The sequence below is a fragment of the Poromitra crassiceps genome (genome assembly GCF_964638095.1).
Source record: "Poromitra crassiceps genome assembly, chromosome: 23".
NCBI lineage: Eukaryota > Metazoa > Chordata > Actinopteri > Beryciformes > Melamphaidae > Poromitra > Poromitra crassiceps.
In genome coordinates, this window is record NC_139639.1 from 21,255,408 (window position 1) to 21,326,087 (window position 70,680).

General features: G+C 44.8%; 5 protein-coding genes across 7 annotated transcripts in view; 3 read left to right on the forward strand and 2 right to left on the reverse strand.

Annotated features, from left to right (window-relative positions):
* Positions 1 to 12,996, forward strand: part of acsl3b (acyl-CoA synthetase long chain family member 3b) — a 23,133-nt gene extending 10,137 nt beyond the window's left edge. The window contains exons 2-15 of the mRNA XM_083658893.1: positions 1,564 to 2,082; positions 2,704 to 2,881; positions 3,084 to 3,193; positions 3,458 to 3,596; positions 5,261 to 5,411; positions 5,686 to 5,809; positions 5,933 to 6,004; positions 6,442 to 6,581; positions 7,060 to 7,232; positions 7,534 to 7,608; positions 7,722 to 7,913; positions 8,005 to 8,119; positions 8,675 to 8,832; positions 9,943 to 12,996. Coding sequence (XP_083515019.1) covers positions 1,732 to 2,082; positions 2,704 to 2,881; positions 3,084 to 3,193; positions 3,458 to 3,596; positions 5,261 to 5,411; positions 5,686 to 5,809; positions 5,933 to 6,004; positions 6,442 to 6,581; positions 7,060 to 7,232; positions 7,534 to 7,608; positions 7,722 to 7,913; positions 8,005 to 8,119; positions 8,675 to 8,832; positions 9,943 to 10,100 — 2,136 coding nt within the window. The 5' untranslated portion in view covers positions 1,564 to 1,731 and the 3' untranslated portion in view covers positions 10,101 to 12,996. The remainder of the gene's footprint in view (positions 1 to 1,563; positions 2,083 to 2,703; positions 2,882 to 3,083; positions 3,194 to 3,457; positions 3,597 to 5,260; positions 5,412 to 5,685; positions 5,810 to 5,932; positions 6,005 to 6,441; positions 6,582 to 7,059; positions 7,233 to 7,533; positions 7,609 to 7,721; positions 7,914 to 8,004; positions 8,120 to 8,674; positions 8,833 to 9,942) is intronic.
* Positions 12,997 to 24,857: 11,861 nt separating this feature from the next.
* Positions 24,858 to 26,783, forward strand: scg2b (secretogranin II b; the record flags this gene model as incomplete). The annotated part of the gene is made up of 1 exon (XM_083658894.1): positions 24,858 to 26,783. One exon carries the CDS (start codon positions 24,858 to 24,860, stop codon positions 26,781 to 26,783), a length of 1,926 nt encoding a protein of 641 aa, XP_083515020.1.
* Positions 26,784 to 27,580: 797 nt separating this feature from the next.
* On the reverse strand, positions 27,581 to 32,246 carry ap1s3b (adaptor related protein complex 1 subunit sigma 3b). 2 transcript variants are annotated; one of them, XM_083658912.1, is made up of 6 exons: positions 32,107 to 32,246; positions 30,474 to 30,652; positions 29,692 to 29,800; positions 29,380 to 29,517; positions 28,528 to 28,588; positions 27,581 to 28,374 (listed from the first exon to the last, which is right to left on the reverse strand). In XM_083658912.1, the coding sequence occupies exons 1-5, from the start codon at positions 32,107 to 32,109 to the stop codon at positions 28,547 to 28,549; spliced, it is 471 nt and encodes a 156-aa protein (XP_083515038.1). In that variant the 5' UTR covers positions 32,110 to 32,246; the 3' UTR covers positions 27,581 to 28,374; positions 28,528 to 28,546. The 2 variants fall into 2 exon arrangements, with proteins under 2 accessions (XP_083515038.1, XP_083515039.1); XM_083658913.1 differs by lacking the exon at positions 28,528 to 28,588.
* A 379-nt stretch (positions 32,247 to 32,625) lies between these two features.
* On the forward strand, positions 32,626 to 36,670 carry dhrs12lb (dehydrogenase/reductase (SDR family) member 12-like b; the record flags this gene model as incomplete). The annotated part of the gene is made up of 10 exons (XM_083659062.1): positions 32,626 to 32,681; positions 33,517 to 33,650; positions 33,767 to 33,849; positions 34,388 to 34,483; positions 34,621 to 34,702; positions 35,084 to 35,145; positions 35,323 to 35,427; positions 35,652 to 35,742; positions 36,196 to 36,333; positions 36,504 to 36,670. 10 exons carry the CDS (start codon positions 32,626 to 32,628, stop codon positions 36,668 to 36,670), a joined length of 1,014 nt encoding a protein of 337 aa, XP_083515188.1.
* Positions 36,671 to 39,437: 2,767 nt separating this feature from the next.
* On the reverse strand, positions 39,438 to 60,279 carry LOC310796659 (cullin-3-like). 2 transcript variants are annotated; one of them, XM_083658892.1, is made up of 16 exons: positions 60,069 to 60,279; positions 56,822 to 57,019; positions 55,006 to 55,119; positions 49,937 to 50,097; positions 48,427 to 48,541; positions 48,092 to 48,320; positions 47,594 to 47,739; positions 47,257 to 47,433; positions 46,654 to 46,824; positions 46,409 to 46,516; positions 45,733 to 45,857; positions 45,294 to 45,390; positions 44,616 to 44,750; positions 43,673 to 43,859; positions 41,749 to 41,894; positions 39,438 to 40,069 (listed from the first exon to the last, which is right to left on the reverse strand). In XM_083658892.1, the coding sequence occupies exons 1-16, from the start codon at positions 60,126 to 60,128 to the stop codon at positions 40,010 to 40,012; spliced, it is 2,229 nt and encodes a 742-aa protein (XP_083515018.1). In that variant the 5' UTR covers positions 60,129 to 60,279; the 3' UTR covers positions 39,438 to 40,009. The 2 variants fall into 2 exon arrangements, with proteins under 2 accessions (XP_083515018.1, XP_083515017.1); XM_083658891.1 differs by having other exon boundaries at positions 44,616 to 44,753.
* Positions 60,280 to 70,680: the final 10,401 nt, after the last annotated feature.

Sequence of the window (70,680 nt, forward strand, 5' to 3'; positions counted from 1 at the left end):
CATGATGCTTCATCTGTCAGGTAGCTACAGTGTTACAGCACGATGCTTCATCTGTCAGGTAGCTACAGTGTTACAGCATGATGCTTCCTCTGTCAGGTAGCTACAGTGTTACAGCAGGATGCTTCCTCTGTCAGGTAGCTACAGTGTTACAGCATGATGCTTCCTCTGTCAGGTAGCTACAGTGTTACACCATGATGCTTCCTCTGTCAGGTAGCTACAGTGTTACACCATGATGCTTCCTCTGTCAGGTAGCTACAGTGTTACAGCACGATGCTTCATCTGTCAGGTAGCTACAGTGTTACAGCATGATGCTTCCTCTGTCAGGTAGCTACAGTGTTACAGCATGATGCTTCATCTGTCAGGTAGCTACAGTGTTACAGCATGATGCTTCCTCTGTCAGGTAGCTACAGTGTTACAGCATGATGCTTCATCTGTCAGGTAGCTACAGTGTTACAGCATGATGCTTCCTCTGTCAGGTAGCTACAGTGTTACAGCATGATGCTTCATCTGTCAGGTAGCTACAGTGTTACAGCATGATGCTTCATCTGTCAGGTAGCTACAGTGTTACACCATGATGCTTCATCTGTCAGGTAGCTACAGTGTTACACCATGATGCTTCCTCTGTCAGGTAGCTACAGTGTTACACCATGATGCTTCCTCTGTCAGGTAGCTACAGTGTTACAGCATGATGCTTCATCTGTCAGGTAGCTACAGTGTTACAGCATGATGCTTCCTCTGTCAGGTAGCTACAGTGTTACAGCATGATGCTTCATCTGTCAGGTAGCTACAGTGTTACAGCATGATGCTTCCTCTGTCAGGTAGCTACAGTGTTACAGCATGATGCTTCATCTGTCAGGTAGCTACAGTGTTACAGCATGATGCTTCCTCTGTCAGGTAGCTACAGTGTTACAGGATGATGCTTCGTCTGTCAGGTAGCTACAGTGTTACAGGATGATGCTTCCTCTGTCAGGTAGCTACAGTGTTACACCATGATGCTTCCTCTGTCAGGTAGCTACAGTGTTACAGCAGGATGCTTCCTCTGTCAGGTAGCTACAGTGTTACAGCATGATGCTTCCTCTGTCAGGTAGCTACAGTGTTACAGCATGATGCTTCCTCTGTCAGGTAGCTACAGTGTTACAGCAGGATGCTTCCTCTGTCAGGTAGCTACAGTGTTACAGCATGATGCTTCCTCTGTCAGGTAGCTACAGTGTTACACCATGATGCTTCCTCTGTCAGGTAGCTACAGTGTTACAGCATGATGCTTCCTCTGTCAGGTAGCTACAGTGTTACAGCATGATGCTTCCTCTGTCAGGTAGCTACATTGTTGCTCGACACATCGTCCCCCGAGGCTGCTGTCTGTGCTCTTGAGCCAGGGGCAAAATAGTGCTGACTGAGGAACAGGCTAAGAATAGGCTGTAACCGTCTCCAAGCACGCATTGATTTATCAGAGGGCAGTTATGTGTGCGCGTGCTCACATTTTCTGTCACTCTATATTTCAGCATAATATGCTGGTGCACTGTGCAGACCACCATTTCTAACAAACGCCATGCTTCTGTCTTGCAGGTCTGGCTGAACCGCTCGGCACGAGACCGGACGCTCCACAACCCCTCTCTCAAGATCCTGTGCCTGCAGTCGTCTCACTGAAAGAGCACAGAGCAGTGAGGTGTGCTGTTGCGCCCCTGGTCCCCCTTCCCCTCTGGCCCTCCCAGCTCCACACCCCCGAGCTTAAAGATGAAGTTGAAAGAGGACATGAACCCCCTGCTGCTGCAGGTCTTCCGCTCTGTAGTCTGGGTCTACTCCGTCATCACCTTCCTGCCCTGGTACTTCTTCTCCGGGGCTGGCACCAACCTGGAGCGGGCGCGCCGGGTCAAGGCGCGCTCAATAAGCGGGCACCCAGCGGGGCCTTACCGGGCCGTCAACAGCCAGCAGAAGCTAGTGGCGTGGCTGCACCCCGGGGTGGACTCCCTGGACAAGGTGTTTGAATACGCAGCCAGGAGGTTCCCAGAGAGAGACTGTCTGGGCACCAGGCAGGTGCTCAGCGAGGAGGATGAGCTCCAGCCTAACGGCAAGGTCTTCAAGAAGGTGAGGGACATTGTAGGATTGCTGCCGTGTATATAATGTGTATTGCTGTTCCTGGTACGCTTGCCCATTTGGCACACGCACACCAGATCATACCTTGTTTCACGAGTCTTTTAGAAATTCTATTCTCAGAAACGGGCGTTCAACCTCAATCTGTTTTAAGCCACAAGGTTGTAACCCGCATCTCATCTTCTCATCCAGGCGTGTAAATGTGACGTGACTCTGTGAAGTTGCCGGGCGTTTGGTTATGTCTGAGAGGGGCGCGGTGCGGTGCAGTCTGCCAGCGTGGTTAGTGTGAGGAATGTGGGTGGAGGAGCACCGATACTCTGCACCGTCAGAGTGCCGTTTCACTGGCCCTTTGTCTGTCTCACAGCTGAACACTCAGCTGCATAGCTGCAAAAGCTCCATAGAGGGCGCTGACTGACCGTGTATGAATGATGTTATTGTATGAATGGTAATAACATCAGACCTCTTTCGGATTCAAAGATTTCAGTATTGCAGCCGTGATTAATGCCTCTAGTCTCTGTAGCACCCAAGACTAGAGCTCAGCCTGTACAGTAGAGCTTAGTATGTACTGTAGAAATAAGCCCAAATTGATGATCAGCCTATGTATGCTGTGTGTAGGTCATTTTGGGGGACTATAACTGGCTGTCATACGAGGAGGCCTACCAGACATCAAAGTCTTTTGGCAGTGGTCTGGCAGCTCTCGGACAGAGGCCTCACTGTAACATCGCCATCTTCTGTGAGACCAGAGCAGAGTGGCTCATAGCAGCGCTGGCCTGCTTCATGTACAACTTCCCCCGTGAGTGACAGACAAGCATGGTCATACAGACATACTCATACATATATAATAATAATTATTATATATTATTATATTTATATTATAAACTTAGTCATGCCACAGGATCCAGACACAAAAATAGCAAATGTACAAAAACATACAGACATGATGTTCCCTCCTGCTTTATGTGATTGACCAACTCCACTGGTTTTGATTGTGACAGTGGTGACCCTGTACGCCACTCTTGGACCCACCGCCATCTCCCACGGCCTGAACGAGACAGAGGTCACCCACATCATCACAAGCAAAGACCTCCTGCAGGGCCGTCTCAAGGTAGCTGCCATGCTAATGCTATGCTACAATCTAGATTCTACAGTATTTCTGTCATCTGTCACCTGTGTCGCACAAGGCCCTGCATTTCCTCTCTTTAAAGCTAGATTCAATTAAATTCACTGACATGTCACTGATTCACTGTTTGCGTTTTGCATGCGAGATTAGGGCTTGATGAAGAGCTCAACTCTTATTTGCATTTAGTAATGACTCATCTCTCCCCTCCCCTCCCTCCCTCCCTCCCTCCCACCCAACTCCATCTCCCAGGCAATACTGTGTGATGTGCCGAGGCTGCAGCATATCATTGTCGTCGACAAGAAGCCCACCAGCTGGCCAGACCTCCCCAGAGGCATCATGGTCTACAACATGGAGACTGTGCAGGAGATGGGCTCCAGGCCTGAAAATAGTACGTTTTGCTGCAGTGTGATTTAGGACCCAGGTCCTGCAAAGAATCCGCACACTGCTCGACATTTTGATCATTTTCACCGAGGTGTTAGCGAGGGGAAAAAAAAATGTTTTCTGATGACGATCCACGATTCTCTTCAGAATATAAAGTGCAAAGTACTCAAGTGACAAGTGCTGTACAAATCAACATCTTCTCCAGTGACACCAAATGTGATTAAAAGAGGATTTCTATTTTAGTCATGGAGCTGGAACTTGAAGTACGCTGATGGGGGCTTATACAAAGCCAGCAGCCTGATGAGTAATGTGTGTGATGTGCTGTGCTATGAGTCAGCAAGAGGTGAACTCGCCCCAAAAATAAAATCCTCTCATTGCTTTGGCCTTTCAGGAAAACAAGAGGGAGATAGAGCAAGATCTTTAGGAGAATACATAGGAATACCCCTCATGATGAACTTCATGTTTGGGCTGAGACAGATGTAAACAAACATGTCGTCCATGTGTAGAAAGACTTGAGTTATGCTTATACTTCTCCACTTTGGTAAAGAAATGAAACATCTGAAATTCATCGACAACCACAATACATGTTTCCTCAAGTATATACAGTACATAGTATCTAAGTGTGTAGCCATATTACATCTACAATGGACTTCACATGGATACCAAAAAATGCATATGCATTAAGATTGGTAGAAGTGGATAAGGCTAAAAAATCATCAAAATCTTCGATTTCTTTTGATGAAGGTGCAGTACCCTTCCTCTTCCTCTTGAAGACGACACTAAATCCCCTTCAAGCCCTTCGTGGCAAACGAGTGTTTGAGGAGCTCTCACTTGGATTTATTATGCTTTGTATTGGACGACTACAGTCTTAATGGAAGAGATGTTATGGCTATCTTCTGTATCTTAGTGAAAAGACATCGCTTCCTCTCTTAATATATTGTTATTGCTAATACAGTAATGCGTAGGGGTGTCACAATATATCGTCCCACGAAATTTCGCGATAGTAAAACGTCACGATATGTATCGTTGAGATGAAATCTCATATCGTGAAATTTTTTTTTTTTTTTTTTCCAAAAATAGACAAAGAAACGTCTTTGTTTGTTGAAGTTCAATGTGTGGAAAGTAGTTCAGTTGAACAAGTCTCTGAAGAGACACATGAGAAGTTATACAGGAGAGAAACCATTCAATTGAGTTTCTGGCAAAACTGTTTACTTGACAGGAAAAATTGAAGATGCATAAAAAATAGACTAAGAAAAGTCTTGTTGTTTGAGTTTGAAGAAAAACTGAAGATGCATAATGAGAATTTATACTGCTGAGAAACCTTTTAGTTCAAAGTAAATCTAAGTGACGGTGTAACTCATTCTATTTCAAGATAAGCCTTATCTCCAATCTCATGTTTTTTCTAGTTGTTATTGTAATAACAATTTCCCACAACAGCATGTTTTGTATTTGTGCATTTCAAATAAAATACTACTTTTCCAGTCATATATTGTCATTATTCAAGTTTAAAAAAATATTGTTAAAATCGTATCGTATCGTATCGTTATCGTGAACCCAGTATCGTGATACGTATCGTATCGTGAACTGAGTGTATCGTGACACCCCTATTTAATGCGTAATGAATTCGTATCCCTCTCTAACCAGCCTCCGCCCGCTCTTCTTCCTCCACAGTGGCAGAGGATCGCAGCCAGCCGGGCCCGTCCGACATGGCCGTCATCATGTACACCAGCGGGTCCACAGGCGTCCCTAAGGGCGTCATGATCTCCCACAGCAACATCATCGCCGCCATCACGGGCATGGCCGAGCGGATCCCCAACCTCGAGTATGCCCGCGTCACATTCACCGTTCTCTCCGGATCACATGATCTCTCTCACTTCCTCTCCTCCACTTCTCAGCTATACTTTCTTTTCCCGTCGTCTGCTTCATGCTCCTTTGTGTGCCGCTTCCTCTCTTGAACTGAACAAAAAAACAAACATATATTCTACCATGTCTATAACCTCTGCAGGTTTTTTGTGTCCTCTACTACCCCCCAAGATTGTACTTTCTTTGTTGTCTGTATAGTGGAAATTAACCCAAGATCGTTTCTGTGCTTGCAGCGAAACAGACACCTACATTGGCTACCTGCCCTTGGCCCATGTTCTAGAGCTGAGTGCTGAACTGGTGTGCATCTCTCACGGCTGTCGCATCGGCTACTCGTCCCCACAGACGCTAGCCGACCAGGTCAGTGTTGTCTCTCCTGGATGCGTTAGAGTCATAGGTCATATATTATTGAGACGTACAGCGTCACCGCTGCTGTTAAGCGATGCTGCCAACACCGTGGCTTGTCTCGTTTCATTTGTCCAGTCGACCAAGATAAAGAAGGGCAGTAAAGGAGACACCAGCGTGCTGAGACCTACCCTCATGGCTGCTGTGCCGGTAAGTCTCTTACCACCACATAAACGGCACAAATGCCAGATAAGATAAGATGCTGCCAAGTCTGTTCTGGAAGAAGCTCTGATGGTATTTGCTGTTAACGTTCCAGTCCTTCATGGAGCTGAGAGGACACAGAAACACATTAACACGTAGTTGTAGCGAATGTTTGTACACAATCGCCATTTCACATAATGATATTTCTTGTGAAGAATGAACTTAATGTATTATAGCCAGCAGACGAGCAGAGCAATATGGCCATCCTGATCTTTAACAGTCATCCAATTAACATTATACATATTAAAAACTGACCAAAGTCCTTCAAATCCAGTCAAGACATTGCAGCCTGGAGAGAGTCTGGCATTTTGCAATTGCAAGAGTTATATGCTTTCTTTTCTCTTTTTTCTTTTCTTCTCCCCCGTCTCTCTGCCTGGCCTGTGTAGGAGATCATGGACCGCATCTATAAGAATGTGATGACCAAAGTGGAGGAGATGAGCCACTTTCAGAAGACGCTCTTTGTGCTGGCCTACAACTACAAGATGGAGCAGATCTCCAAAGGCTACAACACGCCTCTCTGCGACAGGTAACACACACACCACAGTATACATGGGCTGGATCTAGAGCGAGGCTCCTTCAATTGACTACCTTCACTCACTTTAAGTCGATACATTAGCGAACATTAACCATTAACCTACAGTACATGGCTAACCTTAACCCAGGCATAATTCTTAACCTAACCCTGTTAAACACTCACACACTGGAAGTGAAGCCATTCAACAGAGAAGGATTCTCTAGCACACACGAAACATTGCATAGTATTGATTTAATAATGCCTTTGGAGTGTCCAATAATCAATATCTTGATTCCATGTAGATTCATCACTAACTTTGGAAAGTTTTGAATGACTTGCTGTATTTTCGTCTGCTATGTGAGAGTGTAGCCAGTAGCCACTCTGATTCCCTCCTCCTCCTCTCTGCATCTCTGTGCTGTATGTGTTAAGTTAAGTTAAGTTAAGTTAAGTTAAGTTAAGTTAAGTCTTATTCCTCTGCCTCCCCCCTCAGCATCGTGTTCAAACGGGTGCGCACGCTGTTGGGAGGGAGCACGCGGGTGCTGCTGTCAGGCGGAGCTCCGCTGTCGGCTGCCACCCAGCGCTTCATGAACATCTGTCTGTGCTGCCCTGTGGGCCAAGGCTACGGCCTGACGGAGACCTGCGGAGCTGGCAGCATCACTGACAGTAAGTCAAATAGCTTTGGGAGGGAGGGAGACTTTCTTTCTGCCCAGAGGGAAATGAAAAGATAACCAATCAAAAAGGCAGCATATTTGATGTGCAGTTATTGCCTAGATCTACCATGGTAACACAGGTGTGTGTGTGTGTGTGTGTGTGTGTGTGTGTGTGTGTGTGTGTGTGTGTGTGTGTGTGTGTGTGTGTGTGTGTGTGTGTGTGTGTGTGTGTGTGTGTGTGTGTGTGTGTGTGTGTGTGTGTGTGTGTGTGTGTGTGCGTGTGCGTGCGTGTGCGTGTGTTTCTTTATCTTCAGATTGGGACTACAGCACAGGACGAGTGGGCGCTCCACTAGTTTGCTCAGAGATAACTCTCAAGGACTGGGAAGAGGGTGAGTGGGATGCCAACGACCAGACTGTAGAGGGAGCGAGCAAGAGAGAAAATAATGATCTTCAGTGTCTTCTTCTTTTATTATGATTATGAATAAGCTCTGTGCTCCTCCAGGTGGTTACTACAGCACAGACAAGCCCAACCCACGGGGGGAGATTGTGATGGGCGGACCCAATGTGACCATGGGCTACTACAAGAACGAAGCCAAGAACTGCAAGGACTTTTTTTTGGATGCGAACGGCCAGCGATGGTTCTGCACCGGAGACATCGGAGAGGTCCACCCTGACGGATGCCTCAAGATCATTGGTAATTAATCCATAAACATGTGTGGGTGGTGGTGGGAGGGGGGGTCGGTGAAAATGCAGATAGGATTCTAAAGTGTGTTCTCTCCCTGTAGACCGTAAGAAGGACCTGGTGAAATTGCAGGCGGGCGAGTACGTCTCTCTAGGAAAAGTGGAGGCTGTTCTGAAGAACTGCTCGCTCATAGACAACATCTGTGCCTACGCCAACAGGTAAAAGCCTACACGCGCTCTTTCTGTCTCTTTCTGCCTCTCTCGGTTTCTCTAGATCAGTGTTTCCCAACCAATGCGCCCTCTAGTGGGCCGCAAAATATTTTCAAGTTGAAGCTCGTAAAAATTTGTGGGCCACGAGTCCGTGTTTGACGAGCTCAGTTTTGAAGCTAGAGTGGAGCTTCTGCTATTATTGCCTAACAGCAACACAATAATCACAGGAAAAGTCTGTTGAATCTTGTAGCGGTGATGTGAGGTCAGTATCAGCACTCACTCCCGTTGTCGGATGCTTAACGCTCGGGTGTGCACGTGCACGCGCCACCATCGGAGAAGTCTGTCTAACCAAGCAGAGACTTTATTACAAAAACTAACGAAACAAAAAACGCTCTTCTCCAACTTCCGAGTTCAAATGGATGAATGCTCAAGTCCAAGTCGAGTCATGAGTCCTCAAAATTGGACTCGAGTACTACAACACTGGCTGATAAACAACAAGTTACACACACATACACACACACACACACAAAACTTGTGGACCATCCTGTTTCTGTTTTTCTTCAGTGACCAGTCGTACGTGATCAGCTTCGTGGTGCCCAACCACAAGCAGCTCATGGTGTTGGCGGAGCAGAGGCAGGTGAGAGGCAGCTGGGAGGAGATCTGCAACAACCCTGAGATGGAGAGAGAGGTCCTCCGCATCATTACTGAGGCTGCCATCTCAGGTAGGGAGAATAACCCTTCCATTGCTATACTTAGACCTTCTTTTCCTACGACTTGCATCTTACATCATGCTATGGTCACAGGAATATTGTAATGCCACTAAGGCCTGCACTTGCATTTTTTGCTTGAAATTATACTACCAGTCAAAAGTTTGGACACAAGCATTTTTCTTTATTTTTCACATTTTAGAATAATAGCTAAAGATGTCAAAGCTATGAAATGACACAAAAAAAGTGTGAAACAAATCAAAACTATATTACTATATTATATTTTCAATTCTTTAAAATAACCGCCCTTTGCGTTGATGGACAGGCAAAGGCTTCGGAGAGAAATTCATACAGTAGATGGGCTTCAACTTCACAGTTTATATTTGTCTAAGAAACACATGTCAAACATTTAAGCATAAGCCTTTAGATCAAAATGGCTTTAAGACAAAGAAAAACATAGTACAGTCAATCAGGTGTGTCCAAACTTGACTGGTAGTGTACGAATTGAAGCCTTGTCTACTGTTGCTGCAGTCATTGTAAGTTTGCTCTTAGATGAGAACAGCCAATAGAGAGCCAACGTGAACGTCACTTCCTGCTTAAGCACTGTACCAGAGATTTTCATCCGCCATTTATTTTCCCATAAACATTTTGTAAAATTCTTGTAAAAATAGTTTTACTTAGTCAAACCAAACGGTTCAGCTATATTTACAATCGGGAGAGACCATAGAACATTTTGCTCGGACCAAAACTTAAAAAAACACCACCGAACAAATATTTTCTTTAAATTCACAAAGTACGTTTTGGTCCAAGTGAAATGTTATGTGGTCGCTCCTGTTTCTAAATATATCTGAACCGTTGTGGTTTGACCAAGTAAAACTATTTTTATAAGCATTTTACGAAATGTCTATGGGAAAATAAATGGCGGATGAAAATCTCTGGTACAGTGCTGAAGCAGGAAGTGACGTTCACTTTGGCTGTCTATAAAGCAATATAAACCAAAGCAATGCAGGTTAGCAATTCAGCCATGGTGCGATAGTGTCTCCTGCCTTTCTAGCACGCTTGGTACTAGTTTTTATACGTGATATCTGTCCTTCCTGACTTGTGGTTTTGCTCTGCTCCGACCAGCCAAACTGGAGCGCTTTGAGATCCCCAAGAAGATCTGCCTGAGCGCCGAGGCCTGGACCCCAGAGACCGGCCTGGTCACCGACGCATTCAAACTGAAGCGCAAGGAGCTCAAATCACACTACCAGGAAGACATTGAGAGGATGTACGGTGGAAAATAACACACAAGAAGACCCACTACAGCACAAGCATATCCTTACACACATGCACAGGGAGCTCAGAAGCCACTACCAGGACTATGTGGTGAGGAATTGATCGATACAGGTAAAACACACACACACACTAATACAGATAGTCAAAGCAACCCAAGCACCACCTCCTCGGCTTCCCTGCGACCAGCTTCGATCAAAGTGGGGGGGAAACACTTGAATCCGGTTCAGAACTCTGTCAAAACCAAAAGGCAGAAGGGCCCTTACAGGTAGCCGAACCAGCCAGACGCTCCTCTCTGACGGTTTTAGCGCTTTGGGTTGCTAATTATGGCGACCCAAGGCGGCACATGAAGTTTAAACGTGGCGCCAGAATCGATGTCAGCGCGCCCCTCTCCTCTGCTAGTCTCCCTTCCTCCTTGCTCCCCTGCTCTCTGGAGCCTTCCATCAGTTCCGCACGGTCCTGGACTCTGCTTGGAGTGCAGATTGGTGGTAGGGAAAGCATGACCAAGGCCTCCTGGGCTTTAAGAGTACATTCAGGTTGGAATCGATGCAGGGATCTCTTTTTATCTTTCAATGATGTGGTGATGGGTTGTGTTTTGTTTTCATCTCTTCTCGTCTTGTTTTAATTGTATTTGTCATCTCTGAAACCCATTTCACGAGGATCATTTTTGAGTTATCAGTGTCGCAAAGCCATGAGAGATTGAACGTAAGATGTTTTTAAATGTTTTTATTACCGTTATTTTGTGGTTTGTATTACTCTGAGCGTTTTTTTGTATTTCTTTACTCTCCTGTTGTTGTTGTTTTTTTATTGACATTTTTTTTCTTCTTTTTCGACTTGAATGAGCTTTCGTTTGTTCCCTCATTTGCCTGTGTCCCAAAGTGTGTATATCTGAGTGTGTGTGTTTACTGACTCGAGTACAGTAGTTGAGTCCAGTCTGGAGTCCCCTCTGTCCCGTCAAAGGCATCCATGGGCCCCCATCTCTGACCGGCCCCTGGCTGCCTCGCAACCTCTGTCCTATCCGTTCTTTTTTTCCCCTGGATTCCTTTGGTTCTTTGTGGATTCATTGACATAGATAGCCCTACCACATATTCCTCCAGTCATGACCGATGCACCGTACGGAGGTCTCCAAGCCGGGCACTACACCTCCCCCAGAAATGTCGTAACATTAGTTAGCTGTACATTTAGGCATTCATTGGTTGCTCTCCAAACTACTTTGGCTACAACTGTACATGTTCTTCTTCTTTTTTTGCCATATAATAGGTCTAGTTACTGTTACCTGTATCTATGAATATGAAATGCAAATTGAATGTGCAATATTTATACACAAATTTTAAACTAAAGTATGTAGGAAGGAAAAACGCACAGATAGCCCCTTCCACCGTGTATGAATGTTTGGGCCTGTTACTTTCCACTTTGATGTATAAAGGAAAAGCTGTAGGAATAGAAGCATAGGAGTATACAGTACATGTAGGTAATAATGAAGTCAAGAGAATGGTAGACGGACACTGATAGGGGAGTGTAGATGTAGCCCATTTGTAAAGGTTTCAAACGTACTGTGGTAAATGACTTCATGTTCTTCAAGACTGAAAAGTGAAAATCTAATAGTTGGTATTGTACAAAATGCATGATGAAGAAAAATGTGCAACTTTACCAAAGCACTTGAGTATATGTATATACAGCCCTGGAAGAAATTAATATACCACTATTTTTTTTCTTTTTCTTAAATCATCTCCAGCTAGACGAGAGAGATCTTCTTCTTTTTCCTGACTGAATTTTGCAGTGGTCTCTTAACTTTTTCCCTGAGCTGTATATACAGTCTATATTGTATATAGAGAGAGATATTTGAATGGCACTCCAGTCAAACAATTGAATTATGAAACATACCTCCTTATGAATACACTCCTTATGTAAGTGTGAGAATCTACATTATGAGCTCATGTAGACATTCATTCAAATACTTTTCCATGCTGTATGTGTAATGTATATAAAAAAGGATCTTCAGTAGGATTTTGCCAGCTGCCATGCATTTGAACGCATGGATTACATACACCACCTTTATGTTTTGTGATGGGTGGTGATATTCTCTGAATGGCATCAATAAGAGCTGCTTCAGTCTACTGTAGCTCATCTCTAGCAGATTAAATGGTGTTCGGTCAGTCGGTGGTCCTTACGTTAGGGCAGCTCACTCCCCAGCTTCTAGCCACTGACAAAACGGTCACAACATGATATTCTCACAGCTTGGTATGCCAGTCCTGCTTTGCTTATACAAAATACCTATTGCATTATTGTTAAAGGTACAGTCGGGCGCACAAACTAACTTCTCTTATCAGATGTCTGATAGCTTCATGCAGAAGGGTTATTTTAGCATGTAGAAATGATAGCACTGTCATGATAAACTGAGAACCCATTCTTCCCTTCCTGTGTTTTTTTTTATTGTTTCTTTTTGACATTTCTCTCTCCTGTAATTTCAGTAGCAAGTCAGTCCTTTTTGCTGCTTTCCTCTGCCTGGCTAGAGGTGGCTAGTTGCCTTCTGACACCCATGTCTTCTTGGGTCATGAGAATGTGAAGTGCCCCCCCCCCCCCCGTGTTTCGCTGATGTCTTAGTAGTGACATCCATCTGAACTACTGACTTCACTATGGACAAGGCAAAGAGGGTGGATGGTGTCAAGATGAATTCTGCCACTCCTATTGTTTTTACTCGTGCTGTAAATAGGTTTGGAGTGGAGAGAACGATGATCAAAGTTCATTAAAGCTACCAGTTGTACAGGTGTAAAAACCTCTTTGGAACCTATTTAATCGTCTTTGTTATTATTGACCAGTTTTTGGGGTCTCCTCTTTGTTTTGTGTGGGTAAGTGGCCCGGCGAGGTGGGCTATTGCAAGTGTCTCCTTCCTTATTTATTTGTAATCTGGCCTTGAAAATTCTGTTATGAAAATAAAAGTTTGTGTTGTAATTGGTGCTCGTTTGGTTCCCCCTTTTTTTCGTAGGTGTGTGTGTGTGTGTGTGTGTGTGTGTGTGTGTGGGGAACACATTCTGTCAGGCACAACATGCTAATATGATCACTGACTTGATTAGAATCTTGTCCTGCAACCAGAGTTTCTATGGCAACGAAGGCCTGTGTGTGTGAGAGAGAAAGAGAATCTGGTTTGTGAAAGTGGACGTGTGGCACGTCGACGCAAACAGAACCTGCAGTTGCGGGAGTCAACCTATCAGACCTGGTAAACAAAAGGATTTGTCAGTGTTCCCACAGGACATCTACAGTATGGTATGTATGGTCTCCACCTGTGAAATAATTTCATTTATGACACAAATAAACTTGTCTCCCTGCTCCCTCGACTTCCACCTGCTAGATAAACCTGGTTCCCCAACAGCATGTTGGTACGATTATTGTGTTTCTTGGGACAAATAATGTCAATTCTTCTTGAAAACAGCCCTGATCCTATATCATTTTTAGGTCTGAACAGTGCTTTGCTCGGGTAGCACCAGTTATTGAAGACAAATTGAACAGTCCATATTATTATGTTATGTTTATCCTGCTAGATTACATTAAATTCTTAATCAGCAATTGCACTATGATTGAAACAGTGTAGGTCCACCACTGGCTTTGTTTCCATCTTGATTCATTTGAATGGAGACATGTCTTCTCTTTGAAATTGAGTTTTTCTTAACAAGAAAACACTGAAGTTAACCTAGTCTGTCATTTCAGTTCCGGTGGGTTTACGGAAGAAGCTTATTTTCCAACAAACCTATAAAACTACCATCATCAATGTACCTAAAGTTTGCATTGGCTTCAATGTTACGATGCGAAGATAATACAAATGACAATGCAATCAAAGAACCTCCCTTGGTGAAAAGGCGATCAGGAATAACATGGGTGGTGAAAAATCAGTCTGCTAGCTCTATCTGCAGAAAAGTGTGACGTGCCTCCTCTCTCCCCTCCTCTCCCTCCATCCAACCCTATGGGACCTGTGTGAGTCAGAGGCACAATGCTCCCTGCAATAGCCCACTTGATTCTGACGCACACACACACACACACACACACACACACAAAAGAGTAGTTCGACCACAAAGACAACAATGGCACCAAGCTGCACAAAACTGAAGGACATTTCCACGTTGTATGAATGTGGTTTTGTCTCTGTGTCTGTGTGTGTGTGTGTCTCTCCCTCTTCATTCCAACACTTCTTCCTCCTCTCTCTCACTCTATGACTCAGAACTCAAAGTGCTCAGAAACTTTATATGTCTGTTTGTGCTGTATGCACACGCTCCAGTGTGAGCCAATAAACCATATTGAAGTTTACCCAAGGATGAGTTGAGCTGAACTGGAGCTGCCGCACAACCCTGGAGAGGTGAGAGGTGGGTGCTGGTGGCTGATAAAATAATGACATCTGAGGCTTAACTGAGATATGAAGCAGAAGGTTTCGGTGTGCTGTTTGATGGATTCATGGATTACATGAGGCGAATGTTGGCTCCAGGTGTGAGGCTGGGTCTAAAGCGGTGCGTGGAGGTGGGCTGACACATCGAGGTGAATGGAGAGGAAAAGGTGAGGTACGCTAAGTTAAGTTAAGTTACCCTTTATTTATCCCCGTGGGGAAATTCATCCTCTGCATTTGACCCATCCTCTACTAGGAACCTTCCTAGAACTAGGAGCAGTGGGTAGCCACAGTGCAGCGCCCGGGGCCGATTCGGGGCCATTGCCTTGGTCAGGGGCACTGACAGGAGTATTAACCCTAACATACATGTCTTTGATGGTTGGAGGAGACCGGAGCACCCGGAGAAAACCCACACGAACACGGGGAGAACATGCAAACTCCACACAGAAAGGACCTGGGACGGACCGGGGTTCGAACCCGGGACCTTCTTGCTGTGAGGTAACAGCGCTAACCACTGAGCCACCGTGCCATCCTAAACTGAAGGTAGAAGCTAGACTGAAAGTCGAGCACCAAAGATCCAAAGGAGGCTCTGGTTTATTTTGCCCCTGCCCTATCTTTTATACAGACATGTGTTCCCAAAGGCCCACTTAAAATGTCATTGTTTTGTTTTGTATAAAGATATTTGACCGTCACATCATTACTAACTGGTAGGGATGGGTCGATACACTGAATACAAAAATGTGACAATACGTATCCTGTGGCAGGAAATTGAATCGGGATATTAGCTCCATTTTATTCTGCTGTAGTAATCACACAAAAAAAGATGGCTCGCCCATCGCAATTTCACAAGCTCTCCATCCAAATGATATTATTTGCACTTTGTAATGACATTTTTAAATGTGTTGACATTCTAGCAAGACATTGCTAGAAATATTTGGGTCACAGAAATAGAATGCAAAACACAATTCTGCAAAAGTTCAGTGACTTTGACGTCATTACGTGAGATAAACACCCCTGCCATCCCTAGTAACGACACTGTAGTACCTTCATTAAACAGGTGACCCTCCCCCTCTGTCCAATATGATGAAAAACAGTTTTTCCTTGCCCATTCATACTTGAGTCATCCTTCAACCTAACAACCCACAGAATATGAAAAGTGAATGCCGCTGCATTGTTGCCCTGAGAGGTTGAGCCTGCATTTGAAAAGAAAATGGCAACAGAATTCATAACCTACACTGGGAAATGTGAGCTAAAAAGAGAATCATCTTGTAATAAAAGTGCCTCGGTGTGCGGTGTCTTCTTGTCAGTCAGTCATGATTTGCGTCACGTTTTGTGTCACGAACCTGGTCACGAAAGTGACACTTGACTTTCGTGACGTCAGCCGGGCCGAAGGCCCTGGGCGACTGATACCACGTGGGCTGGGCCCAAGCTGTTACATGGTTTTAGGTCTGGCTGTTACGTGGTTTTTACCTCTGGCTCTTACGTGGTTTTAGGTCTGGCTGTTATGCCCAAAACACACACAGACCTTCCACACACACAACACAACACCGGGCCGGAGTCCCACCAAACTAGATGATCAGATAATCTAGTATTTCAAAGTGCTGTTCTTCCCTTTTAGTCGACTGTGCTGCCCATAACGTGTGCAGCCCTGCTGGTTCTGTTATTGGTGGAGCTGCACTGAGCCAAGCTGACCTTTGGCTGTGCTCGGTAACAGCGCGCGGCGCCAGGCGCCGGCTCGCAGCGAGGGCCAAAGTGGAGGTGGGCAGGGCAGCGCGCGGCATGTGTGAGGTCTGGTAACGAGCCTGAGGAGAGAGGAGACGAGCCAGGGAGAGGGTGAGGGAGAGGGTGGGGCGAGATGATGGGAGGGATGGAGAGGCAGAGCCGGGGGGGGGGGGGGGGGGGGGGCAGCGACTGATACGTCTGGCCGATGACTCACCAATGCCGGGTATTTATAGCATCAGGGAGGGGGGGAGGGGAGGGAGGCAAAAGGTGTGTGGGTGTAGGAGTGAGGGGGGCAAGCGGTTTGGGATGACAGCCAGGGCAGCAGCAGAGGAGGGACAACAGGCGAGGGGAGGAGGGGAGGAGGGGAGGAGGGCTAGATGAATTAGAAAGAACGCAATGGACAGATGAGAGGGATGAACCGTGACAGAAAGGGAGGAGAGGCAGAAATAGCACAGGGCTCGCAAGAGAATTTACACGTATTTGAGTGTAGGTTATATCTCGCCACAAAAACAACCCAGCATGCATTGGGTGTGGCACCACTGCAGTCAATGCACAGCTCAGTGACGGCTGTGTTGTTGTTGGCATAGGTGTGTGTCCACTTCAGCGAATGGCAGCAGGCCTATGACAGGTGCCACCATCCACACACACATACTGAGACATAATGAGACCTCTCCTGGGCGGTCAAGTGTCTGTGCCACCAACAGCGTCATCTGCTCTCACACACACACACACACACATGCAGAATATGCACACACACAGACACACACAAACACACTAGCCTACAGTGTCCCGCGGAGATGCTGGCTGTCCAGATGGGCGATGTGAAGGAGGACAGGTGGCTTTAATGAACACAATAATCATCGTTGTTGCCTAGACACTGAACAACCCAAGCTGGCTCAGCCAATCAGGGAGAGAACAGAGTAACTTTGAAGCTTTGCCCAGCATCATTATAATGTGTGAACGCACTCACACCTTTTTTTCTGGATGTATTTATTTTTATTATTTTTTTATTTTTTATTTTTCCCTTTATTAGATAGGACAGTAGGAAGACAGGAAAGGTGGAGGGAGACAGAGGGGAGGACATTCGACAAAGGACCAGGGGTCAGATTCAAACCCTGGACAGCCGCGTGAAAGAATAAACCGTTGTGGTACGCGCTCTACCAGGTGAACCACCGGGATGCCCCCTGAATCTATTTCTCAATGATAAGTAAGGATTTCTCAATGGTAGGAGTGGGTTCTTTGAGATATACGTGTACCATAAACCAGACACATCAATGAATGAATTTGGTGATTCATGTTAATTGGCACGTGTCCATCTTTAGGGAATTGTCTTTCCTCCAACATCGTTACCTCCCTGGTGGATCTTTGCTTCTCACTCTGCTCGGCTTGACACAGTATCTTTGGCGAGATTTCTTCATCAAAAAACACACCCTGCCTCCCTGCCTCTGGTGACGTCAGCCAGTGCGTCACACACTGCGCCCCTCGCCGTAGACACTAACGTATGCGCATGTGCGCTCCTGTGCACATGCACACATAAAAACACACACACACACACACACACACACAGAATGAACCACAGAAAATATCTTAGGGATGAGTCAGACATAACCGAGGTGAACACACACCCAGAAAAGCAGGGCGTATGGAGGGGAATAAGAACAAGCGAAAAAGATTTTGACGGATTACTGGGGAGGAGGAGTGAGCGAGAGAGGAACTGAAGTGGAGATAACTGAACATGAGCTCTACTGGGAAGATAGGACAGAGTGAAGCAACTTGCCAAAAGAAGGGGGTGATACGATGAGAGAGAGAGAGAGAGAGAGAGAGAGAGAGAGAGAGAGAGAGAGAGAGAGAGAGAGAGAGAGAGAGAAAGAGAGAGAGAGAAAGAGAGAGAGAGAGAGAGAGAGCGGGGACGAGGTTTAGGATGTCTGAGGCAAACAAAGAAATATGTGAAAGTGAAACGGTGGCAATAATGCGGCGGGAGAGAAAGAGACGTGGGTGAGAATGTAAAAGTGAACTTGGGAAGTGACAGATTGCACGCTGGCGCTTTGAAGGAGAGGTGCTGGAGGAAATGAAGAGAGGAGCGTTGATGGAGGAGGGATGGAGAGGGCTCAGCTGGCACACTCCCTCTCATTACTGCGGGCTCATTCAGCTCTCCTGCTGGATTCCTCTGGCATTATGTGGACATGTGCCCTTTTCAAAAGAGGCTAGTGTGTCTAGGCTCGCCGCCTTCTTTCCTTCCCTACTCTCCTTCAGTTCCCCCTCTCTCCTCGCCACATTGCCCAAGACAGCACCCTTCTCCTCTTCCTTATTCCTGCTCTCTCCTCCTTGCTCCTAATGGCTCAGACAAGCACAACCCGGCCCTAATGGCCCCCATCTATGTCCATGTTCCCTGTTAAAAGCCACCACCGTCCTCCTGAAGATGAGCACCAGATGAGGACCATGTTTTACCACAGTAATTGGCACAAGTGGGGGGGGGGGGGCCCATATGGGGGACAGCTGGGACAGAGAAAAGGGATCTGAGATTGTGGAGGTGAGAAGAGGGAAGGAGGAGAGGGAGGGACAGAATGTGAGGAAACAGTAGATGGATAAATCCAGAAGGAGGCAGTAATGCAACATAAAGGATGCCAACTGCCATAAAACACCGAACACACAGAAGAAGAAGACAGAGAAAAGGGGAAAGAATGGGGTGGCATGGTGGCTCAGTGGTTAGCACTGTTGTCTCACAGCAAGAAGGTTGTGGGTTCGAATCTCCACCCAGGTCCTTTCTGTGTGGGGTTTGCATCTACTCCCCGTGTTTGCGTGGGTTTCATCTGGGTGCTCCGGTTTCCTCCCACAGTCCAAAGATGTCCTGTGTTCATGTAGCATCCTAGTATATACCAGTAATCTAGTAAAATGTGTAGTATATATATGATGTATGCAACCTATGTTGTGTAAATATATGATGTAGTACTGTGATGATGAACTGAAGACTGTTCAATGGCGACACGGTTTTGCTCTCCGACTCTGAGAGCGAACCAAGCAGAATTTCGCTTGTGATACTTGTACCATGAAGTGACAATAAAGTTGATCTTATCTTATCTTATCTTATAAGCCCTCGAGAAGACACCGAGCCCGAGGGAGGAAGGAAGGAAGAGGAGGATGCCAACGGGGGGGAAGGGGGTGAAGGTGGAAACGGCCGAGAGGTTGTGAGGCGGCGTCGCCATGGAGACGTTGGTTCAAGAGAAGGTGTGCTATTCTCCAACCCCACTTCCTCCTGATGATGCTGGGGGTGAGTGGGCGGCAGATGAAAACAAACCAACAGAAGCGAGGGAAGAGCGATATCACCCCTCCCCACCCTGCTCTCACGGCATTTAGTACATTTGAATGCAACGCCAATCGAGAAGGAATCCAAATTAACCTGAAGCGCGCACACTTCTCCAGCCTTGGCTTAAGAGTCGTGCATCCTTGAGCTAACACCAATGTTATGAATGGAAGAATCCGGAACACACACAAAGGATTAAGAGGCCTTGAGATGGAGCTTTGAGAGTCTGTGTGTATTTGTGTGCGTATGCGTTGTGCGGCACACAAGCCTTTATTGAGCCAATTCCTTAGAGCTTTGGCTGACATGAAGGTAAACAGAAGCTGTGTCCCTATTGGCTGCTGTGGCTGTAGACATCTAGAAGAGGAGGAGAGGGAGAGGTACCGGCGGAGGTTATGAAATGTTCAAGGAGAAGCAATTAGAGAAAAGGATGAAGTGTGTGTGGGTGTGTGTGAGAGAGAGACAGGAAACGGAGAGAGACAGTGTGAGAGAGGCACCAAGCACATTGAATCCAATTAATCTGATTTCCATTCTCTCCTGATTCAATGCTCCAATGTGGCAACACAGTATGCAAAGCAGTGTGTATACAAGCATACACACATCTCTATCTAGTTATACATTGAGCCAACATGATACAATTTCATTCAACGTTGATTAAATGTTGACTTGAGTAAATGTGGTACTAATGAAGAGATGATGCTCCATTGCATCTGTAAAGGACACATCGTTCATTTAGCAGCTTAGCAACGGCAGCAGAACACCCACCACTGCTAAATGTGTCTAGTGTTTCGCATTTGTGAAGCAACCATGTGTACATGTGAAGGGAACATTGCACACAGACAGCACACCCTGGAGAGAAATCACACATCCAGACACTGAAACTGCTGCCACTACACAGGACCTGCTGGGAGTTGGGTTTAAAAGCCTCTGATCCATCACAGAGAAGAATCGTCGTGCCTGGGAGGGGGTGGGGGGGGGGGGGGCTGGCTTAACATAAACAAAGACAGACACATACTGTAGAAGATAGACACGCAGAAGGAAAGATAGACGACTACCACTGACACATGACATGATATGAAATGCCTTTAAAGAACAGAAATACATTTTAATCTAGTGCTCATTGAGAGCTAGAACGACCGCACCGTGGATATATGCCTCCGCCAACAAGAGAACAGTCGACATCCATGTCTGTCCAGACGTTGACGTTGACGTTTGAGCAAAATGTGAAGAGATTCCGTCAAGGCGTGACTGAGGTATGGTGTTACAGAGCTTGACAATTCATGTTCATGAGGTCACAGTGACCTTGACCTTTGACCACCAAAATGTAATCAGTTCATCCTGGAGTCCAAGTGGACGTTTGAGGCAAATTTGATGAAATTCCGACAAGGTGTTCCAGAGATATTACGTTAACGAGCATGAAATGAGCGGTCGTGAGGTCACAGTGGCCTTGAACTTTGACCACCAAAATCTAATCCGTTCATCCTTGAGTCCCAGTGGACGTTTGAGGCAAATTCGAAGAAATTCCATCAAGGCGTTCCTGAGATATCACGTTAACGAGCTTGAAAATGGCGTTCGTGAAGTCAGTGAACTTGACCTTGAACCACCAAAATCGATTCAGTTCATCCTTGAGTCCAAGTCGACGTTTGAGGAAAATTTGATGAAATTCCGTCAAGGCCTCAGATATCGCGTTAACGAACATCGGACGGACAGACGGACAAGCCGAAACCATAATGCCTCCGGCCTGGCTATCGCCAGCGGAGGCATAACTAGAAGTAGAAAATGCTAATCTAGGACTTTGCTACTTTGCAGAATCACAAGGTGGCAGACCAGACACTTTACATATCCACCTCTATGGAGACAAGAGTTACCTGTTGGTCAGCCAGTAACCAAGATGGACCCACTGTTTGGACAGTGGCCTGGGCAATCTTACAGAAATACCTGATTCCCTTTAATGCATGAGAAAATCCACTGTGGAAAAAGTTTGTACACGCATTTGTTTTGAGTTTATGATGCACAATCAATTACTCATACAGCAACCGACAAGTTATTTTTAGCCGACGTATGGCAACGGCATACGCAGCAGCGTCTGAGAGGCTCACCCTTCTGAAACACACATGCAAATATACTGTGTGTGTTTCTGTGCACTGGTGAATCTATTCTGGGCATACACAGGCTCAAAACAAAGACACCGTTCTCTTGTGCTGGACAAATGCCCTTAATCTAGACATGAAAGCTCCATAACTGCGTTCTCTTAACTCTCTTCTCCTCATAACCTTCACTTTTATGTTCACAGTATGAGAGTTCCATCAATCACTGCCCCGGGACACATAATGAGCTGAACATTTGAATTCATCTTCACGTAGCCCCTCGCGCTTTGAGTCATTGTCGGTACTCCACCCCGCGATTGATAGCAGCAAATGAGCTCATTCCGTCAAAACATTGATTTCCTAATGAGGACGCGACAGAAGAGCCTAAACTTTGATTGATACTGCAGCACATTGACTGACTTACTGATGTGGGCGGAGGCTGTGTTTTTTTTTTATGAATGGAGAGATGTGATGTCAGAGGAATGATGCCGAGGGATTATACAAGACCTAACAACGCCACTTCTCTCTCTCTCTCTCTCTCTCTGTGATTCACACTCTTGCGCACACACATACACGGCACGCCCAGATGAACAGACAGCGGTAGCCAATGTCACCAAGCAGACGGACGGATGTGTCTGTTAACATCAGGAGGCTCTGTGCTGCTCCCCCTCCCTGGAGAGCTGGCAGCTGAGCTGACAGCCAATATAAGACAAAGGCACCTCGCCCAAAATCGTGGAGGTCTCCTCTGCTTGACATACTGTCAGGCACACTGATGATGAGTGGAGTGGAGGGATGAAGTTGACACTATTCTGCTACTTTAATGGGCGTAAAGGGATGGCAATGTGGTCTAAGTAAGGGGCACGTTGTGATGGAACTGGACGTGCAGTGAAAATGAGGGCTGAATTTGAAGAGCACTTACGGATGTGGGGTGTCAAGAGGGCAGCCAGTGAAATGGCAGGAATCACTTTAAAGGGCATGTGGGAGCCTTGGGAAGTTGCTGGAGCATCAGCTGGGATGACATCATCTTAATCTTGTAGGATTGCCAACAAAGAAAAATGAATGAATGAAAAGCATGAAAAACCATCCACGAACGAGATAACCACAATTGTATTCAAATGCAAATATTGGAAGTAAATATTTTATTGATTCATTTTAAAGCAACACATTACTTGGCCCCGGTTTATTTTACGGAGGCCTATGGACATAAACTTCATCTAGAAGATCTAGGCCTACATAAAGCTCTTTTGACTGTTCCAAAGTCTAAATATGTCCCCTTAGGTGATCCCAAGGGGTGAGAACCAAGTGACATTTTGGGCAAAAATTGGTTCTATATATCAAATGAAAGCTCTTCGTGAGCTCTTTCTATCGATAAAAGGGCACTTAAACCAAAAGACCTAACAGTGAACGCACTGAACTATTTGGGGCCAAAATCGGTGTAACTGCACTTAAAAGGATAGAAACACATTTTTTTCAATGAATGTCAAATATTGTCACCCACATGTTTATGAAGTTTTCGTATTAAAGATGTAATTTAATAAACAAAGTCAGGTTATAGCTGGGTGTTTGTTGATATTTCTTTATTATTCGACACACTTTGTCCACAGAGTGCTAGACTTGCTGCATTGTTTTTATCAATCTCTGATCTCACACGTCATTGACATGATGGCCACCGGCTGGTAGATGGCGATATAGACGCATCTAAATGCTTGATAAGGCTTTGTTTGATCTCACCAGCAACTTTGTCTTCACCCAATGACCTTTTCCCGGCGGGTCTCCTGTTGTGGCACCTTAATCTTGTCGCCCCCGGAGATGCCGGAGCTTTGGCCCCCAGCCGAGAGGGCGTTTATCATCATATCTGACTGTCCGCGTCCGCAGACAGAGAGAGGGGGGAAATAGGGAGAGAGTGAGAGAGAGAGAGAGAGAGAGAGAGAGAGAGAGAGAGAGAGAGAGAGAGAGAGGGAGATAGAGGGAGAGACGGAGGGGGCTACTAAACTGCGACAGCAACTCCCTGGTGTTTTAGTCTATGAGTCATCGCTGGCGGGTTTAACTCCTCATCTGCCGCAAGTGACGACTACAACATAGTAGGCTACTGGATCAGATAAGGTGCGATCAAAATGCGCTATTGCGAATGGGTCATTTTCAACACATCCACGTCTCTAGTGCAATGTGCTATAACACTGAGTTGATATGCAACATCACATGGATTAGCCAATAACCTAGCCTATAGGCTATGTTGTGTCAATGTGTTGTTAGTTGTTACTATTTAGCTACATAGTCTACTTTCCGTTAAACATAAATCTGTAGTTCCAAATTAAACATGTGGAACTCTCATTTTTGTGCTGTGTTCGTGTTCGTGCATAGTGAATCGTTGAATTAGCCTGATGATGATTATTCACATAAAACATCGCTCACATTACTGGCAGATAAGAGCTGCATCCATGATGCCAGTGTAGCTACGGTATCCGCATCTAGACTTTAACGGATCTCTCCAGAGAACGGAACTGTGCAACAGACGGCATCGAGCTATTTATAAACACGCTGGGCTCCTCAGCATGCCATATCATAAACCTAAATCATTTATATGGATTTCTTACGACGGGCTATTGCGTGTGTCCTGCGATGACGCGGGAGTCAGGTGTTGCCTCATATAACGGGGGAGGGAGCTGTCCAAGTGCTGAAAACAGAACAGAGCAGTAGCGCTCCAGAGGAGATGCCATATACCTTCACTGCTGTTTGAGCTTCATTGCCAAAGGTAAGACACACATTCCAATAAGTATTATGTTGATTTGTAATTAAAATCAATGTCCAGATGTATCGGATTGGAAGATAATCTCTAGTGTGGCTTCTCGCAGATCTCGGGAATTTATGTTTGAACCTTATCAGTGTGGTAAACGCATTATCAACAAGAGGAGATAGTAATAAGGAATGTATTGCCGATTTAACTAATTAAAACGGTTTGGTTTTTCCAATGGACGTTTATGTTGTGATGAGGAAATCAGATGCTGAGCTGAGGTTGCCCATAACAACGGGGAGTGAGTGACTCATCCTGTGATGTAGACTGTATCACTTAAAGCACGGCATCGCAGCATTCAATTTGCCAAGCGGAAACTCTGACATCCATCCATATCCTCTTTCAAAACGGACTCACTTAGGCAATGCTTATAGTGACTTTACTTATTTGCGAAAATAATAACGTCGTCCTGGATTAGGTTAATTTTGGCTTTGCAGTGTTGAAAGCTGTCACCAACATGTCATGCTTCCTCTCTTCATCTACAGGTAATAGCCTATAATGCTGCATTTCCACCTCAAGTTGCCCACCGGGGGAGCCGTGGTGCTGCTCGCCTTCCTCCTCCATGAATGCGCCGTGCGGGTAGCGTCTCTCCCCCGCTACCACAGGCTCCGAGGCGGGGAGAGCGAGGGGCCGCCAGCTGCAGCTGCCTACCCGCCCAGCTCTGACATGATCAAAGCCCTGGAGTACATAGAAACCCTGAAGCAACAGCAGCAGCAGCAGCAGCAGCAGCAGCAGCAGCAGCAGCAGCAGCAGCAGCAGCAGCGGAACGGGGGCCGACAGCAGGAGCAGCCCGTGGATTATGACGAGGTGGACAAGTTCCGCGTGCTGCTCCAGCTCGCCTCGCTCCAGGATGAGGCAGGCACCGCCGGGGACCGCCAGCAGGCACCCCCCGCCCCCGTGCAGAGAGCGGACGTCTCCGCTGAGCAGCTGGTGAAAGCCCTGCTCAAGTCTCTGCAGGACCAGGCCGGCAGGGACGCCAGGCCCAGTCCCGCCTCGGCGCCCAGGAGCGACCGCCGTGCATACAGGCACCGCGCCAAAGACACCAGCGGCCCTGGCGGCAGCGCGCCGGCAGACTACGGCAATTTCCCCAGACCCCACAAGAAATACCCACTGATGTTCGAGGATGAGGAGAACAGAGACGCGTACAAACGGGCCACGGAGGACCTGGACGAGCAGTACACGCCCCAGAGCCTCGCCAATTTACGCTCCATCTTCGAAGAGCTCGGGAGGATGCCCACCACAATGGGCCAGAAGAGAGGAGACGTCTTCGGGGACAACGAGGATGAGGACGAAGGCGACATGGTCAGCCTGAGGAACCTGGCCTACGAAGACGTGGCTGGAGGGGAGGACTGGGTGCCCGTGGAGGAGAGGGAGGAGACCGAGGAGTTGGTGAACGGGAGCCATGAGGAGAGGGACAGGGCGCTGCAGAGTGACATGGCAGACGAGGGGGAGACCGCCGAGAGAGAGGAGATGCAACGCCGCGCCAGCCAGAACCAAGAGGAGGCCGACGATGACACCAAGCTGGTGGACTACTACCTGCTGAAGGTGCTGGAGATGAGCGACCAGACCCAGAAGAGAGACCAGAACGGAGAGCAGAGGAAGAGGCTGATCCGCCCCTCCCTCATGGACCCTCGGACCTTCAAAGATTTGCTGGAGCTCTCCATGAAGCTGCACGTGCCACCCCAGGACCTGATCGATATGGTGCTCACAGAGGAGCTCAGGAAGCTGCACCGCGGCCACCAAGCTGCCACCACACACTACAGGACTGGCCAGACCCCGCCCAAAATCAGATACTTCAGCCATAGACTGCCGGTGAAGAGCAAGCCCATGCCCGAGGACATGGACAGAGAGGACTTTTTAGACATCATCGGCGTGGAGACGATCAGTAACGAGTATCCTGTGATGCAAAGACCTGTGAAGCCCGCCTCATCGCCAGACAGAGTCACACCGGTGGCGTCCGCCCCTGCTGCAAACCCAGCCCCGGCTCCAGCCAGAGTCCCATCTCCCTCTGGGCGCAGGGAGAACTTGTTTTTATCCGAGCTCAACAAGATGCCGCTGAAACGGCAGACAGATGTCGACGACGATGATGACGACGTGGAAGATGAGGTGACGACCTACCTGGCTGCCAAAATCCTCACAGAGTACCCCAACACCATCGCCAAGCGAGACACCCAGGCACAGCTGCTGAAGCAGGGACAGTTCCCGTACGAGCTGTACGAGCAAGCCATGAAGGATTACTTGGGGCAAGTAGACACTGACAGAAGCAGCCCGGTGGCCAAGAGGGACACCGAGGTGGCCACAGAGGAGCGCGTAAAGCCCACAGAGCAGCAGGGGAGAGAGGAGACAGTGACCAAGACCTCCACAGCTCCACAGACCGCGAGTGAAGAGGAAGAGCACCGTGGGAAGCCAGTGGCTGGGATGTAGCCTGGCTGTCCCCCCTGCAAGCAAGACGCACATATAATGAATATGTTTATACTGTCTCAAAAATAACCAGTCTGGTGGACGTGATCTAGTTTACATTACCAATTTCTATTATATGAAGCCGCCGTTATCAATATCACCCTAACGAAAAAGAACTATAGCAATCCTATTATAGCCTAATACATTTTAGAATATCACACTCCCCATAGGAGTATTAGTGATACTGTAGGAAACTGAGAACAATATAATAAAGTATGATAATGTCTGTAAAATCACTTCACTGTAGGAATATAGGAATATTATGGGGTTTTTTCGTTAGGGCAGCGTGCTGGGCTAAGAACGAGTGTTGTTGTGACTCGTGATATATTCAGGGTTCGTGGATTTAGTGTTATAATTATGGAAACATTATTTACAAATCTTAAGATTAGACCGTCGCCTGCCTTCCGACCCTTTCATACTGCGAAGCTCTGTCTTGTTGGCCTACCAGTTGTTGTGCTATATTATATATGCTCATTTTTAAACCATTTTGTACATGTTCAATAATGTGTGAGTCAGAGGTAATAAAGCATCAGCGGCACTACTTTCCTTCTTGCCGAGTTGTGTTGACTTATTAAATCACACAATGCAACAAACTGACTGCCAGGGTTTCCAAGCAGAGGCAATGTTTGAAGAAAATCAATTAAATGTTTTGTCATAATGATGTGGGTTTAATACAGTCTATGAACTTGGATGGCTCAAGTCGACACAGAATGAATCATCAACAAATACACACGACAAAGAACCCGAGGAGTCAAAGCGGATAAGTTATCAAAATACATATTTTAATCAGAGGCTTCAACATCACAAATTGCACGTTGTATAAAACAGTGATATTCTTCACGCCCACACTTAGCAGCCGCTCCCTTTTAAGACTAATGGTCCCACCCATGCCAGCTGTGGAATAGGTTATCTATAGGCTACATAAACACAGTGAAGGATTTGACATGAGCAGTTTCATTCCAAAATTAATTATCCACTATTTGAGTGGAAAAACGACTCATCTTACAAAATATTTGCTGGCATGAAATTAAAGCCCATTATGGGTTAATATTGAAGTTATGAGTCAAGTTGTGTTTTTTTAAGACTGAAACATCTTGCTTTTGAAATATGAAGTTATCAGTTTCAGATAGCACTTTTCTTTCCCCGAAGTGAATATGTAGTGTTTTTGGAATGAAACCATTCACTTCCAATATATTAAATACACTATATGATTTAAATATAAAAATCACCACATTTATTAATCTAAAAAGCACTTCATGGTTATGATTGTCATGTCCCTGATCTTCAGTATCTCTAGGCCTACTTCGATGAATTTGAACAAAGGGAATAAAAAGCATATCTCTCCCTTCCTTCACTTGAACAGGGGACTATGAACTACTAGTATTTAAAGTTACTTCCAAATAGAGTTGCATTTGAAGAAGTCACAAGGCGATCATATTTCCATACTCAGAAACTTCTTTGACTCATCTACAGTACATTATTTTCCAGTCTTCCTGCCCGATGTTGCGTCCTCCTGGAGTTAGAACGCAGGTTTGCTCATATACTCTTCCATGGTCTGGAAAAAGGGCACACAGAGTGGAAATGAAACACTCCAAGAGTGTGAAGGCTGCAATGAATATTCACAGTCACACATCTACACACACCACCCCGTTAATCAAAGTGCAGAGAACACTACACACGCTTTACTGACACAAGCAGAGCCGCTAACCTTTCTGTCCACATTCAGGTCATCCAAACAGCTCCACCTCATACCAATCACTGTTGGCATCCTGAAGCGATAATGGTCAAAATGAATGGGGGGCTACACTGCACGTTACACACATCCAACTCTAGATGGCAGTGTTAGTCAGCCCTCCTCAGAAGCACAGGGGGGAGAGGGCGAAGCACGACACACCCAAGTCAGCTAGTGAACTACAGTACCACACAGAGCCGGTCACCTACAGGAGAAGCAGGAAAAGCAGCCAAGGCCTCAAACTACAACAAACAAGTTCCAGGGAAATGAATCTGTCTCTCCCTTGCAATTTAACACTGGCAGAGAGAGAGAGAGACACAGAGATAGCGAGACAGCAAGACAGAAACAAATCTAAAAGGAGCACCGGGTAATATGGGTCGTCCAAAGACGCCTATTAGCTATGAGAAAGACAGGGACACACTAGGGACTCCGCAGCACCTCTGTTAATTGGACTCGTTACCACACCGACTACCTGCCACACTTGCTGGTAAGTTCACAGTTCACACTCAACACAAATCACAAAGAATCAAGCCTCCGTGTCAGAGCTTGGTAAAGAATTCATGGCAAGTGTTAATATTTGGCACAAATCGATTTTAGGCATTTTGGACCCTTCCACAATTCACACTTCCCCACAGCCATAATTAAAAGACACAATCAATGTAATGTGTGTGTACTGATTCCAAACATGTCACCGGTCTTTAATTAATTATAAGGGTGACTCCTATACCACAGATGTTATGTACTCATTATCACAGATGGCTAGCACTGTGTGTGTGTGTGTGTGTGTGTGTGTGTGTGTGTGTGTGTGTGTGTGTGTGTGTGTCTCACCTCCTGCAACATGTCTGACGCCTCGATGGAGCGATTGACAATCTGTTTGGAGGTTTCTTGGATCTCCCCTCCCATCAGAAACTCATCCAGGATAAAATAGGCCTTCTCAAAGTTAAAGATTAAGTCCAGCTCACACACCTGATGGGCGGCACGACTGGGATTAATGCCAATTAGGTTTCAAGAGAAGATATTAAAATGCTGCAGAGTGCACTATGTAGACAGATTTGTATTTTAAATTTAAAAAAAATACAGTTCAGTATAATCTAATCTAATCTAATACATAGTAAGAGAAGGTGAAATATGATGAAATACATTGCCAAAGTATTTGTCCAGGAGCTCCACGTAGCGATGAAGGACCTCCAGGGCCAACAGCTCGTTCTCCTCGTCATCCAGGGCCAAGCAGAAATACAAGCTTGCATACCTGAGAACAAGGGGACAAACCAATGATTGATTTGGCTAAATCCCCAGAGGAGGGTCAATGATATGACAGAGCTAAGTGTCAGTGGACATACAGTAGGCCTAATGCACTGCTGCCTAAACCTGCCTCCACACATAAGTGATATTGTCTTCTCTCACTGCTATTCACCTCATGTAGAAGAGACACTCTGGCTTGAGAGACTAACAGGAAGTGTAAACACAATCGGAAGTTCTGATCGTGTTTACACTTCCTGTGACTCATAAACCTAGTCTCACTCATATGTGAGTCAAACTAGGTTTGACCAGGTGGGTCAGACTAGTTTGAGCAGGTAAAACCACCGGCGTTTTGAACAGGAAGTGGTGACGCAATGGGTCAAGTGGGCGGGGGGCTCCATAAGGTGAATAGGTAGAGCGGAGAAAGGTCAGCAGTAAGTAGGTTAAAGTTGAAACAATATGAACTTTGACCTCAGCATAAGGTGGCAAATTCGAGCGGTGCGCAACGCCAAGGGTAGCGCCCCCGCATTGTTGGGAGGCAGCGCTCTCCCCATATAAAACAGCGGGCACGATGCTGTTTTACTTCATGTGTGGGGGGCTTGGGAGCTGAGAAAGAGATACTTGTGAGATATGAGGTGAGAGTAGTACGGTGTTTAGACACGCTGGCAGGGGGCAGCACTCACCTCTTGTAAACAATCTTCAGGTCTCTCCAATGGAGGAAGTTACAGGAGCGTGGTTTCCGTGCCAACACCAGTGTGGTCATGTCCCTGATGATCTTCTTCCTGTCGCGCTCCGGTGTGGGCGTGAACCACTTCTGCAGACGCAGCCGGCCCTGCCTGCTGAACAGCAGCAGGAAGCGCATCTAACCAAGCGGACATAAGCACAGGGGAGAGATGGAGGGGGGAGTTGGGGGGGGGGGGGGGGGGTGGTTTTGACATATAGGGTATGTGACAAGGTGACCAGAGTGCAGCTGTAAGTGTGTCTATGCACAAAATACAGTGTTGCCAGATTGGGCGGTTTCCCGCCAATTGGGCTGTTTTGGGTTGCATTGTGCAGGGAAAAAATGGGCTTGGGCGGGTGGACAGTCGCTTGTTTCCATATCTGCAGTTGCTTGGGCGGTCTTTGGGCTGGAAAGCATCCGTTATATCTGGCAACACTGCTCATGAACACACACACACACACAGAATCGCAGAGCCTGATTCAGTCATTCTACACATCGCTACATTTCTACACATCTACGATTCTACGACATTATGAACTATTTCCAAAAGCACACAAACACACCAGGGGTCAAAGTTGTGGTTTGCTGCTGGCACGGTTCATTAAAATGTAACTCCACTGACCAAAAACCATCACTAAATGCTTGAGGGACACAGGCAAAAGGTCAATCAATGATTGAGGAAATGGGTGTTTGGGTTTTCCTTTCCTTTTCTCAAGAGAGCTGGACAGTGTTTAGTGTTTCCTCCAAGCTTTGTTTGGCTACATATCAAAACTGAAATTGGTGTTTACTTCCCACCCTGGCTTAAGGAGCCACACACTGCTGCACTGTTTCCTTTAGGTTTTCCTCTCATTGTTGATTTCAGAGAAGCTAGAATGATGGACAATCTGGTCAAAACTACAAAGTCAACAGTTGAGCCAAGTTTGTAAATTCATTCCTATTTTGAGGACTTGGTGATGTCTTAACAAAACGAGGGAAAGGGTCTTCAGATATGTTGGGCCTACTTCTGAACCATCTTACTTCACTGTATGTAAATTTGACATAAAATAAACAATTGATAGAATGATTAGGCTATTATTAGAACATTATGACTGGCGTATTTCTACGATTGTTTTGATGCCATTTAACTGATACGATTAGGCTATAGAAAACACTGCATTCATATAATAATGACGGAGCGAGTAATACGGGTATTTCTAGTCTAGACTCTAGATAGGCATATGGATATGAAAAGCACCAAACTGCCACTAGGGCGGGCTCCATGGAAAGTCACGAAACCTGTTTTAGTGAAGGGACCATGTCACACTCACAGGTTGAGGAAATGCACACCTGACACCTTACTTCCGAGTATCGCTTATACCCTAGAATAGATATACGCACACAGCGATGCAGGTGGAATCGGGTGGGATCAGGCGGCCTAAAAGTACAACGAGCGGGCCTTTGTTGGAAAAGTAAGTCTTGTAGTGTAGTTTAGTTTACAAAGCTGCACAACGTTATACCTGTCACCGACAACAGGTGAACAGCTTTGTCACCGTCGTCAGGGACGACTGACCTATATCCTTTTATCATGCAAAGAAACAACTAGCAATCAAACTTACCATTTTGACGCGATGCCAAGTGGTATAAACGCTCACAAAATATTTCTACAAAATCCTTCAACCCTCACAAAGGGTCAACTTGTCCGCCCGAACACATAATCGACCCCTCCGGTCCAGTGTGCAAGTTGGTAACTAACTCCTCCCCCCTTAGAAATTAGCACTGGAGCGCTGCTCGGCCGCGTCAGCACGCCCTCGCCACTGGATTGGTTATTATTTGACTTCAGACAAAAAGGTGTTTGCACGCTGACCAGCCCACCACTTCTAAAATAACTGCCTGTTACATGATGTTAATGCCTGAATTAAATTGTAGCCTGGCTTAAAGTTTGTCCTGATCGGACTGTGGCTGACTTGTCGTGTGTTATTCCCATGCGAGTCGGTAGAGAGCGCTAAGTGAATGGCACGTGAAATCAATGTGCCACAGACAGTGGTGAGTGACTGTGTCACTGACTGGGAAGCTGTGACCCATCGCGCACACTGCCAGTGCGCTGCTGTGTGCTCCACTGATGATGAGAAGCAGCAATGTCTCTGTACCGCAATATCATCTGGTTTCTGAAAGGAATCCACGAATACACAAGGTCAGAATCTTGAATCTATTATCTGAGTTTTGCTGCTTTGATGCTGCTTAGCTGTTAAGTCATTTTGGAGAGGGGCAGCTTTCAGAGATCTACTTTGTGATTTCCAGTTAAGATATAGGTAGACTATAGCCTAGTGAGTTTTTATCAGGGCTGGGAATTATTAACCACATTTACTGAAGTCTAGAGTTTACTGAAGAGAGGACTAATCACACTAAATGGCACTTGCAGGACCACACACACACACACACACACACACACACACACACACACACACACACACACACACACACACACACACACACACACACACACACTACAGTTACAATAGTGCCATTGACAGCTGAAGTGCCTAGTCATGTAGATGGCTCTCACATCATCAGCTGACTGATTTCTTATTAGAGCTAAGACCTGGAAAAAGAAAAAACAGTAGGGCTGTACTCGAACATTCTGACATCTGAATATTTGTTCAAAATGCTGACATTTTGTGTGTGTGCGTGTGTGCGTGTGCGTGTGTGTGTGTGTGTGTGTGAGAGAGAGAGTGAGTGAGTGAGGGAGGGATGGAGAGGGAGAGAGAGATTACAGTTTTCTGAAGACCTCATTATGATTTTCTTGATATGTAGCCTAGCCTTATCTTATTTCCCAGTCAACATATTGTGGCATATCCTAATTCAGATAGCCTAGAATGTTCAAATCTGAAGAAATGATATTCGGTACAGCCCTAAACATTAGTCAAACTTAATCTGGGCAACTTTGTTGATATATAATTCAAATGTGCAGGCAGAGATGGATTAGTGGGCCTGTCTTGTGTGTTTTGATGTATTGACTTTGCCTTCAGGAGTGGATATGAGGCGGCATTTAAAACCTTCGAGGCCAAGGACCTAGATGTGTCTGTGGTGGGAAGGTCCTTCATGGTCACCGGAGCCAACAGTGGCATCGGCAAAGCCACCGCCATGGCCATCGCAAAGAAAGGTACACGGCGAAGATATGAAGATGAACGCACTATATTGACACGCAAAGATCAATGTACTATTGACACTATTGACATGTGTGTAGAGTAAACACTCATGTAGCCGTTCTGTTTCCAGGTGGTACGGTGCACATGGTGTGTAGGAACAAAGAGAAGGCAGAGGAGGCCAGGGCAGACATTGTCAAGGAGTCTGGGAATACAGTGAGAGAGAGAGTGTGTGTGTGTACTGTGTGTGTGTGTGTGTGTGTGTGTGTGTGTGTGTGTGTGTGTGTGTGTGTGTGTACACATGTGTGTATACACGTGTGTGTGTGTGTGTGTGTGTGTGTGTGTGTGTGTGTGTGTGTGTGTGTGTGTACACGTGTGTACACATGTGTACACGTGTGTAGAGCAGTGGTTCTCAAAGTGTGGTGCGGGGAACCCCAGGGATCCGTGAGGGCGTTCCCAGGGGGTCCCCAGAAAAAGGGGAAATTTATTTTCACTAGAATTTCATCCAAAAATGACAGAATGTATGACTATTTTGCTCATGTGTTTCATACAGATTCTGTAATAAAACACCCAAAAGCAAAAAACCTTATCAGGTGGGGGGACCCGGGGACAAAATCTTATCAAATGGGGGTCCGTGGTATAATTTGTGTCAGTTTAGGGGTCCTTGACATGAAAAAGTTTGAGAACCACTGTTGTAGAGAGACAAAAGCCACACTTGTTGAGAGAGACCAGCTCAAATGATTACTTATTCTAGGAGGTACACATCCATATTCTGGACATGTCAGAGACACGCAAGGTGTGGGAGTTTACGGAGGCCTTCAAGAGGGAGCATTTCTCCTTGAACGTGTTGGTAGGTGTCGGGCATCTCCTTTATTCTTCACCGCACATAAGTTTAAGTTTAACAAAATACTTTCAAATGACTTTGCAAACGGATGCGTTTGTCATTGATGTTGGATGAAACTGCTTGACTTTTCAATTTTGTGGCAGATAAACAATGCAGGTTGTATGGTGAAGAAGAGAGAGGTGAATGCAGAGGGAGTGGAGAAGAACTTTGCTACCAACACTCTGGGTGAGACCTCTTCCTCCTGCTGCTCACCAAGCTCCATGTGGATTGCTGGAGTTTTTGTTTTCTTCTTCTTCTTCTTCTTCAATGATTCATCGATTTGTTGTCAACTAGTAAATTCATCAGCAACTATTTTGATAATCCATTGAGTCATTTAAGACAAGAAAAAGTCAATATTCTCTGATTCCAGCTTCCTAATGTGAATATTCTCTGGTTTCTTTACTCCTCCGAGAGTAAACTGAATATCTTTCGGTTGTAACAAGACATTTGAGGACGTCATCTTTGACATTTCATAGATCAAACAACTAATCGATTAATCGAGAAAGTAATCGTCAGATAATCAACAATGAAAAAATCCTACCCCCCCCTCCCCTTCTTCCCCCTTAGGAATGTACATCCTCACCCAGACTCTTATACCACTTATACAGAGGAGCCGGGATCCAAGGGTGGTATGTACACACACACACACACATACACACGCACACACACACACACACACACGCACGCGCACGCACACACACACACACACACGCACACACACACACACGCACACACACACACACACAGCTCATCTGGACAGCATAATGCCGCTGTTGTCCATCCACACTGCGTCTCTTTTCTCCCAGATCACAGTGTCCTCAGGAGGCATGCTGGTGCAGAAACTCTGTGTCCACAACCTCCAGTCGGAGAGGGGCTACTTTGATGCCACCATGGTCTACGCCAAGAACAAGGTATAGCAGCGCAGAATGTGGTCCAGGTTATCAGAGAGAAGCAGCAACAGGGTAAATAAATATTTAGCTCCAGGTTTGTGTTAAAATTCTGTCTCGCTTGGTTCAACATTGAGTTGGAAAAGAAGACATAAGGGTGATGCAAAATACATTTAAAGTGCTGAGAAAGACGGAGCTCAGAGCTTTCTTTTTTTAAGTTGAGGCGACAATGTGTTGTTTCCTACCAGAGACAGCAGGTGGTGCTGACGGAGCACTGGGCCAAAGCCAATCCTGTCATTCACTTCTCTGCCATGCATCCAGGCTGGGCTGATACTCCAGGTACAATATCTCTCTCTCTTTCTCTCTCTCTCTGTTACACACACACCAGAGGTAAAATAGGCATTAGTTGAATTTATAAAAAAAAATACTTCAGGATAGGAGGTTAAAATTTAGTATTTTCATAGCTAGGGTTATATTAGTCTAGGGTTATATTAATGCATTATATTTTGTTTCCATTGCTGGGGGGGGGGGGGGGTCACAAGTATGCATTATAGGAGATTTCCTCTTGGATGATTAAAGTGTGTTTTTTTAAATTGTACGTGGAGGATCCACTGATTCCATTCTTAATGCACACTCCACTTTGAGTCTGGCTCTGACTGAAGATAATTCCTGGTTATTCTTACTTAATCTGTTAGTACTGGAAGCATAGTTTGTGTGAGTTTCATTTACACATAGAAACAGTAGCTCAGTTTGACTTGGTATCATCACACTAACCTTCCTTCCCACTTCCAGCTGTTTCTACGTCGATGCCTCAGTTCCACCACATGATGGGGGAGCGGCTGCGCAGTGCAGAGCAAGGGGCCGACACTGTGGTGTGGCTGGCTCTGTCTAGGGCCGCTACCAGGATGCCCAGCGGACAGTTCTTCCAAGGTGAGCTGTATGAAATCAGACTCATATACTCAAACTACAATAACTACATATGACACTCCTATCATTTCTGTTCATGTTGGACACTTCCAACCACCTGGGATTTACCACAAAATGTGCATGGTATGCATATTGTCATCATCTTGTGTTCTGTGGACACACCTGTATTGCAGATCGGAAGGCTGTCCCAGCCCACCTGCCTCTGGCTTGGACCTACAGCTCCACTGGAGAGATTGAAAGCTTCATGGCCCAGCTGGAGAGCCTGGCCAAAGCCACCCAGGCGCAACCCCATACACAGCTGACCCCTCCCAGAGCAGTGGCAGAGGTGTATATAGCCTAAACCAGTGGTTCTCAACAGAAGACAAACAGCCAAACAAACAGAACATCAAAGAAAAACACACTTGTTGCCAGCCATCATAATATAGGCCTATCATATTAAACGTTCAGACACTTGTATAATCCCTTGTGTTGGGTTTGCACGTATTGACAGTGAATAGTAAACCCTTAGTAGACAGTAACTAACCTATACCCGTCTCTCCTCCTTCCGTTCACTAGTGATTTGTAGAGGTCATGTACTAGCTGTGTATAAAATATGTATGTAGATGTGAGCTTGAATATATAGGGGGATATGCATTGTGCCTATTGTACACTAACCCCTAGGGGGAGTCCTTATACAGTGCAAGGATGTCCTTCAGGTATAGACAAGAGAAACATGAAGAGGATGTTCTTACTGCACAACAGGGATGAAGGTGATATTTTTTATTTATTATGTAACATTTTCTTGTTTGGAAAGTAGCGCTTCCTGGACCAAAGTTGTTTGAGGTGCACTTTGGATACGGATTCGCCTATGGGCGTGCTCTGTAGGGGCATGCTCTGTACTGCCCCTGGTTGGAGCTGGATAATATTGAATCCCATAGCAGTTTCCCCCTATGGAACCAACATGGCGGCAATTTCTTGGTAAGCCTACAAAAATAGATAATCCCTGCAGTACTCTATTCAAAGACTAATAAGTAAGGGTTAATGTACGACGAGGTGTACATTATCACTTTTTAAGGGACGACGCGAGAGGCGTGAACCGTCCGAGGCGAAGCCGACCATTATACCATGGTCACTTGCCAACAAAACAATAAGACCAGTCATTTATATTTCCATGTGTAATAAATAAAGCAATCTAAATGGCTAAATGTCTGTTATTCATACTGTAAATCAGTCTTCCACGAAATAAAATAGTCCCTCCCACTATTCCACCACCCTCCGTTTTAAAGCCGACTCAAACGTTAACTTTATCACAGGAATGCGGGTTTAACGATGTTTTGCGTTCTACATTAAATGAAGACATTACCGTTTGGCAGCTGCTTTATTTTGTATGATAGATACGTATTGCCAAGTATATTAACATTTAAGAGCGATCGAGTTTCAGGAAGTAACACAGAGCAGCGGGGGCTGTATGTGGTGACATGCAGAGAGAACTCTCTGCGTTAACGTCTGCGGGTCTTATAAGACGTAAATGGCGCGAGGCAGGAGTAGAGTGAAAACTATCTGCTTTCAGTATGTTGGAGTCCAGGTATGTTTTGTACAAGGACGTCTCTCAGTGTGTTGCTGTTAACTGCCCATTGCGTTGTTTTCTTTTTGTTGATCTCGTCTTTTTCCTCTTGACTTGATTTGTGCATAGCGGGTGGACCCCTTGATTTGTATCAGTGATAAGAGGCAGCGCGCGCTCTCCCAGAGCGCCTGCTGCTGGTTGCTGCAAGTTGTAAACAGGAGGTTTGACAGTTGACAGCTGAGAGCCCGGTTTCTGTCAGCTGACCAGAACAGAGCCGGCTTCTCTCAGGAGAGGGAATCTCCGAAACCTCTCTCTCTCTCTCTCTCTCTCTCTCTCTCTCTCTCTCTCTCTCTCTCTCTCTCTCTCTCTCTCTCTCCTCTCTCTCTCTCTCTCTCTCTCTCTCTCTCTATCTCTCTCTCTCTCTCTCTCTCTCTCTCTCTCTCTCTCTCTCTCTCTCTCTCTCTCTCTCTCTCTCTCTCTCTCTCTCTCTCTCATCTCTCTCTCTCTCTCTCTCTCTCTCTCTCTCTCTCTCTCTCTCTCTGTGTCAAAGGCCGGGCTCGTGCACGAGCGAGGGAAATCTCCTCTTCTCGCCGAGAAGAGGCCTGATGACGCGAGGTTAAAAAATCTCCGAAACGAAAATCAAAATTGTAAATAAGAGTTATTTTTGATAAACTGAGCACACAGGGGTGATTTAAATACTTACTTTGACCGACTCAATTTTTTTCTCAAGTTCCAAAATTGTCATATTAACCCTTAACGGGGGTATAGAGCTCAAACTGCTCTCCTGATAACACTGATGAAACTATGGCGCATTGATATGAACGGTGAACAGACCATTTAGCTAGGTGTCCATTATCACTGTACAATATCACTTTTTAATGGACACCTTGCAGCCAATCAGAATCGAGTATTCACCCAGACCATGGTATAATAATCAGATTAATGCATGGAAAAGGCCAAAGACATCACTAGGTCATAATAAATGTGTAATTGTTATGGTTAATTCTCCCCTTTCCGGTCTGTGAAGGGTACTGTAGTAGTACCTCATGACAACATGCCTGTTTACGGTTTGCACGGACATTTTCATGAAGTCAATGACTGAATGATTAATTTGGCATGAACTGAAAACCCAATGGCAGTTATCAAGTGTGCCACTATTGGATTAAAACAAACAAACAAGGTTCTGTGTTGTCTGTTGAATGCTGGCTCACACAGGGAAAGTGTTTGTATGAAGAGAGGTGTTTGCGTGGGAGACGGTGCTGACGCAGTCTTACATCTAAGGACATGCTGCTTCTCTTGGTGCCTGCTGAAAAGAAGAGCAATTAAGTGAATGCTTTCCATGTACAGCACAGACAATCTGCTATATAGTCATTATACAGCTGTACCAAGATACCGGAGATATGCATCACATGGTAATCAGAATGGAACATAAATGCCTTTGTCAAATGTATATATAATGTGAAAATCATGCATAAAAACTTAATCAGATGTGGAAGACAATCTGTAGCTTACAGTTGTTTGATGAACTAGCATTTTTAAGATTGGTGGGAAACCACAAAATATCAATACGCAATATTTTTATTTCCGTTTTTGTAACAATCCACATTTGCTGTTTTGTTTTTAATAATTTTCTCATTTTTTTATACAGTATTGAAAACAAAAACAAAAACAAAAACAAAAAAAAATGTGGTGCATTCACATTTTTCCCAAGGGATTCTTTGCAAGTTTGATCTCTACAAGGGTAAAACAGTGAAAAGCTTGAAGCCGGATCCATCCATGTTAAAACTCACAGGGAAAAGGAAGAGTGGGCCTGATTTTAAAAAAAAAAATCTACATAATTTGCTGGATGTTTTTCTGCATTGACATTATTTTCTCCCATTTCTATGCGCTTTTATTGTTTTTTGTTATTTGATTTTGTATGGGACAATGAGTCAGGTTCCAGCGTTTATCTTTAAAGAAACTTCCAGTCCATGCGAAACGGTCCAAAGGAAAAGAAAAAAAACATCCCATTGCCCCCCCCCCACCCTCCAGTCTCTTTCTCCTCACATGATCCACAGTATTCTCTCTATGCAACATAGGTGTAGACTTTACGGTCCTCGGGCGTCCTCGCCAAGTACTCTCTTTCTATTAGTCCTTCTATACGCTTCTTGATAACCACAGGCTGGGAAGAAAACGCGACCGGAGCTGCTGAGTCACCTGAGGAAAGAAAGACACCAGATGTAAGAAAACACCTTTGACAATCAAAACCAAAAGATTCCTCTCTAAATTATTATGCTTTTTGTAGAGCAAGGAATCATGGTCACAATACTTGGAAGAAAATGGATAATTAGTAGATAAAAATGGCTCCTTATTAAAGAGTAATTAAACTAGTAAATTGCTATTCAAGTAGTAGTTTGTGAAATACATGCCGGTCATTTTCTCAGCATTTAAACACTGTGCTGTATTTATCTAACTGAATCTGGCTCAATTCGCCCTCCAGTGGTTAAAATGAACAAACACTGTTCAGCTGGAATTGCAGCCCTGAACAACGGCAATTTTCCTACAACACATCATTTAGTAAAATAATCAAATTGAATATATTTGAGACACTCATCTCCATTCCTCTTCTCACCAAGCAGCCCGAACCCCCCTCTTCTCCCTCGCTCTCCACGCCCACTTTCTTGCATTTTTCAAAATCACCCAGCAGCAGACAGAGAGAAGCTCCAGTGTTACTCTTTAACTCATTGAGTGCCAGCCACTTTTGGAAAACGGATGCTCCCAGTGCCAGAGTTTCAGAGCGTTTTCAGTGATTTCTCGAGGCCCACAGAATATTGTGTGATATTACTATGTAAACACCGAACACGCACAAAGAACGATGAGACTCTCTTCTATCATCAGCAAAAAAAAAGTTTATTGATATCATTTTCCGTTCTTTAGTTATCAGCCGGAGGAGATAGGTTGATTTCACCAAAAACAGACGTTTCCATCTAGAAGCTGAGATAATGAGCCTTTTGTGAAATGAAGCATTTCAAGCAAATCACTGACTCTGAAGCTAATATTTGAAACATCTGAACAGTAATTTCCTTCAATAAAACAGCACCCCCACCCCCCTCAACTCCAAACTCCTCCTCCGTGGGAGTGTCTCTGGTGGCTCTGCTCGCTCTGCTGCGTGTGTCAGGCGAGTCTCTGCTGCCTGCTATGGCAGGCTCTGCTGCCTGCGGATCCACGTTCGGATGGCGGCCGCTCGTCGGGGGAGTCTGGATCGGGCTCGCTGAGTTCGTCTGCGTTTCTGGGGTTTCGGTTGTGAGCTGGGATGAAGCTGCCTCCGATTCTAGGCTTTCTGCTGCGCGTTTCAAAGTGTGCTGCACCCAGTCTATTTTCGGAGCGCTCCGCCTTGTGCGCCGGCTCCCAGCGCGACACCGAAAAGCCAAACCATTCTCATGAGAATGGTTTGGGTTTGGTTTTCTTTTCTGGCGGCTATTCGTGTGGAGAAACTATCGCAGCAGAGACAGAGGGGGGCTCAGTTGTGGGAGCGGATTGGCTGCTGTTCGCAGCTAACGTTAGCTCCAGCCAGAGCAATCTGTGCCGCTCTGGCTCATGCATCGGTTTCTCTTTCATCACGGCTTTTTCTGCTGTTTTTCCTCAACTTTCTCTAATCTGGAGAGCACTGTCGCCACCTAATGGGTCCGTAAAATAGGTTATACACCTTCAATAGCTCCAATATTTTTACAGGAGATGCATGAGGCTTTGATCCACGTCCCACCGTCAAAAAACGCATTTGCCGTCTTTAGACGTCATTGGCACTCTACGTTACCATTTGATTTGACGTCGATCGACGTCATTGGCACTCAATGAGTTAAGGACAAACAGCCACAGTACGTGTGTGAGCGCCGTACCTCTGCCACCAGGATATTGTGCTGCATCTTCTTCCTGGACTTCATGATTCGGACGATGGCTGCCTCGATCTCGTGCTTCCTGTCATCGTCCACCTTCTGCCGTGTCTCTTTCCTTTCCGGGTCTGACTCCCCCTGTTTAGCAGCAACTGGAAACAAGACATGGACACAGGGTGAGGCTCCATTCAACGCAGTGACTGAAGGAGATGGGACAGACTGACATTTCAAGGCACAGTTTTCTATCAATAGTGACTGCAGGGATTAAAGAGAAAAATCTGACTGATTTCTTTTTCAGGCCAAGTCATATTCCCCATCTACAATTTCATGATTCAAGATTATTTTAAAAGCCATAGTAAGTCAACATGTTACAAACAAGTTACAGAGGAGGCCCTCACATTAGGGCATGTCTATCTTTTCTATTCTGCCTTTTCAGTGGCTGCTTTTTTTTCCACCGTGCGGTCGCTTGCCATAGGTTTTCATGTAAAAACGGTGGGAAAAGGCTGCTTCAATACACTGTGGGCCTATATTATCGCCTCAGATTGTTTTTGCTATTACTGTGTTAAGGCGCCTTCACATGAAAGGGGTCTGCACTTTTCTCACCGCGAGGTAGAGCGATCTAGTGAGCGGAGTGCAAATCCGCAGTTCAAGAGGCGAGCAGCGGCAGCGCAGGCATACGTCTTCTGATTGGTTGCGCTCGTGAAAGGTCAGTTAGGTAGGTCAGTGTTGAGATATTTTGAACTTTGAGCGCAGAGCAAAGTGGCAAAATCGAGCTGTGCGCGTTGCCAAGGGGAGCGCTGCTGCCTAGTTGAGAAGCGCCACTCTCCCCCATAAGAAAACAGTGGGCGCAGAGCTTTCTTACCGCGGATCATGTGTAGGCGCCTTTATATTGTCAAGAATGGAAGTATGATTTTCTCTGTATGTTTAAACGTAATTCTTTGATATACTTATTATAGTGCAAAGAAAAAGAGGCAGTAGTGAAGCCATGGGTGGTGCAGTGTCCGGCATGGATTTGGGGTTTGGTTGGTGTGTGGCTGCTCTTTGCTGTCTCTCTGACCCCGACTCCCTCAATCCCTTGTTGCTATGATACGGACATCAACTTTAAAAAGGTGATCGTACAAAATATCATCCATAATTTATTATAGATTACACAATGGCCTGGCTGATGACTTCGCATGACGGTGCATGTTTTCAGTTACAGGACTGATGGCTGTCTAGACTTCTTAAATGATTATATTCAGTTTAACTCAAAAGATATACAGTATATAATGGGCTGCACCACCGCAAATTATTTAGCTAAAGCTAATATTTAGTTACAATTAATCAAACGATAGCTACATATTCCTTCACTTTCCTTGCCCTGCTAAGTTAAGTAACATTAGAAATAGTTACACTAGGCTACAGTAATTTCACTTACAACGATGGCTCATGTGAAAATTACAATGTTTCCATCTGAACATGTTGCTTTATTACTCACATCGGGCTGAAAATAAGATGTGTCCAGATTATTCTTTGACAGTGTCACAAAACAACTTGTCAGCTCCACGGCTCAAATTGAACTGTCTGTGTACCCATTTGATTGGGTGTTTGCTTAACATGGCCCAGTTTCCCGGTGGGTGGAGTCTTGCATTTTTAAACAATGATTGGCCCGAAGGTCCAAACACTGCCCAGCCGGCAAGCTATGGTGTGAAAACAAAATGAACCAGTTGTTTAAATGCTCTTAATTTTTCAGAACTGGAATCCACGTTCCTTCATCAAATTCCCTCTGCGATTATTTGTTCCTCTGTGAAAAAATTACAGTTCATCCCTGAAAGCAGGTCTGTGTGTGTGTGTGTGTGTGTGTGTGTGACCCACGCCCTCAGATTGACAGGAAATCAGTCATACAGTAGCAGCAGAGAACTTGAATCCCTATGAGTATTTGACCACACACCTGTCTGTATTTTGACTCTGTGCAGTTTGGAAGTAAACTGATCGTTGACTGTAAACACGTGTCCGTTCTCAATCTCCTTGGATTTGGGCTCCTTGGTGAGAACTCTCTGTGTGGGCTTCCCACAGGCCAGCGACTGCAGCGCCCGCACCAGCTCCCGTTCTGGGATGTCTGTCTCCTGCTGGATCTCCTATATACACAAGAGAATAGGACATCATCAAGTTCATATTCAAGTGGTTTCCACACTTCAATGGAGTCACACACAAAAACAAACCTAAGTGCAAGAGGAATTATTCACCACGCCCACTTTCTCTCTCTTCCGCGTTACACGTACTTGTATTTGTTCATCCGGTTCAGCGCTAGTTGGTGGCCAATTTCAAAACAAAACGTCACTATAATAATGAATGAAGTTTGGCAACATTCAGAATTAAGCTACCCTGCAGCCAACTTCAGTTACATGTTCATAGCGTTACTGCTGCGAGGAGCCGATGGCTGTACCCGGTGGGCATTTAACGTGAGTTGCAAAAGCACGTCGACAGTGTTTTCTCACTGCCAGTAGCCTACAGTAGGGTTTGACAGATAGCTAGTCCGACCGGTGTCAGCACAGCCAGCGCTCCCAGTCCTCGTGACGCTGCTCGTTAAATATTTCCAAATAGGCGTTATTCTGATAAACTGGTCACATATATGTTACGTTCTCACACGAAAAATATTAAAACAGTTTGTTTGTTTTTGCTTGAAAACAGCTTTTTGGCAAGTCTAAAAATGACTACGGTAGGCGTAATCTACTTCCGTGTCTAAAACCGGAAAGACGATTACAAAATGACGTCATGCAGAAGGGTCCTTGTATGGGCAAAGAATAAGGTGAATAAAAGCCGTAGACAAAACAATTCAGTGGGAGAATGGGATTAAGGAAGCCAGATGACAAGGTGCTTAGTGGTGTCCCTACCTCAAAAGTGGACTTTTCTCTGTTGTTGAAGAGCATGAGGATGGTCATCTGGAAGGTGGAGACCTGCAGTATGTGCTTACGAGTGTTCGAGCCCGTCACCTGGGCTCCTCCTACACCCGCTTCCGAACCATCCTCCTGCAGATAGTGTCAAAAGGAAGAGAAAGTAAAGTACAGACTAAAACCATGAATTGTCATTCTGCACTGCAAAAACAAGCTACGGTATTCCTCTATCCCAGTCTAAATAAGAAGTAGAGTTACAATGATCAGTCGATCGACAGATAATTAATGGCTAACTATTTTTTTTATAATCCGTTAGACTAATGTTAAGGGGGGGAAATACTAAAATTCGTTCCTCTTAAATGTGAATATTTTCTGGTTTCTTTAGTTTTCTATGACAGTAAACTGATTATCTTTGGGTTGTGGACTGTTGGTCAGGACAAAAGAAGACATTTGAGGATGTCATCTTGGGTTTTGGGGAGAAAGTGATCAATGTTTTTCTCCACTTTGTGACATTTTATAGATCAAACTACTAATCGATTGATAGTCGAGAAAATAATCAACAGATTAATCGAGAATGAAAATAATCGTTAGTTGCAGCCCTAATAATAAGATCATATGCCTCAGTTCTGGTCTAGAATAAATAAAAAACAGCGAGTGGTATAATGGCATTGCTTCTACCTTTTTAACAGCTCCATAGAAGGTTGCGTTGAGGTCTGCTGAGCCCATGTGGTGTTGGAGTGTGAGCTGTCTTCCACTGTGTTTGGCCAGGTAAAACCTGTCAAAAGAAGTAGCCATGAGCAAATTCCTTAGCAACCGCACAAGCAACTGCCTTGAGTCTACACACGACACGTGCAGTAAAACCAGAGACCTTTAATATAGAGACACCCCAACTTCCAGTCATCTCCTGTATCTGTGTCATGGAGGTTTCGCCACTGCCACGCCCCCTTAGGAGACTGGTCAGCCAATGAAGTTTTATACCATTGACAGACAGCCAATCACAAGCAGAGAACAACGCCCATTTAGGAGACCGGAAGAGTTTCATTTCTTACAATTGGCGGAGCCTGGAGTGGGGTGTCTCTAATATTAGACGTCTCTGGTAAAACCGTTCACCTCCTACCTTCTGAAGACCTCAAAGGCATGCCTGGGAGAGGGTGGGATGGTGCATTTGGGTGTGGCCGACTGTGTAGGCCAGTAGCCCGTCGTGAGGACTCTTACTGTGAGGTCGACACCACCTAGAGACGCCTGAGAAAGATGGACACAGTGTGGCACATGCAGGTCTTTAAGAATGAGCCTCAAAACACACCGTGAGAAATTCACTACACAACCTGACCAGTAGTTACACCTCCACCCCAACATGATCCGCACAGAAGTGGTCTAGGTTTCTTTTTGTGACATCCAGTTGGACAGCTTGTGCTAAAAGTTAATTTATCGGGCGAGTTCCTTGTTCTACATTTTCTTAGAACTTAAAAGTTTTCAAGAAAAGTGATTTTGTAAAAAATAAAAAATAAAAATAAGTCAGTGTGTACAATTTATTGAGCTTGAATATGTTTTCACCAATGTTGTACTTGATTGATGGACCAAAGATTACCCACAGCACCAAAAGACCTTTCCATTTTGGAAGCTCCAGCTCTCTCTTAAGCAATTAATTGCAGTATCTGCAATTTGGAAATGGCCGAAGTTCATATTGCGATTTTCATTTGTCATTTTCGATCAACTGTTCAGCTCTAGTTCCTATGTGCGCCCGTGTTCAGACATTGGTTTGTTTTGCTGAGTAGGATGTTTGGCTGTCTTACCCCTGTGGACTGTAAGTGTTGCCTGAACTCGTCCATGGTGGTGTTGGAGATGCTCATGTCTCTGAACATCCCTTCCAGTTTCGAGGTGAACTGACAGCCACACTCTGTCTGCAAAGAGGAGAGAGCACACTGAGTGGGACCTGCTGACAGGGATATATTATACAGGTTTGGTGGGCAGACACTGGGGCTGCAGGAGCACAGCAGAGGAGAGTGAACGACATTAGAAACGTTCTCCATCCTTTTACCTTGAGCTTAGAGATCATGTTCTTCTCAGAGTCGTCGGAGACACTCTTGTTGGTGAGGAGCCTGCGGGCGAGATGCTGTTTGTAGTACCTTTCAAACACGTCCTTCTCCTGCATGAACCTGAACAACACCATGGCCTTGTCCAGGATCGACTCCACCTCCTGCTCTGTCAACTGGACATATTACAAGACAGGGAGACAAATAATGAGGCAATCGCACAAACACATGCAAATATTTTGTTTCTTGCAGAGTATGAAAACGTGGAGACAGTATTTGTAAATAGAGTTTGAGAAAACTTGAAAATAAAATAAACCTTATATGCTTTATCATCCTATATATGCTGAGCTGAGAAATATGCTTTACAGCAAACTGACTTTCTTGTTTCTTTTGTTTAGATAATTCTGAAAGCATTGACATGTGTTTTAAAAGGCTTTAATATGGTACTACTGTAGCCGTAAAGTCAGGCAAAATGGCAGTGTACTTATGTAATACATTTGTTATACAACACAAAAGTCAACATGTCCAGTATCTTGTAAGCTGCAGTACTACACATCTGCTCACATGGCCAACTGCTGTTTCTATATGTACTCAAAGTAGCCACGTACCCCTTTGACTCCCTTCTTGAGCTTATCGTCAATGAAGAGCGACAGGTACTCTGGCGAGCGAGAATTGAGGTTAAGGAAATACTCAAAGTCTCCAGCAATGGTTTGCTTGAAGAGCCTGTCGTTGTTGAAGGACTCGAGCAGGAAACGGTCAAATCGTGTCTTCAGGTCGAGCAGGCCCTGTGTGGTGAGGTGGCAATAACAATAAGAGATGATATCAATGCATGTCACTTAATAAAACAATCGCTTTTTTCTTCCCATTACAATTTCAAGCATCCACGAACTGCAATAAAAGTAAAGCTGGATTTTTGGACTGATTTATCCCTGGGGAAACGCATACCTGGATGTAGTCAACTGGGTTCTTGCCCTCTCCCTCCTCAGACACCAGAGCCTTGCCCTGCTCCCTCAGGTAAGAGCTCATACACTCACACATGGTCTTCAGGCCATTTGGCACACGACTAAACAGCTTGTACATGCAGGCCAGGTCTAAGAGGGAGACATGGGCAGAGGGGGAGGGGGTTACAAATAGGCTCAAGTGGACTTACAAAAATGTGATAAATTCTTTGCTTGCAATTCACCTTTTTCACCTCAGCCATTTTGTGTCTAACAGGCAGGAAGTAACACAAGTGCAAGCAAAAGATTAAGGGCACTGGAACACCTACATTGGAAGTTGGAAACCCTCATTAATGTTTGCTTGCACCTGTGTTACTTCCTGCCTTTTAGATACAAAATGGCTGCTGGTGGAAAAAGGACCATTGCATGCTACTATGTGAATGATCATTTCAACAGCACAAGGCTAACATTAAATGCATTAATATGCAATTCAGCTGTCTTTTACCTTCAGTCTTGCCGTTCTTGAGCATATGGACCAGGCCAGAGTTCTCCATCTCCACGATGGTCTTCATGTGTTTGGAGATGAGCTCCCTCTCCACCACCTTCACGATGGGCTCCTCCGTAGTCTTGTCAAGGCAGTGCATCACTCTCTCAATCTCCTCATTGATCCTGGCTTCCACCTTCTTTATGTAGACGCTGGCACTGTTCTCTGCTAGGAACTTTTGGCTCTCCATCTGTGGATGGGGATTTAGACACGTTGACAAAAGGACAAAAGGCTTTCAGTGACTGGTAAAACACAAAAGCACTAGAAAGAGCCCAGCATAATCATGGCCAACTCACCTGGAAGAATTCAGCAGACATATCTAAGAAAGGGCCCTCAAAGTCTTCCTCATATACGGACCTGCCTTCCAGGCCAAGAATCATCAGCATCTGGCAGGCATTTCTGATCGCCCCCCTGCAATGGTCAGAAATACTTTTGTGTTGAGGATGAAAACATCGTCAGCTATTCAGTGAAGAAATACAGGGTTCAATCTTCAGACATTTTTTGCTTGTCCATTCAGGCCAGACATAAAATTGTAATTTTTTCATAAAAATAAAAGAAACTGTCCCTTGTTGCACTTACAGTATTTTATTCATTGATAAGCCCTCATAACTAACTTGTAGCTTTTCTGTATCTAAAAAGCAGTAAGATTTTTTTTTGGAGGGGGGGGGGCATTAATGAGGCTGATATATCTTGATTCATCCATGTTATCAGGACATTAATTGGACCTGATGAGAGGTTGCCAGCTAGCTGCTTTGACAACATACAGGCTTGCTACTGACAGCTGTTGTCATGGGCATCAAATGTGTGCTCATGGCAAATTCAGCAATTGGCTGTGCTTTTAAAAATGAGACAGCCAAGTCTACTTTACTTGGAAATTGTCGACAGACGGTGCAAACTATGGTAATGATGACTCCCCGCTTTCAACTCAAATCTTGCTTCCATGACTTATTTTCTTCTTTGTTTTGTCATTTAAAGGATCTGCCGTCCACAACACAACTCTCTACTCCGACGCTGAGGTGGCGTTCAGCCTGACTGGCCACAAAAAGCACAGCAGAGAGCAGAGTGGGTCAGTGGCACAGATAACAGGCTTTTGACCAGGCACTGACTGACCAATCAACTGCAGTGTTGACTCTTTCATTTTATGAAGCTGTGTGTTGCTTATGGGGATCATTCTAGTTTTGTCCCATACCTGCCTTAGTTTGAGTCTAAGTTATGTTTCAATTGGAGGATGTAGTACTAAAAATATTCTTTTAATCATAATACATTCATTATCAACATTTGGACTATACTTATTTTATTAGTACCGGTAAGCCTAAATTACAATGTTAATTTTGATTTCACATTTTCTCTAACAGTGGTGGTAGTTTCCTTGCTGTATGTAGTGGGGCATACCAGTGCTAAATGAAAACAGAGGAAACGCTGAACTGGCCCAAGTTAACGTCTTACTGCCCGGGCCATCAGCAATCCTTATTGTCAAGCACTGAAAGGAACACTCCGCCGATTTTCAACCAGCTTTGTATCATTACAACATCAGGAGTAGATCAGAAACCTGTAAACAGTTTTGAAGTCATTCATTTAGTTTGGCAGTTATTTGGGAGTTGATTTGAGTGAAGTTGTGGACCAATGATGTCATTTTGCATGAAATACATTACTGGTCCACAACTTAACTCAAATCATCTCTCAATAACTGTCAAACTAAATGAATGACTTCAAAACTGTTTACAGTTTTCTGATATACTCCTGATGTTGTAATGATACAAAGCTGGTTGAAAATCGGCGGAGTGTTCCTGTAGGAGTCCTGCCTACCTGTCTACAACCTCCCCCTTCCTCTCGCGTGCGATCATGTCAAGTAAGGTCTGTCTGAGGTGGTCTCGAATGCAGCCGTAGCGCACCACTTGGTCCCTGAAGATGATGAGGCCCAGGTTGTACACATTCTCCACGTTATTTTGCTGGACATAGACCCGGTCCTGGAGGAGAGTTTGGGGTGAAAAATGACATCAGATATACAGTATAAGAAATAAGTACCATGGCCAAAATTCATGTAAATTTATGTATGTTCAGAGCTTTATGACACTTTAGAAAAATAGGCTAAACTCTATTCAAGAGTAATAATGATGTGATTCCAATATCGCAGCTCCCTGTTTCCACACTGTCTGTTCTGTGAGAATTGTCAATTTTGTGTGTCTTCTAAAATGCTCCTAACCTCTCTCATTGCAGGGCTCGACATTATCGGTTGCCAGGTTACCGGTTGGCATCAGTGGCAACCACCACATATTAAGATTTTTTTTTATTGGAATATGCGTTCATTACATAAGCCTAGCCTACCATGCATCTCATATTTCCTTTAGCCTGTCTTACAATATATTGTATTTAATAAAGCAGGGGTTCCCAACTTTTTTTGCACCGTGGACCAGGTTAAAATTGACAATATTGCTGCAGATGACCATTTCGGATTGAATTTATGAACACATCCATATAACAATCAGCTGACTAATGGCTACTTTTAATCATTATTGTTCATTTAATTGCATTAACTCTGTGGCTGTAACGTTAATGCTACACGACAAGCCAGTCAGTCGTTCTCCGCCTCTCCGCAACGAGCATTCATTCTGCTGAAGTAATGTTTTAAGTAGGGCTGTCCTCGAATAAACTTTTTCAAATTTGAATATTCTATTGAGGTTTTCCACAAATATTCGAATGTCTGCTGTGATGATGTAATCATGATATTTATTTAATTTTAATAATCCTCCAAAAAGTTATAGTGATTCACCGGAATACGGAGTATTTTTGTTAAAAAAAAAATTTTATGAATATAATTGCAGTGAAAATTGCAGACTAATTACACTACTAGACAGTGACTTAAGTGTTGCATTACCGCCACCTACTGGATTGTTCTATTAAAGCTACATAGTAATCCTATAGTCAATGGATTAATTCCATATCCATGAATGAATCAGCCTGTGGGACGTGAGGAGTGATGATTAGATGGGGTTAGGTTCATTCTAGCAAAAACAATATACAATATTATTAATATTAATAATAAAAAAAAAAAAAAAAAAAAAAATATATATATATATATATATATATATATATATATATATATATATATATATATATATATATATATATTTTTTTTTTTTTTTTTTTTTTATTAATATTAATAATCGAATATAGATTTTTTAATTTGAATGTCAGCATTATGAACGAATATTCAAATATTCCAGGACAGCTCTAGTTATACGTTAACTTTTAAACGTCCTGGTTCACTCCAGCTTCCTTCTGTCTGCTCTGTGGAGTGAGTCTGTGTGCACTGCTCCAGTCCTGCACTGCTCAGCTGCCCATTGGCCCCGCCCCTCCTCCCTGCACTGTGCACACCGCACATGCCACACATGTTCTCCAGCCTTTGTGGACCGGGGGAAAGTGCACTCTCCCCCGGTCTTTCCCAGCGCCCAAACCCATGCTTTCTTTGTGCAGCCAATTATTTGTGCAAGTGGCAAATAAAATTGTGACTTTATCCCCAGCTCAATTGTCTATTACCATATGTCACTAATATGCACTAAAAAACTATTTCTCTATGACAACGTGAACGCCGGACTCTCTTTTCTAGCCTAGGTAAACCCAGCCCCCACGTGACCTGCTCTCTCAGTTCCCAGTCACTATAGTAGTGACTGAGAACAGGTCTGAGAGCAGGTCACGTGGGGGATGGGTTTACCCAGGCTATCTCTTTTCTACTCCATCTGATATTAATTAAAAGTACGAAGCCAGCACTCCAAATGTCTTTTCATATGACATGTCAACGCTGAGGAAGGTCTTTGACTGAAATGTTCGTTGTCTGCTGCCGAGGTTTGAGGATAATTAACTCATTGAGTGCCAATGACGACAATCGTCGTCAATTGCTTTAGTAACGTAGAGTGCCAATGATGACGATTGTCGTCAATTGCGTTTTTTGACGGTGGGACGTGGATCAATGCCCGATACATCTCCTGTACAAATATTGTAGCTATTGGAGGTCTATAACCTATTTTACAGATCCATTAGGTGGCGACAGTGCTCTCCAGATTAGAGGAAGGTCCGGAAAACAGCAGGAAAAACCCCCGTGATCAAAGAGAAACCGCTCATGCTGCAGCCAGAGCCATATAGATGGCTCTGACTGCAGCTGATGTTGGCTGCGAACAGCAGTCAATCCGCGCACACAACTGAGCCCCTCTGCCTCTGTCTGTCTGTCTGCATAGTTTCTTCACACGATTAGCCGCCAGAAAGGCAGCACCCGACGCCGAAGGGCCAAACCTTTGCCTGCAGTCCGGTTTGGCATTTCCGTGTCGCGCTGGGAGCCGGCGCAAAAAAACGGAGCGCTCCGAAAATAGACTGGGTGCGTGTGAGGCTGTGTGTTAGTGTGGGGAGGAGTTTGCAGCCGGGGAGGGGGAGAGGGGGGTGGGGCACGCAGGCACCACACAACTACACCACGTCACTACATCAGAAAATATTATCTTCAGACTCAGTGAATGTGCTTGAAATGCTGCATTTCACAAAAGGCGGAATAACTCAGCTTCTAATTTGAAAAGTGTCTTTTTGCTCAAAACAGCCTATCTTCTCCGGCTCATAACTAAAGAACGGAAAATGGGATCAATAAACTTTTTTTTGCAGATGATAGAAGAGAGTCTCATCGTTCTTTGTGCGTGTTCGGTGTTTACATAGTAATATCACTCGAGAAATCACTGAAAACGCTCTGAAACTCTGGCACTGGGAGCGTCCGTTCTCCAGAAGTGGCTGTCACTCAATGAGTTAAATCATATGAAAAGACATTTGGAGTGCTGGCTTCTCCCTTCTCTGAACTATTTGCTTGCCCTGCACCCAGTGAGTTTTTGAATCGATTTTGAGTGTGTTTTTCAATTAATTAAAAGTACTCCATTAAAACCCATCAAGACCTGATGCAGCATCTGCGTTCTTCTCACTTTCCCGCAAAGTTCCTTTATACAATATCCCTCTGGTTTAAGGAGGTTGTTTTCAAAGCGCCTTCGGTTTTAGGATGCTTTTCTTGAGCGCGCCGTAGGTATTAATGGGTTAAAATGGCTTTACACCTATCCAATTTTAAAAACACAAATTACAGGCATTTTAAAGATTGAGATGGGAGAATGTCAATGCGCCACTGTATAATGTGGTATTATAAATATTTATTTTCATTAACTTTACCTTCTCTGTCCAGCAACCCCCCGCAAAGCCTCACCTTCCCTCCAACCAAGGTTGTAAGGTGTTTTGTAAGGTCACGATAGCTGCTGAATAAATGAATGCTCGCTGACGTGTCTGAAATCGTCCCTGAAAAAGACGTTTTTGCCATAGTCTTGGAGCGAATGCTGCTTTTACAACCAAGTAAATACATCTGGCGACGACAGCTTAGTTGCACTTGATGTGTTTATGTCTTGCTCTCCCCCACAGACGTCAGCAGGCAACAACAGCAGGCTGCACTCATTCCAAAAAAGCGGTGAGCCTAAACGATGAGGTAGTTAAACACGCGAAAGCCAACTGTCCAGAGGGGTAAAGCAGGGAGCGGTAAAGCAGGGAGGTGGAAGGAGGAGAGAGCGTAGCCAACTACAGAACCCCAGAAGAGCTCTACCGTCTCAATACGGGCTGTGTCATTGTTTGTTTGTACCTATCTCAAGGACTCTCTCTGACACACACACACACACACACACACACACACACACACAACCCCACAAATACTTTGGGCATGCTGCCTGCTCAAGTCAATCGAGTAGTCTTGACCAACAAAATGAATAGACAAAGTAACAGAGGCTCTTTGTCATGCTCACAGATAAAACAGCGTCTTACAGGCAAAGTTTGGGATGGGATGTAGTGTCGATGAGGGTGGGCCACAAAAGTTCAAACGGGGACAAGAAAGAGCACCAAAATCCACTTGCAGAGGCGATGGAGCCCAAACAACCAACAAATAACAAAGCTAGGTAACCTAGCATATGGCAGGACCAATTTGGCCTGCTTTCAATATAATATGGATCTACTACTTAGGTTCAAATTAACTTAGTGAGTCTGTTTGAAATTCTTGTGTCAATGAACTAAATTCAGTAATGGCCAGGTTATGTAGCCCAATTGTTTCCATTGTTACATTGATAGCCTATAATTCAATCACTCGTCTCATGCTTTTTTTTTTAGACACCAATGATTGGCCAGAGCGGACACACACGTACGTGTGTGTGTGTGTGTGTGTGTGTGTGTGTGTGTGTGTGTGTGTGTGTGTGTGTGTGTGTGTGTGTGTGTGTGTGTGTGTGTGTAGGGGGGGGGCAATACATTAAGAGTAGTCCCACACTTCTCCAGGGACCACTACACCACTGTAGGCCTTTCTCTGCCTGCAGTGGCATTGCCTTTTTGGCTGGACCGTGAACAGCGGGTCACTGTGACGGTTTCTCCCTTAAGATTTATTTTGAAAATTGGCAGTTTTTCCATTTCCTGCTCGATATGCTCTGTGCTGCTTGACAACTCGAAGCGGGAAGCGAAAATACACAGGGCACGGATTTTAGCGGAGCAGAGCAGAGAGCCGCTTCAGGGAGGCTTCAGGACCATGCCGCGCTGCGTCTGGTGGACACAGGTGTTCACTAGACACGCTGCAGATTCCACCAGGAAGTGTTGCGTTCTGCCCGCGAGGCGGACACCGGACCGCCTTGCGGTCAGAACGCAACACTTCCTGGTGGAATCTGCTGGTAGAAGTGGGTATACGCAAAGCCGGACGAAAAATAAGTGGGTATACGCCATATACCCGGGTATACCCTGCAGTGCACTACTCCAATGAAGGGCCATGTAAATCATCTGTAACTAGTAAACTATTCAAAATGAGCATGACAACAGTAGCACAGCAGCCCACCTACCATGTACATGAGGATGTCTCTGATCATAACCATGGCCGTCTGATGGTCATTCCAGGCTTGATTCAGTGTTTGCAGAAAGTTATTGTTTAGCGATTTTAGGACATCTTCCCGTACCTGAAACGAGAGACAGAGACGCTATCCACAACTGAAGCCATATTGAGTTATCCAAGGGACAAGTCACTCAATCAAAATTAGGCTCTAGGACAAATGGGAAATTACTTTAGGTAGAGAAGGCGTGTTTCTAACACCCCATTTACACCTGTTTTTTTTAATGTGACCTGTATCCAGGATACGTTATCTGGATGTTAGCTGGATAAGGAAAAATGGATGCTAATGCAAGGTGTAAATGCATCGTGATCAGAACCTCCTGACCACATCTGGAGGTAGCCTGGCTCACATTGTGTTCAGATATCCTACACCCCATTTCCACCTGGTTTTTAAATGTGACCATTTTCCAGATAACTTATCCGGATACAGGTCGCATTTAAAAACCAGGTATGAATGCGGTGTCACTAAACTAGAGTGCCACATCCTGGACCTTCAGACAGATCCACCTAACCTGGCTGAAAAACAATTTGATAAGCGAAAAGGTGACCAAGCACCTCTCAGTCCAGCTAAGATTTGGCCTCTATTTGTTTATGTTGAGTGGCATGTTGCTGTGTGTGTATAAGGTATGGTGTCTATCTCATCAAGAGTTAGTGTTTGTCATGAAGTACTGTGACAAACTCCTCTTTGAATATAGAGCTATAGGAGATGGATTAGGCTATTTAATTCCTCCTGTATCTGCCTGAATAAAGTTGTGACGTTTCACATTGAAATGTATAACAATCATAGGAAAATTTGTATCTAAATCCATCAAAGACAGTACCGTAGTCTAAGTGTGGGGAAACATAACAAAAAAATCACCAGTGAAATCACCAGTGGTAATGAATTCTCTCATTTTAGTCCATTTCTATGCTTGACAGGTCTACTCTGTGTTTTATCCATCTAAAAGTGGATTGCATCTTATATACCGGTGTGACCTATACACAAGTATCAAATGCAGAGTTTAGAAATTTCCACATGCACTTCTATCAGTGTCATTACGGTCAGTGTGCTGGATAGTATTGCATTGTTGACATAGTGCTGTCAACTACTACTAATAGCCTAGTAGCAGTGCTAATAGGAAGCTAGCCACCATTAGCGTTACCACTTTTGTCTATTACCGTTTCTAAAAGCGGGAGGGGGAGAAGCAACTAAGTTATACCACACAACTGTTATCATGGTTAACTTACTAATCATAAAATGAGGTGAACAGACACGTTACTGTGAGGAGCTGGCTGAGGGTTTTGGCTGTTCCTCCTAACTATGCATGCATCTCTCTCATCCTACTTTCCCTTCACGTCTGTGGACAGCAGGAAGGCATACTAACACACCTGAGGATTTGACTGCTGTCATTCCTACAGCCGTGTGTAATGCAGCCCACCATCACTATTTTGTAATAGATCCTAACGCAACAGAAGGGGTAATTAACAACGGCAATTGCCAGCTAGCTTCGTTTTTAGCGCTGCTGTAACCTAGGGCATAGGCTGTCACTAAGTTAGCATTAGTTGACTGCAAGAAGGTCCTATGGACAGCTATGGAATAACTTGTTTAATCCATATAGTCAATTGTATAAACATGCTTATAAATTAATAGTTAACGTTATAGGGGGAAAGATTGATGGTGGGAGACCCCCCAAAAATAGACTGTCTTATATACTGATGCATCTTCTTTACCATGTTTTCCAGTAATTTTAGCCAGTAGAGCTGCATGAGTGAGGGATATAGTACTTTACTTTGTTAATGAGGTGCTCAGTGACGACCTCCCGCAGGCCTGTGTAGAGCTTCTCGCCATGCTTGTGGAGCACCATGGTGTAGGCGTTCCTGTACAGCTCCTCAAAGCTCAGCCCACTGTTGTTCTTCCTCTGAATCTCCTGGATGGCATTCTTTAGAAGGTCCCAGATGTTGTTCACATACTTCTCATCCATCGTCATCTAGGAGGGACAGAAGGATTGATGAGGTTTTAACTCCCCTTTGTTTGCTCTTGACATAGCTAGATGAAGACAGTGGCATCAAGCAAAGTCTTAGGCCTAATCCTTTATGAATACAAGTTATTAAACCAGTACTACTGCTGAGTCACATAATGCATTATATGCCTGCTCGTAAGTCGTCGTTACTAAACTTATCATGTAGTTTGGCAACCTTCTCTTCTACTCATGAAACTCACTTAGGCTGCTACACCATTGTTTACTGTTTCTAAAGGCCGACTGAAGAAGACTCCCAAGCTGTTGCTGGAGGCCCTGTGGCTACTCGTGTTTATCAATTGTGTCAAACCCTCAATTTAACAGTGTCCAGAGCTTTTTGGGTTGCAGCCATATCAGGCAGGGTATCTCCCTATACCCAACAATAACAATGAAAGGGACATGGCTGTGTACGCATGAATGATTACTTCAGAGAGCGTGACAGTGAGTGAATCACATCATATGTCAGTTGCTAAAACATTTCAATCTATCTATCTATATATATATATAATTGAGTATGTGCGGGCTCGGTTTGTTTCAAGTTCTGTGTTCGGCCACAGCTATGCCGTTTGTGCGATTGGGCTGAAACCTTCAGGGTGTGTAAAGGGCACCTGTGCGGGTGACCTGACTGACAGAGCAACATAGGCATTGTGACATTACTGATGATGTCATCAGTGACACACACACGAGAGAGACTGAGAGGGAGAGAGAGGAGAGGGAGAGAGACTGAGGGAGAGAGAGGAGAGGGAGAGAGAGAGACTGAGGGAGAGGGAGAGAGAGGAGAGGGAGAGAGAGACTGAGGGAGAGAGAGAGGAGAGGGAGAGAGAGGTGCAGCGGCTGAGCTAGTAAATATAAAATATTGCTGTGTCAGGTCAAAAAAACAACTAAATGACTTGGCTACTCTTGTTCTGAGACATAAGGGTAGTGATGTGTGTGAAGTGACAGAAAACACACACACACACACACACACACAGACACGTTTGACTCTTTGAACAACACGGAATGAAGATGTGAACATGAAGGATAGCATGTAGGCCTAAATGCTATGATCATTCATAACTTGTCTTACAACAAACACCTGTTGTGTTTTTATTGCCCTGCATATGATCATATAATTATCATAATTTATGACAATTTAATGAGGAAGAAAGCATCATGTAATGGGAGAATGGGGGGAGGGTGTAGAATGCTTGTGGAACCAAGTGAATGTGAATCCTCCTGAGTCCCGAGTGGTAGAGAGTAAGTTGGTTAAACTTACTCACCAGTAGAAAGGTCCGTTCGTTAACCAGCTCCGCTAAGGGAGCTAGCTCTCTTGGGGTTGCGGTTAGCGTGTGCGCTTTGCAAGCAGGAGATCGGTGGATCGAATCCCGCCTCCACCCCTGGGCAAGCCCTTAACATGGGTTTCTATGAGAACTGTCAACTCAACTCAGGCTAGATTGGCACAAATGACCCGGTCACCCGGATGCCCAGTGGTTGTGGAGTGAGTTTAGGGGGGTGAGTGAATGTGAGTCCTTGTGAGTCCTTAGTGGCAGGGAGTAAGGTGGTGGTTAAACTCACTCCCCAGTATAAAGGTCCATTAACCAGCTCCCCCAAGGGAGATAGCTCTCCTGGGGTTGTAGTTAGTGTGTGCGTTTTGCAAGCGAGAGATCGGTAGATCGAATCCTGCCTCCACCCCTGGGCAAGCCCTTAACATGGGTTGCTGCCAGAACTGTCAAAACAACGCAGGTTACACTTGAGAACATAAACATGGTGCTTGTGAGTGATTGTGGACATCTAGCTTTCCAAACGCACAATGTACTCTTCTCCAGCTGCTCTTTAATCAAATCAGAAATCGAATCAGACCTGAAGGCAAGACCTCTATACTGCCACAAAAACACACAGACCTCTAGGGAGTACTAACTGGAATTACAGCGACAAGAGTGACAGAATGGAAATGTCTTGATGGCTACTTGAAGCATTATGAACGGTAAGAAAAGTCAATTGATCGAACCCTGAATTTGAGTTTCCTATATTACATGTCAGGCAGTGCCTACAAGCCCAAATGATTAGTGGGTAACTAATCGACAGAAATCCTGATCATGTACAAGCAACATTTGAGTGAAGAATTGCACTCCCCCATTCACTCACAAACCTGGGTATCCAACAGAAGAAACAAGCACTTTCTATCGTTCAATCTAACAGTGACAGGATGTTGCAGTGGCTATGCAGACAGGCCTGCATATCCTACACCTTAAAAACTCAACTGACTAACGTTATTCACATACAGATAAATGGAGTGTCAGATCGCATAGGCACTAGTTAACTTAAAACGGCGTTCCGTTATATTGTGTGACAAATGAGGGATCAGCTAGCGTTTGTTGGGTTGACAGGTCAGTGCAAGCCAGGTGGCAAAACAAGCTCCAGTCAAAATAACGCCAACGTCGTTAACAGCGTAAACAAGCACAATTCAAGTTAGTTTCGCCATATACTTAACGTAGTCTCGGCTGAAGTTGCGTTAGCTTACGTGCTAACATTAACATCTGAAGTCGCAATTTCTTCCCATAATATCAATAATGATACTTTCACTGACGTGCTTGCTAGCTTTAGCTAACGTTAAATAAGTTATGGGTGAGATGCTAACATTAGCTAACTAAAAGATAGCCGCTAGCACAACGCTTGCTAACGTTAGTTGCAGACTGGCTGCAAACGTCAAGTTAGCTAATTTAACAGGCCTGCTACCTAGCGTAGCTGCTATTTGCTATCCTGTCAGGAAGGAAGTTTCCTTACAAATGCTACCATTAGCTAACGCTAGATGACGATGACATTTTCAAACTACGACGCAAGCCAGCTAAGTAACGTTAACCGAACAGTTGAATAACTTAGCGAGCTAATTTTGTGCATGGACGTTAGCTAGCTAATGACGGGCTTTTCTCTCAGGTTTGATCAGCTAGCTAGCTTGCACTTGCTAGCATAAGGATCTGTCATCCCCGGTACTCGCGTCTCAGAATGAGCGTTTCAGCACTCAGATAGCCGCTATACTTACAGGAAAGGCTCGTATCCTCATCTTGGTGTCCTTCTTGGTGCCGCTTTTGAGATTGGACATGATTAGTTAAAACGGCGGTCGTTTCTAAGTTAACTTGAAAGACTACATGAAAGGCGGCTGCTAATGTCTCTAGCAAATGGGAAGTCGTATAGAAACTCTTTGACCTCCCTTAGGTCCGTCTATCTCTGTTGTGTTGTTGTCACTCGCTCTCTCTTCTCAGTCTTTTTAGCTAACGTTAGCTTGTGTGCAATGATGGCGGATAGCGATACTCCACTGCGCAACGCCGAACTCTCGCGAGAGGAAAGTGTCGAGACTGACAGGTGCACTCCACAGGTTGATAATCCTTTGGCCCAGCGATTATCACTATCATTTAGGTTTTGGTAATAGGCATGTCCCCAGTCCCCCCCCCCCCCCCCCCCCCCGAATACATTGCTATTCAATTAATTGCTTAATTGATTGCTATTATTTGATTTCACAAAATAACTGAGTGAATAACAATAACTGACCAATTACTGGCCTGAAATGGATTGACAAGACAGTAGGAGACCAATGATATAAACACTTTATTTGTTGAGTTGGTAGGACTTCCCAAGTGCCCAGCTAGAGTTATCAAAACATGTAGCCTATTCAGACCATCATATCGAAAGCTTGCAGAATAAGGTGAAGAAGGCCAATAAACCAACCCAAGAATATTATTTAAGAGTGAAAGAAATGATCGTGATCAGTCTGACCACTCTTGTTGCAGGCCATACTGTCAATGTCAGATTGACGGAGGGATGTGCTCATTTTCATCTCTGCTGTTCTCCACATAGTCGTTATCAGAAGAGCTCTGCCACCCCCCACTCTTTGCAGTGGCCAGCTGCAGATTCCATCGATGACTGACCAAGGGCTGGAAGACTGAATATCTTCTCACTGTCATGATGATGCTCTCTGGATAATAATACAGAGGGGGGGGGGGGGGGGGGGGGGGGGGGAGTGAACAGGCGATGAGACGATGTCTCACCTCTTGGAGCCAGGCTTCACCTCTTGTCGAGAAAATAACTTTTTTTAAATGATTTTAGGCTATACAAATGTTACAACAAAACTAAGAGCATAGGCTATATGAATGATATATAACTATCATAATGCCATGGAGTCAGGCCACCTTTGATACATCCCAATAGGAATATTACAGGAATATTCTATTGGCTAGTGTTTTGTCTGACATATAGCAGATGCATTAACGGCCGTAACAAAAGTAGGCTATATTAACTTACTTCTGTATTCTGCCGCCAGGATGGGAACTGTTGCAATCTTTCGGAAGTTAGTCCCAGCTCTCCTCCTGAGGCCCATGTTCTCCAGCTCCAGTTTTCTGATTTCCGAACGCATCTCCCGGATCACCTGGATGATCCTCTGTTCACTGTCCATGGTGCTGACTGCACACACTCTCACCGCACTGTTTGCTTTCTGTCTCACCGGCAGTCCGGCACCCCACTTGCCACTCAACCTCATTTGACCTGTAAACACACATGCCGTCTGTGAATGCAATTGTTTCTATTTTGTTTCTATAAAGCAGAGAATCTAATCGTATCATCATCATCATCAACAACAACAAAAGTAAACAACCAATCAAAAGGAAGCAATCTAGCTGTCATCAGAGTATTGACAGTCCACGTGACGAGGAGAGTGTTGTTTTCTTCTTCGTGATCGGATGCCTACCACTTTCCCTCCTCCTGTTAAATATTCATGTACTCTGTCAACGTAAAGCAACAATAGGCAATCCAGACAGTGAGGTGTTGGCTTATAGCCTGTGGTCTAACATAGTCTATTGTAAGATGATATAGGGAGAGCTTAACTTACACCAATTCTCCAAGAGCATGTCACTAAAATCTAAAAGGATTGAGTTAGAAGTTATTAGCATGTGTAAGAAACTTTTATTATCTAAAAAGCATCACTTTCTTCTTATTCTTGTTCTTCCTACCTTGTTTACTGCAAGCGGATCAGATATCAAGCACACTCTTCTCAATTCTCGTAGCCTCTCACTTTGTCCTGATTTACACTCAAGAATGTCAAAGTCATTGTGCAATACTTTAGCTTGGTGCTGGATACACCAAGCAACCATCTATGGAAAAGAAAATCATTGGATTGCACTCAAAATGAATTTTAAATCATTTATTGCAAAACAGCAGTAGGGGAGTAAATAACAAATATTTCTGACTCCAAGTGTTTTTCCCCCAGTGTGTCTAATTTTTAAGTGCACCTATATATATAGAGGGTTTTAACTTGACAACATAAACATTCTAAATTGCCCCTATAGCTTAGGCTACTTCCTGTGGCAGTGTTGCTAATACAATAGCTGACAGGACATAAGCTAGGTTCCAAACTGTTCCCTAGCAACACAATTCTGTGAAAACCATCTATATATAAACATTGGAGATAAGTGTAATGGATGACTGTCATGTGTGCATGCCACTGTGTCTGCTGCTTTAACAATATATTATATTATTTGTAAGAATGTAAGTCATATAGTGTCATATAGGAAGTGTGTGTGCACAGTGCTGCTCTCTTGTATCTACTGCTCTCTAGTGTCCACTCTGAAGTCACAGCCCCATGACTGCAGTGCTTACTGAACTCTGTCAGTTTTGTCCAGAGACTGTATAAAATAGAGGTTTTGTCATAGTGGGATTCAAGCTTTCTTGCATGGCTTCTGTTGACATGGACACTGGTGGAGATCAGTGCATACAGAATAATAAAAGACTGCAAGGATGAGAAAAGATGATTCACCAAGGAGGCTGGCAAATAGAGTACATGATGTTTATTAGCAGTACTGTATTGCATAGAGATGAATATAAAAGCAAAATTGAAGGGAAGATGTTCTGTTCTTGATCTTGTACAGGAGTATGGATGGGATTATTGTATACTGTATGTTTTTGGAGACGAGAAAGAAGACAGAAAGGGGAGAAATGAGTTATGGGTGAAATATGACCCAGCATTTTAAGTTCCACACGTCATACACAGTATATTCAAAATGGTGTTGCCCTCCATCCCTCTCTCAGGTAAAATCCTCTTCCACCACAAGATCCATAGAGGTTCTTCTCACCTATTAGGGCAATCAGGATATTATGTCAACAGTGTTCTGTGGGAGATCAGAAGGGCCTCCATAGGTCAGCCGCCTTGAAAATGAAGCCCATCAGTTAGAGTGCATCTAAATCTGAAAATAACATATCACAGGCAAACAGCACAGATGAGGAGGCTACAGCACACCTGTATTGAATATCTGGTATTTGCTGTGAACTCCTTGTTTTGCCTCCATGTTCTGCTCATTGTTCCATAACTCACTTGGTGATATTGTAAACAGATCTCGATGACACACATTTGAGCAGTCGCCTGTTTGTGAGTGGCGTGTTTCAACACTGCACTAACATACTCGGAGTTCCTCCCATTCCACAGAGTGGTGTGTAAGCTGTTTGCCTGCTGATAACGACCCCATCAGCAACTGACAGATAAACTCCCTGCTGTAGAGAGAGCTAGCACGGGACCCTTAGATGTGACAAAAACTCATAGTGATTGAACAGTGCAAAGTGAGACTCTCACTGCAATTTGTGATGTTGAACTAATTGTTATGTTACTGTGGTTGGGCGCAGAAATGCACCATTATCATCAACAACAACAACAACAACAACAACAACCTGGCTGTCGTTGCTGTCTAGTGTCTTAATGGTGCAGGGCACTCAAATAAACACATCAATCAATCAATCAATCAATCAATCAATCAATCAATCAATCAATTCTTGACCAAACAAAACACAATTAACATTTAACATTTAACGTCACATTTAACGTTAATACCCAAGTTGTCCAGAAGATGGCAGTGTAAGGCGAGCTTCTTGGTAAGCGGCCTCGTGGTGGCTCTTCACGCATCTTTCTGTGATGCTCCATAACGTCGTCAGCAGCAGGCAGCAGCCAGGTAAACCCGAGCCTGAGGCCAGCAGCCTAAAGTGGTGCGTTTGAAAGCAAAGGTAATTGATTTTAACTGATTACAGAAGCAGAATGTAATGCACTGCTTCTGATTTAAGCTCTGTCCATCGCCGCTACTGTCTTTCTGCAAACATGACACGGAGGGTCAGGACAAATGAAATGCAACTCCCTTCAGAATCTCGCACTCATCATCTTAGCCAAGTTCCTTTTGACCGGGCGCCAACGCAACAAAACAGGAGCAGTCATTAATTTAATTTGCCGCTGGTCGGTGCCGACCTTGAAGCAAGGAATGTAGGCTACCAGAATCCCAATAGGCCGAGAACAGGCTTCAAGAAAACGTCTCGGAGCTGAGCTGAGAGAGGGCCAGTGACAGTCTGTTCTGCCTCCACCCTCCAGCATCAGTACCAACCAAACCCAAGACATCATGCTATGTCTGCTTCAGGCCCACTTTTGTCCTGGGGTCTATTGCTGTTTTTAAGGTAATGTTGGGCCTATCAATAGGTCCAATACATTTTGAAGTTCACCAAATGCAATGTCATCAAAAGTCACAGAACATTCCTGTGTAAAAGTCAAGAATAGCATAATTAACGCTGCAACATCACAGTCAAGGCCAGGGTTCGACCAAGGTCAATAGGCTAGGCTACTAATTGGATTGAAGCTGTCAATAGCTAATATGTTGTGCCTATCTTTAAGGATATTCTAATTAAATTGGGCAATTTCCATTTTCCATGCCCAAGCTAATCCAAAAATGGACAACTGTTAAGTGCTTTTGACAAAAAGTTATTCTTGTCAGGGTGAAAATGCCTCTGAAACAGCGTAGAGAGGAGTGCTAAAACTCACCATTAAAAACCCGGGATAATGACATTCTTTTAGGGCTAGCCTTGAGGCAGGATGACTCACCTAGTCTATTCAAGAGTGTGTGTGTGTGTGTGTGTGTGTGTGTGTGTGTGTGTGTGTGTGTGTGTGTGTGTGTGTGTGTGTGTGTGTGTGTGTGTGTGTGTTTTGTGTGTGTGTGTGTGTGTGTGTGTGTGTGTGTGTGTGTGTGTGTGTGTGTGGGATACAGGCCTTTAAATAAAAATAAAATTACAAAGCACTAAGCAGTAGGCTATTGAAAAAATAAATTAATTGCACAACCTATTCAATAGAAGTGGTTTATAGACAGGGAGGAACCTCTGTCATATCAGTAGTATATAACAGGACTGGTGGCCAATATCCGATATTTAATCATAAAAAGAGTCAATATCGATATATCGCTCTAACCCTAGCCAAGACATGCACCTTCATGAGCTTTAAATCAGACGGACATGGACAGGACTCAGTGGACAGGACTCAGTGGACAGGGGACAGGACTCAGTGGACAGGGGACAGGGACAGGACTCATCATCGGACAACACACGTCACATTGGAGTCTACAGAGTGTCACCTCCCCAATCTGAGAGGCGCCAAATGAAAGGAATAGCACCGGAAGAAAGGGGAAATGTAGGACACATCTGTTTTTATTATCTGATACGTGCCAAGCATGTCTCCTGGTGCTTCCATCAGTCATGTTTACATATCGCAGGGAATATGTAACATGATGATCCTATTACGGAGGTGGTATTTTGATGTAGTTGGCAATCTCTTTTGGTGTGATCAAGTGCCATGAAAGCTACATGTTTTCCAAACTAAAGAGAGTTTCAAAAGGAAGCATAGACATTGATTTTTTACAAATTGCTTGGTCATCATCATATAACATATGGCATAATATATAATATTTCATGTCCTCTATAGGAGACACGTCTCCAATTCCATCTCTCATCACCCAGAGGGAACACATGTACAAGAGCCCTCTTCCAGCCATGTGATGTCATCTGATCATAATTGCAGCCATAACTTGTTGCCCCATCGAAGTGACACCTTAAATCACCCTGGTGAGAGTATCTGGGGTCGGACTTAAATCACCCTGGTGAGAGTATCTGGGGTCGGACTTAAATCACCCTGGTGAGAGTATCTGGGGTCGGACTTAAATCACCCTGGTGAGAGTATCTGGGGTCGGACTTAAATCACCCTGGTGAGAGTATCTGGGGTCGGACTTAAATCACCCTGGTGAGAGTATCTGGGGTCAGACTTAAATCACCCTGGTGAGAGTATCTGGGGTCGGACTTAAATCACCCTGGTGAGAACATCTGGGACCAGACTTAAATCACCCTGGAGAGAACATCTGGGACCAGACTTAAATCACCCTGGTGAGAGTATCTGGGGTCAGACTTAAATCACCCTGGTGAGAGTATCTTTGATCAGACTTAAATCACCCTGGTGAGAGTATCTTTGATCAGACTTAAATCACCCTGGTGAGAGTATCTTTGATCAGACTTAAATCACCCTGGTGAGAGTATCTGGGGTCAGACTTAAATCACCCTGGTGAGAGTATCTGGGGTCGGACTTAAATCACCCTGGTGAGAGTATCTGGGGTCAGACTTAAATCACCCTGGAGAGAACATCTGGGGTCAGACTTAAATCACCCTGGTGAGAGTATCTGGGGTCGGACTTAAATCACCCTGGTGAGAGTATCTTTGATCAGACTTAAATCACCCTGGTGAGAGTATCTTTGATCAGACTTAAATCACCCTGGTGAGAGTATCTTTGATCAGACTTAAATCACCCTGGTGAGAGAGTATCTGGGATCGGACTTAAATCACCCTGGTGAGAGTATCTTTGATCAGACTTAAATCACCCTGGTGAGAGTATCTTTGATCAGACTTAAATCACCCTGGTGAGAGTATCTTTGATCAGACTTAAATCACCCTGGTGAGAGAGTATCTGGGGTCAGACTTAAATCACCCTGGAGAGAACATCTGGGATCTGACTTAAATCACCCTGGAGAGAACATCTGGGATCAGACTTAAATCACCCTGGTGAGAGTATCTGGGATCGGACTTAAATCACCCTGGTGAGAGTATCTTTGATCAGACAAATCACCCTGGTGAAAGTATCTTTGATCAGACTTAAATCACCCTGGTGAGAGTATCTTTGATCAGACTTAAATCACCCTGGTGAGAGTATCTGGGATCAGACTTAAATCACCCTGGTGAGAGTATCTTTGATCGGACTTAAATCACCCTGGTGAGAGTATCTTTGATCAGACTTAAATCACCCTGGTGAGAGTATCTTTGATCAGACTTAAATCACCCTGGTGGGAGTATCTGGGATCGGACTTAAATCACCCTGGTGAGAGAGTATCTGGGATCAGACTTAAATCACCCTGGTGGGAGAGTATCTGGGGTCGGAATTCAATATTGGTCGTAAAATCTAAATATAAGACCCTGGAGACCGAGCTGTTTTGCAGAGCTCCGGAGTCGCTGTCTGGCAGAAACACACACAAGGTGGTAATTAGGCTTGAGAACGGAGCCCCGGCCGTTTACAACAGAGCGACAGCTATTAAGAACCAATTTGGATCAGCAGCAGCGTTCAGTGTAATATTTGCAAAATCTTCTAATCACTTTGTATTTGGCAAAGTGAGAGGCTGGAGAAGCTGTGGACGAGGGCTCACTGTCGTCTCCTGCCCTGTGTGTCCTTGTTATTCAGCATGCCAGTGTTTCAAATACAGACCTGCAAGGCAGCCACTGTCTTTAATGACATAGCTCATAGCCAGCCCCATCTAACAGCCTTCATTATGACTCAGTAATCATAGGCTACATTTGTTTTTTCTTTTCCTCTCTCTCTCTCTCTCTCTCTCTCTCTCTCTGTCCCTCTCTCTCTCCCTCTCTCTCTGTCTAGTCCTCTATATCTTCTCCCCCCCTCTCTCTCTCTCTCTCTCTCTCTCTCTGTCCCTCTCTCTCTCTGTCCCTCTCTCTGTCCCTCTCTCTCTCTCTCCCTCTCTCTCTGTCTAGTCCTCTATATCTTCTCTCCCCCTCTGTTCTGTTTGTCTTTCTCCGAGAAAGAGGAATCCAATAGTGAGCTACTGGTGAAAGTGTTTGTTGACTTTTGGGCACAGACCGGAGCTCCGTAGGGGAGCAGTCTGTTATTTATGGCCCAGCCAGGGCCTTATGTGTTTGGCTGAGGAGAGAGTGTGTGTCTGGTGGTCCAGCTTAGCTAGTTTTAGACTTACAATAGGTGCAATGTTGAGTCCACTGGTTGCTAGGTTACTAAGTGGAGGGTCTTCTAGTGTATAGAATATGTTTTTGATCCAGGGCTGTGTTTGATGGTTGGACCCTCTTCCTTACTTAGCATCAGCCCAGGTGAGAGGTAGCCTCGTGTAAAGGGTGATTGGTGGCAAAGGAGCTCACCTGACTCGCAGTGATCCTCAACCTCTATGGGTAGTTGTGGCTCTTTTAAGTCCTACTAACTTAAAATAAATACATAAAAATAAAATAAAAGGAGGAAAGGGACTTTTTGGGATTGTGGTTCTTGCAAAGATTTTTTATTTTTTTTGCCAGTGTGGCTCCTGAGTAGGGCAAGGTTGCGTACCACTGCCTGAGAGTATCACAGTATGAGTTTAGTTCCGTGACCGTCATTTGATGTCAAACTTATTTGGACTCAGGCTATTTGATTAAACTAGTTCAGTTATTTTCGGTTAAAGGAAGCAATGTAGAGGAAGCAGTGTAACAACACATCAGGGCAAGTCATATAGTGTGTACTGCACAGCCGTCATTCAGCCCTTGCTACTGTATCATGCTAGCCAATGCTTATAGCAGAGCGCTTGTATGGCTGGTCCAGGGCTATGTCAGCACCACATGGCATAGAACGACCTACTCTTACTACTTCCTGGTTTGTCGATCAGCTGTCTATAATCACCAGTGTATCACATTAAATTACCATTGTGGCATTTTGGATGGTAGGATGGTAGGACCAGTCCAGCTCCAACACATTACATGTTTTATCGATGTTACTTTAACTTTGTTCAATACGCCTCTAGGTACCAAGTTCGTGTTTTAATATCAGATAGCAGATTGTGTCGATGACAGTTGCTGATCCCTCATAAATGTCATGATGGATAGAGGAACACGTTACAGATACATCAGTAGAGCGCACTGTGAACGTGGGCCAGAGTGAGAGAGACGACTGGCTGCCTTTCCAGGGTTTGACTGTAAGACACATGATATAGACCAGGGATACTCAATTTCCTTTGCCCAGGGGCCACTTTTGCAAAATAACAGGAGGCCAGGGGCCAGTTAATACATTAACACATTAATGTTCATTTTTCTCTAGCGGATTGTAGGTTTTTGGGGTGTCAGCCGGAGTTTAGTCTCACAATTTTACGCACACAGGATAGTTAGTTAGTTAGGTTAAGTTAAGTTAGTTAAGTACATATAATGTAAGTGCCTGGGTGGCAAGCAGATGGCCATATTTGACAATTTAACTGGAGCTCAGTCAAACTGGATTAGGTTTAGTTGTGAATTAGAAAATGGTCAGGGGGCCACTCTGCACCCTGTCGCGGGCCGCATGTCGCGGGCCGCATCTGGCCCCCGGGCCGCAAGTTGAGTATCACTGATATAGACCATCACAGTAGTTGGCGAAACCCAGGGAGTTCCTAAAACTATGTTACACTGACATAATGAATTCCCCTTTATGAAAATAGTTCCTTATAACTATTGTTCATGTTGCCTTTTTCTTCTCATTGTGCAGAGTGGTCAGGTCAGACAGGGACCATGAATGGGACTAATGGGATTATGTGTGTGTGTGTGTGTGTGTGTGAATCGGGCTTATTCCATATCTCGCCGTAAAACGGCGGCCATGTTTTGTCAGTTGGGAGCTGGGGGGGGGGGGGTGCAGAAGATGAGACTTTAACACTCCACCATAGATAATCCTATTGTGTATTCATACCATGGCTTATGTGATCACTTGCCTTAAATATAATACACGTGTAGCCACAGCACCAGTAGAAGACACTGGGATGGGAAGGGAAGAGAGGCGCAACGAATAATCCTCATCTAATCCATTTATTTTGAATACACGGGCTGCCATGGTTAATAAATAGTGACGTCTGTCTATCATTTCTATAAGCTTGCACAGCGATATTTCAGCTCGCCCTGCTCAAATAACTTTCATCTCACTTTTCACTGCAACTCAGAGGACATACTCAGCACATTGAATGTTATTGTGCTGTTTTTAATCAGACCCCCCCCCCCCCCCCCCCACCCCCACCCCCCCCCGCCTTCGTTTTTCATTGATCAAAATGCATTTAGGTCATAATTAAAATTTTTGTATTTCATTCTTTTTTCGGGTCTTTTTATTTTTCAAATTTTCCGGGTCTTTTTATTACAGTAATACCAAGCAAGTTGTGAAGAAAATATATTACTGCCTGTGAAACCTACAGTACATTCCACAACACATTCAACATACTCTCTCTCTCCCCTCCCTCCCTCCCTCACTCCCTCTCTCTCTCTCTCTCTCTCTATCTCTCTCTCTCTCTCTCTCTCTCTCTCTCTCTCTCTCTCTCTCTCTCTCTCTCTCTCTCTCTCTCTCCTCTCTCTCACTCTCTCTCTCTCTCTCTCTGTCTGTCTCTCACCATCTCTCTCAGATGCAGAGCAGCCTGGTCAGGGATGCAGACAGTGTGGGGCAGGCAGCCTGTAGTTTCAGTGCAGGCGTATTAAACATTACATGACAGAGTGGACAGAGTAAGTATAGGCTGCCTGATTACTCTTCTCTTCACAGTTAATCAGTGGTGTGACACCAT

Excerpts from the sequence above, each read along its gene's own strand:
- LOC310796659 (XM_083658891.1), bottom strand. The coding sequence starts at position 60,128 with ATGTCCAATCTCAAAAGCGGCACCAAGAAGGACACCAAGATGAGGATA. Across the intron at positions 55,120-56,821 it reads CTGAGCACCTCATTAACAAA|GTACGGGAAGATGTCCTAAA; the intron begins GTAAAGTACTAT and ends CTCTCGTTTCAG. Across the intron at positions 48,321-48,426 it reads TGTCTGCTGAATTCTTCCAG|ATGGAGAGCCAAAAGTTCCT; the intron begins GTGAGTTGGCCA and ends CCCCATCCACAG.
- ap1s3b (XM_083658912.1), bottom strand. Across the intron at positions 29,801-30,473 it reads CTGAAGATTGTTTACAAGAG|GTATGCAAGCTTGTATTTCT; the intron begins GTGAGTGCTGCC and ends CCTTGTTCTCAG. Across the intron at positions 29,518-29,691 it reads TGGACAAATACTTTGGCAAT|GTGTGTGAGCTGGACTTAAT; the intron begins GTATTTCATCAT and ends GCCGCCCATCAG.